This window comes from Rhipicephalus sanguineus, chromosome 11, assembly GCF_013339695.2.
Source record: "Rhipicephalus sanguineus isolate Rsan-2018 chromosome 11, BIME_Rsan_1.4, whole genome shotgun sequence".
Lineage (NCBI taxonomy): Eukaryota > Metazoa > Arthropoda > Arachnida > Ixodida > Ixodidae > Rhipicephalus > Rhipicephalus sanguineus.
In genome coordinates, this window is record NC_051186.1 from 21,076,445 (window position 1) to 21,143,161 (window position 66,717).

Sequence of the window (66,717 nt, forward strand, 5' to 3'; positions counted from 1 at the left end):
GAAGGACCTTTATTATTAGTAATTTTCTAGTACAGGTCGGTTTCGCAAAAAAAAAAAGCTACTGTAAGGTGCATGAATACTGCAAAGTTTCGATACTGATAAGAGTGACAAGCAAGAAAATCTTACTCGAAGATCTATAGGATATAAAGCATGACCGCTCAAGATTGCCCTGTATACAAAGATTGTGATAACCGCCAGCCACATGTGCCCAAATGCACAGCCATCCAATAAAGTATTGCAACACTTATTTAAATATGCAGATGCCTCAGCTTAATGTGAAAATATAGCCATTTCCTGGTAAGGATACAGCTGTATATTTTATGCATATTATAGTGCAGCCACACCATGCACATTTAGAATTCTGAAATGTAGAGTGTGTATACAACCATACAATGTATTGAATTGTACTGTATGCCCCCCTCACCTTATGCCTCTTACGGGGCCTGTGAGGTATTCTCAAATAAATAAATAAATAATCAGATGCCTTTTAAAGTTGAAAATCGCACATAGAAAAAGAAAGTAGTGGAAAGACAGATGTAGAATTTCAATAAATGTAATTTTTCACTTTTTTGTGTTTACTAATGTGGGCTGATTCTATGATTTTTTTTTAATGTTGCATGAAGCTTTAAAGGATACTCTGCTCATGAAAAAGTTGTTATAAGAGGTCATGAACCACCCGTCAGGCTTGGTGAAAAAATGTAGTCTTGGTGAGAAAACATAGTCAACGAGAGTTGGAAAGTTGGTAGATCATTAGAAACAACTGGTTGCAGTGTGAACTTGACACAAAAACAAAAGGCACGAACAAGCACCGCGTCTTCTTTTGTCCTTGTGTTGAGTTCGTGCTGCAAGCAGTTGTTTCTTTGCTCAGAAACCACATCCTGTGGAAAGCAGACACCACTATGAAAAGGTCAGCCAAGCCTTGCAGTCATGCGCAACAAGGAGAGATTAGAAGTGGAGCGTGAAGTTGCCATTTTCACAGGCACCTTCTTTTCATACAGGGGGCTGTGCTCATTCTCTTCGCAGCTGTCGGCACCTGCTGTTTGACATTGAACAACACATAGCAGGCCAATATCCCATATAAATAAAGAGCGACATTTGGATAAGATGCGTTTCTTGCCACCAAGGTGCTGCCACACGCTGGCCCTGTGCTCTATAGTAGCCACACTCATGCACAGGAATAATGAGAACAGAGAGCAATCGTGTTTCATCATGCATGCTCAAGCTCATGACGTGAATTCTTTCCTCTATGCCATCCCTTCATGTGTACCTTCAAGCAAGCTGAGAGAAGAGGGGAAGCACTGAAAGCGTGTGACAAATCCCTGTAACTCTATTCGTTCTTGACGAATTCAAGAAATTTTTGCGGCAATCGATTCGTGAGGCCCGATACTGAGGTCATTCGATGATTACTTGGAAAAGTGGTTGAGGAGCCCCTTAAAGAATGAAGTAGTGGAACACTGCGAATTGTAATGGTAACTGCCCGCTTTCTTACAACTGTGCAAGCTGCTTTACACCAGAATGATATGTGCTTTGAGCAAGTTTCTAAAGGAAGTGATATCAACCGTTGCAGTCAGTGTTCTTTGAAATCTGTTGCATCTAAAGGTAAACCATAGCGATTAAAGTGTGTATGTGTGCATGCTATTCACAGTTTTAATCACAGTTGTACGTGGGCTGTTTGAACCAGGTGGCGTCTTTGCTAGGACAAAACCAAGGGAAACGACAGCTGTAATAATAGTGCAGCTGGTCTACCAGAAATACAGCAACTGGGTGCTTGTGCCAGTCAAAATTTTGCAGGTAGTCAGATTCTAACGCAACAATATCTGGCAATGCAGAATTTACAGCACCACTACACAGAGCTTGTAATGCAGAGAAGTGGCCATTTCCAGCTTAATTTTCTGCTTTGCCTTGGCTGATGCAGCAAATTATTTTAGCATTCTACACAAACCAGACAAATGGCACATTTGTCAGCAGCGCCCAATGTCGCAGGGAATACCTAAACTTTGCACAAAGTTCCAATGTGCACTGTCCTATATGTTGTCTTGCCTATACAAATTGATGGTAGGACTGCATTGCATCAAACGTGCTGCAATTGTTATGCCTGTGCCCCGTGCTGCGAAGAAGCACAGGGCTGTGAAGAAGCACACTTGCAGCGAAGTGAGGTACGTAATAAAAATGGTACAATTAGCGCTAGACAGTTGCACTGAGAACCATGTAATGTACTGGACAGATGGTAGCGTCGACCATCTACACGTGAAGTGTATCATGACATATCAAATGGAACGACACGGACATGTAGTACAAAACAGTAACTCTATTACATTGAAGCCTCCCTCCAGCAAAATAGCTGCACCGATCAGAAGTTGCAGTAACAGTAACATAATTGCACCAAATCAAGTTTCGGGACTGAGGCCGTAGCGTCACGTAAATAATGAATTGTTGAATGCAGTTCCACCTCGACTACAACCGAGCTCGAGCTAAGCACTTGTACTGTGGTGTAATCATATACTCTGACTGGCCCATGCTCACACAGGGTGCAAATTCACAAAGGTAGAGTTCGAAGGCGAACGGCACACAAACACAACACACCAGGCAGAAGGCCTGGCCCGTTTAACTCATTTTCTCCGTCGCGCGGTAGAAAACACCGCAGGACAGCGAACGCAAAAACTTACTTTGGCGTGGGTTGACACCGGCGTGAAGCGCGCATGGCCTATGGCTGCCGATCAAGCTAGGGACAAGTGGAGCTAGGGGCGTTCTTCTCCTCAGTACCTAGGCCAGTGGCCGTCTTCAGGGAGAAAAAGTGCCTAAAACAGGCGTTTCAGGCTCTACCGAATGGCGGCGCTGCGGTCGCTCCCTGTAGCGGCCACGAAAACAAATGTCGCACGTCGCCAGGTGACCGAACGGCCTCAACTGGCAAAAAACACGCCAAGCAAGTAAGCTTACATTATTTATTGGCAATCGTGAATGCAGCAGTATACATGTAAACAAGCAGCACTGTCAGTTACAGAGTTGAACAATACATACAAGAAACAAATATCCATCTGCTTAATAAAATTGCCAGCTGAAAATGAGCAACTCTGTCTCTTGGCTCGTTCAGCATACCTCTTATGGTACGCAGAACGAAGCGTCAGACGATACTATTTACGATGGGTGACCCTTGCACAGTACTTGCGTACAGTGCTGCCCGTCCTCTTTCTCACTTACACATGCGCGTTTGACGATTTGAGCGGTAATAAACAAACAGCATCAAAGCTCGCAAAAGATGCAGTGTCAGTAAGATTAGCTTCAGCCCGACCTACTATTTTGACAACACATTGGCGAGAGCCACTCGGCCCTGAAAAAAAAAAAAAGTGAAACCACACTGTTGTGCTAGCTATTCCTGTACATAACGTGTTCTCGTTATTGTGCTCAATATCCTTGTGTTCGTGCCTGCGCGCCAATCTTTTTACGATGAATTCCGACCATTTAGCTCAACTTTCAGTTCAGCTAAGCTCGTGTGTTCTGGGAAAACACCATTTACGGTATCACGTTGAAAAAGAAACTTGGTTCATGTTTCAAAAGAGGTTGCAGTGACAAACACTTCAGTTGAGTAACTGTTGGCGAATAAGGAAAGCCTTAGCCTGAATCCAACATTTCAGCAAGTGAACATTCCTGTAAAGGTTGTCACGGAAGACAAGTTTCGAGAAGTGAGCTACCCTTGCTCGCCCACTGTTTATCAACTGACGTATGTGATAGCGGATGTCTGCGCGTGTTCCTGAAAGCATTCATTTATAAATAAAAAAGAATGATGTACCAGTGGACAGCACCGACAACAGACTGCACATGATGTGTGCGCGCACAATAGAGACATTTGGAACAGTAGTATACTAGACAGCTAGGAAGTGCTGGAAGTAATAGTAGCAATGTTGGAAAAATAGGCAGTGAGTTATCCTTTCTGTCAAATGTGTATAATTACCTTCTTTGTTTGATTGCTATGTTTCGCACTGAAAAATAAATAAATTAGCCCATTTTTTCTGGTGCCAACGGTGCATAGTCGTGAAAGACACTGCTTAAACGATGGACGACTGCAGAAGCTGAATTTACATTTTCATTCTTCACTACCTCCTAATTGTCTGCCTCACTCTAAACACGGGTGTCACACAAAACTAATAAGGCGGCAATAGGGGCTAGATGGCATGTCTTCATGCTTGTGATGCGCTGCAGGTAGACACGGACCAGAAAAAACGAGAACAGCACAAGGTGTTGCGCATCACCCTGTGTTGTTCTCGTTTTTTCTGGTCCGTGTCTACCTGCAGCGCATCACAAGCATGAACACAAAACTAGCCTTTTTTGGACATATAGCTCACGCCAATATCAAAGAAATAGCAGTTATTACACATTCAAATCTTTGACATACACAAACACTGGCCAACTCTATTGAACTCTGATTGTATCTATTGAGTGCACTCATTTATTTTTCTGTTAAAAATAAACATACTTTTAAAAACTCCGTGTCATGTGTCAGGTCTGTTATCTAGAACAAATATTATTTGCTACTTGTCTGTGGTTCCACTTCACATACAAAACAAATTGCTTGCACAAATGCAACGGTGCTGTACCCTCTTTTCTGGATGTGTCTGTTTACATATCATCCCATTAATGTATTGGCGAAGTTCATTGAATAAAACTAAAGACTAAATTTTCAAATGCTTTACAAATTCAACAGCCATTTTCATAGAACACTGCCCAAAATGTCCTTATGCACATGCTTCTATTCTCCTAGTCCCATCGTCAAACGTTATTTATTCCAGAATAGCGACCCGCAGACTATTCTCCAGGTGACCACTACACGAAATGCCTTGTTTAATGAAGGCACGAGTGTTTGCACACAGTTTTCTATTTTAGAACCTTCACAATGTCCTTCCCTACAAGCAATCGGTACACATAACTCTTTGTTTCAACACTACTGTAGCTTTCCCTGCCATTGCTTTGCAACAGCCTCCACAATTGCAGCAAACTATATTCACTGGGAAAAACAAGTGTTGCTAAATATGCACTACTACTGGCCCACTTGCTACCAAGTTACATGTGATACTCTATGCAAAGTTTCACACGTAGATTAAAGTACACTATATGCACCCCATCACATACACTATCCAAGAAATTTGAAGCCAGCACATTTCCTCTAAACTGAATAATTCATGAAGCAAGAAGCAATAACTTGTGGACCCAATTTTGTACTGCTTCAACATACCGTACACATTCACTGCTTTTCAGTATAAGGCTTGCATTTGTCCGCCTGGTAAACTTTGGTGGTGGATAGGCGACTCTTGAGCTTCTTACGACTTGGTGTGAGTAGCTTGGAAACCAATGATCTCTCTTTTGTCCAGTTTTCTGAGAAGAAAAAAAATTGAGTCATGAGAAAAAGCAAGAAAGAAATGATGAAAGAAAAAAAATTGGTTCAATAAGTAAAGCGTCCACAACCATACCTTGTGAGGATTTGGGACGACGAATTTACTATCAGTCGTGGAAAATCCTCTGCTGACTTGAGGTAGGTTCAGAGATAAAGCATCCGAGCGTGTGCTGATATGAGCAGTTTCTTGGAGGCTGTGGTTGGGTTGGAAGAGGAAAAAATAATGATTACTATGGTAGAAGCGTGAGTGGATTGCGATTCATGTCTGAGAAGAATGTATATGAGAGCACTGCATGAGAAAAATAGTGTGCACATAACATTGCTTTGTTTGTGAATTTGTTTTAGTGTTGACCTTCAGTGGACCGTGTCTGACCAAGCCTCAATTAGAGGATACTAAGTTAGTTAATTTCCCAACTCTATAAACTACATGGTATGTGCAAATGTAATATGAATGATTATAAACTTACGAAAATGCATAAATGCATATACACCCTATAAGTTCACTTGGCTCTACCATGCATTGGACTTATGAGCATTTATCTCAGAAGACTAATTTGTGCAGAAATAGGTAAAACTTATGCTGTGATCTGTGTTACAAAGTTTAGCAGTAAAGATATTTTTTGCAAAAGTGAGAACGAAGTAAATAATCTTAGAAAATGTCATTGTAATCCACAAGCGGTGCATCCGATCAGCTGGACGAGTCGTAAAACCTTTTGAAATGACAAAAACCGTAGCGCATGCAAAAAAAAAGCTATGTTCAAATGCAAAGCAGTGCATTTTCACTCACCGGTGCGCACACCCACATGGTGCATGGTTATTCCGTTTTCGTAGGTAGTCTCCGAGCTCCTTGCTGGCATTGAATTTTCACGCTGGCAGCCGGCGAAGCGCCGCAGCTGACGTGATTCACAGGCTTTAGACACGTTCGCTTTGTGGCAGCGGCATGTAAAATTTGGCGCACAAACTCGCATTGCTATATCAAAACTGATTTAAAACGGAGCTGCGTAACGCCGATCAAAGCAAACGACCGCGGCACCGCGGTACAATTTGAATGAAATAACCGACCGAAGCGCAATCGATGCCAATGGGCTGCTGCTTTTCGAGCGTCAATGTAATCTCAATACTTGTCCTCAAACAATCAAGCTCTTGTATTAACTCTAGAACTAACATAAAAACTGGTCCCTATTAGCTATATGCAAAATGACACGGTAACTAAGCTTTCAAGAATCTTCTGATACATTCTGAAATGAAATTTTTGGCCGCGTTGAGCGCCCCTAACACGGAAAATGCGAACTAACTTATCCGACCGCTAAAAGAGGAGTCAGTAGCTCCACTCTCCGCGCATATCGATGGAACCAGATGGAACTCGCCGCGGTTGATTTTTTCGCCCTCTGCGGCGATCGCTGGAACTTGAGACTTTCCGGGGCCGATGGCACGACTGCCATCTTAAGTGCGTACGGCTTTCGCAAGAAATAAATTGCTGCCACTGCAGTTCAGCGCTCTGTCTCCTCGCTTCTATTCCCTCCCGTCGCTTGCGCCGTTAAGCACTCTTTATCATTCTTGAGTCACCATTTTCACTCCAGCGTTTCATTAACACCTCTCTCTCTTTCTTCCCCCTCCCCTACTCTCTGTCGGCTTGGTCGGTGAGAAACGCCCGCGTAGCCCACTGGCGCGCATTGGGCCGGTGTAACGGAGCGTTGACTCCGCGGCCGGCCTTTCTGCGCGGAAGCGAAAGTGCTGCGTGGTGAAAGCTCGATCTCGTACGGCAAGATGTCGTCGGATGCCGAGCAAGAACTGCGTTCCAGCGACAGCCGATCGTCGAGCCCGCCTCTGGAAGCTCGCACGAACGGACACAGCGAGGGGAGCCCGTCGCGGCAAGACATGCGCTCGTCTCGCAGCCTCCTGGACACCTCGTACGCGCCCAAAGTTCTGCGCAAGACGAGTGACTGCCTGGTTAGCCAGGAGCCGCCGTCGCACTGCAACGAGTCCAAAGTGCTGGTGCTCTACAGTGGTGGTACCATCGGCATGGTTCGAGATTGCGAAGGAGGCGGTAAGTGCTCGATCCGGAAAGGGAGCCAATCACGTTCCAGAAACTCGATATGGATCGGTCCCAATCGCGATCAGAGCCTATCCGGATCGCCTATCCGGATCACGATCAACAGTCGTCGCTGCTGCTCGGTCCAAACTGAAGTCACTAGATTTTTCGATTGCTACTTTGTATGTTGCCCCCGTGATGTGTAATCCCCGAGGGCACAAGTAGATAAAACCAACGTCTAACATGTCATCGCATGTGCTGATCACTGATGCAACAATGTATCGTTATTTCTCATCTCTTCCTGCAGTTCTGCGGCCAATGCCTCAGGTAATGGAGAATCGGCTGCGCACCTTTCCTCAGTTGCACGACACGGAGTATTCGAGCACACGCTTTACGGACCCAAACAAGCCGCCCTTAGTACTGCCGTAAGTTTCACGCAGTCACATGTTCTCACGCTGGCCTCCTCATTGAGGATAGGAAAACATGCATGTACATATACATATATATACTGGTACAAATATCTAGGTCACAGTTGTGGCTGGCACGTCCCTTAGGAGAAAGATTCAAGGCTGAACACCATATGCTGTTTTCCATCTAAAAAGCAGCACAGTGAACTAAACTGTAGGTGTACTATGTATTGATAAAAAGAAGTGCAAACAGTGTGGCACCTACATACTTCGCATTTCTTTTCAAGCGGTTGTTAGCTGGCTGGTAATAAAAATAGTCATCTGTGGTACCATCACGGAGCATCTTTTTATTTCCACCAAGGTAAGAGCGCGATGGAAACAAATGCAAACAGCGGAGTGCTAAAAAGGCTGCATTGTTCGCATTTCTTTTGATCACTCAGGTACATAGGCGTATCTAATGGGGGGGGAGGGGGTCAAGGGGGGCGCTAGCCCCCCCCCCCCCCCCACTTTCGACAGTGGTCATTGTCGGCTGCAGACTGGGAAACTAACAAGTCAGGCAAAGTTTTACTTGAACGCTGCAGTAACGTAATTATAAAGTAAAATTGGTCCTATGATTCTGCTGTGACCACTGTCCTCCATATATCATTACCACGCACTGTAAGCTCTGTAGGCCTTGCGCTCGAGCATTGTAGAGAGGAGGCTATCGCTCAGCAGGGGCTATATAACATTACAGCAATCTGTCGTGATTTTATTTTGTTCTGCTTGGTCTGAAATTTAGTAATCAGCGACGTAAATACGGGCGGGAACCAATAAACGTTTTATAGCCCGATCAAACGCTCTCATTTTTCAGGAAATTTAGTTTCTTTGAAATCGAGTAGCATCGCCACTGCTCCATATCCAAGCTGCTGAGGGTTGATGAGTGTGCAGAAATGTCGAGCATTTTAGTTGTGCCGAGCCAGAAGAGCTAAAAAGGATTCCCACTTTAGTCTGCTTGACCTTGCTTATCATATGGTAGCCTACAGCGATCGCGGCGGCTTGTAACAAGGCAACTAGTGGACTGGAGCACACTGAGAAGCCCAGCTTTCAAGTTTGCCTCGTAACTTGATCTGCTTCACCAGGGAGATGATCAGCGTCCACGGTTTTTTGGACTAAAAAGGCTGCACACCTGCAAATGATTCTGTCAGTTGCTAATAATGTTTATTTTTCTTTCTACCTTTCTGTCAGCAACGAAGAGCCCACAGAGAGTTGTATACGTGCAAAAAGAGTTTTATACTACAACTGAAAGTGTCTCTTATACACATATGAATCCATCTCGTCCACTGCTATAAGTAGCAGCTGCCAATGTGATTGGCGGGCAGCTTTCTTGAATTGCGTTCAGAATGAGACACTGTCTGGCTATTCCAAAAAAATTTAGTTATTGTTCAGCACAGTAATACGCTGCTTATTGTGCACACTTCATTTTAACGCCGCGAGTTTTCACAGACTTGTGATTTCGCGTGACAAGGGAGGCAGTTTTATGGCACACCGAAAATTTTTGAAGAATAGCGAAGAACCGTATTGAAAATAGTTTATTATTATTATTTTTTAGGTAGTCGTACGTAAATGGTAATTATGCAGTGGATCACTTGCGCATCATTTGTTGCGTCGTGTTACGAGCAGATGCTGTGAGCATGACCCAGAAAATTTCGACCATTCATTAACAGCTAACGACCTATATGGAAGTAAACGATGCAGGGTAGTTTAACGTTATAATCGCCCACATTTTTTCGAAGAAATTTTGAGCTCACAGTTTACGTAGGCTGTTTACTTGGAGGAACCGGAGGGGAGGAGTAAAGGGCCACTTCACCGCTTTTCCGTCCACCCCCCACCCAAGCTGGGAAAAGTAGGAGGGCAAGGAACGACACCTCGTATATAAATTCGTAGTCATTTATAATCTTATAACTATACACAACCAGCTCAATATGGCTTCCTTAAGTATTAATCGACTGAACTTGGTCTTCTTCTTTAGAAAGGCTTTATATTAGAGGGCTCTAACAGTAAAGAAATTGGCACTCAGCTTATTCTGAAGACTTCTGCGAAGTACGTTGCTTTGTCAGCTACATGTTTTGTTTAATAAGCGAGAATTTAAAGTAGTAGAGTCATAGCATTGTTCTTTATACCCATTGTATTTACAACGCCAAACTGAGTCTGTGAAGTTTGCAGATGGCATGCTCAGATGAAGAATAGGTTAAATGTGGCTGTACTGTTTAAACTTGACGGTAATACTTCCAAAATGTTAATAAGCACTGCTGTGTTGTTGCGGTATGGGGCGGCCCAGCCTGCACAATATATATATATATGAGTCATTCTATATCAAGTGTACCAGGTAAATTTTACAGCGAAAGCTGTTATGAGATCATTTCAGCGGCCGTTTTTGGCGCCGTAGTTGTCCGCCGCCGCTGCCGCCGGTGTCCGTAACCACTATTGCTCGAAATAAGAAAAAAAAGGAAATAAGAAAAAAATTCCAGGATGGAACGAGGTTCGAACCTGGGCCCTCTGCATGGGAGCCCAGTATTCAACCTCTGAGTGATGCTGGTGCTTGAAACTGCTTTGCAAAGATACCGTATACGGGCTTCATGTCGGGAAGGAACCACATTAACATATGCATTGTAGCGTGGTAGAAGAGTAAAATAAGCACCAAGCGTCGCACAACGAGAATTCTGTAACCAGGCGTCACACAATGCGAATTGCGCAACGAGTAGGTTGTTGAACGCTTCCAACCCATTACAAAGGGCTCCGCCATAATGCTTCATCGAAATCAGGCACAGTATCAACAAAGCGCATAACGCCTTACATGCGTTTAGCAGGTACCACGGCTCTCCGCAGAATGACGAAAAATGGCATAGTGCCTGCTTCCCTACTTCTAAAAAATTACAATGACTTAAATCGTAGTGGGTTCCTTGCAAGTGCACTTGTATTGGGTGCCAAGGAAGCGCATAAGCGCATGATCCATTTCCTCGGGGTCTCAGTAAAGTTCTCCCCCCCCCCCTCTCTCTCCCACGTCAACGTATGTTATACAGCATGACGGGAGAGGGAAATAGCGACCGGGCGTCACCCAATGCAAATTGCATAACTGGTGGGCCATTTAAAGCTTCCAACCCATTGCAGAGGGCTGAGCCATAATTCTTCATCGTCATTAGTCGTTGCGTCAACAAAGTACACATAATGCCTTACAGACGTGTAGCTGGTGCCTTGCTTCTCCGCGGAATGACGAATAATGGCCGTAATGGCTTAGTAGGTGCTTCCCAACTTCACAAAATTTGTGATTTATGGCGTAGTGGGTACCTTGCTAGTGTACTTGTATTAGTAGCCCCAAGAGAGCTTACAACGGGCTCTAGAAACGCCGCTCTTCCAGCTTTCGCTGTCACTGCGCTGCGGTTTCAGCGCAGGCCTGGCGTTTTTTGACCATCTCCGATCATGCTGAAAAAAATTGGGCTGGTATGTGTGAATGTCAGAAGTAGTAATTGAGGCGTTACATCTTGGGAAAAAAAATCTGTGTTGCCGAGAGGGCGCTTCGAACTTGGGGCACGGAAGTGAAACTGTGTCGTACATAACAAATTATATAAAATTACTTGTTTGAGCCATTACTACGAAACAAGTTTTTTTCTTAATTTCAAGGCGCTGCTTTTTTATAGCTATGATAGTTTATTCATTTTTGTTTCAACTTTCATTATTTTTGGCCTTGACAAAAAGTCGCAAGATGCTGCATGTTTAGCGTTTCTTGGAAAGAGCATCGATTTTTCCGCGAGTAGTATATTCACATTGAGGGCTTTGTAGGTTCCTATAGTAAGTGATAAAATACTGCGGGATCAAAAGAAGAAGAAACGTTGCCACAATATTGTGACAAAGTTGGGAAAAGTGACGTTTTGACCCATATTGCAGCTTCATTTTCACAATGTAGTGGTTCAAGTAAAAATATGACATTTGCATCGTTGTGTAGTATGCTTTGTGGGTATGGCGTACAGGAAGTTTGAAAAGAGTAGTTTTCATGTTGAGCGAGAAAAATAATTTCTTAACTGAACAACCACAAGGTCGTACGAAGTTTTCCTTTGCCTCACCTTCACTGCATAGCACGTCGGTGCAGGATTCCAGTGGGGGCCTTTTCGCAGCAAATAATGCAAGTCATACAGCTGCTTGCCACTTATTTTAGTAATACTGCTGTATATAATGTGAAAAATGGCAATGGTGCTAAAATTATGGAACGGTACTACCCCCTTGGACCATCAAAGGGCAGGTAATATACTACCGCTTCATCGTCCAAAGGGGCAGAATTATAATGTAGTCAATGGACTGCAGAGCTGTTCTAGGGCATCCTGTTTGGCTTCTGATGATTAAGATACATGGTCTAACGTAATAATTAACGGCATAATTAAGCTAGAGTTTGCTTAAACAAGCTATAGCTTAGTTATGCCAGACGCTGTCTGATTGCACGTGCACAAGTACTAGGGACAAGATGAAAGACACTACGCCAGTGTCAGAGTTCTTCAGTCATACGAGTTGCGAAACTCCCGATAGGCATGCCATTGGCCGAAATTGCAGGAGTGTGCTGATTGTCGCGACATCTGTTGGCCATGAATCAAACTAATAAACGCTCGCATTGACGCCAGCGCTGCTTGCGGCGTTTAGCAACTTGTGAGAAGTGCTCGCAGGAGGCGGCGCGCTTTAATGTTTTGTATTGCCACTCCCAGATGGTGCGACAATCTGCTAACTCCCGCAGAATCGGCCAATGGCATGTCCGGGTTTCGGAATGCAGTTTCACAACTGGTATGACGGAAACACCCTGTGTCAATGTCACCCGAAAATGGCGTTCTAGAGGGGGCCTCTACCTGCAATAAAATGCATCACTTGGACATCTCTCAAAGGAAATTCTGCATGAATCTTATTTCTTTTTTAATTCGTGATTTTCAGCATATCTTTGCTTTAAGTTTGAGGCTTTAAATGAAGATTCTGCTTTCTGTGGTCAGCAGAATTTAGCTTTCTTTCTTGGGTGCAACAAATATTGTTTGTGTTACTTCTGCTGTGTTCTTAATCATGCAAAACCAACTAGCCCAATACCTCACTTTGTTACTTCAGCAGTTGTAATGATAAGCTTCCTGACTTTTTTCTTTAGTTATTTGTCATATCCACTTATTCATTATACTGATGCTTGATTGTGTTTTAGTAGCAAAGTTGAAGGTTGCGCTATGCAACAGCTTACACACGTGAAGATTGTTTCTTAGTTGTACACCTTTAGTGTATGCACGTCCTAATTACATAAGAAGGATGGCACTTAAAATGTGTTTAAAAGTGGCGCCTAACATAGTCGTAGAGCAACATCTGCTGATGTGGCCATGTATAATGATGTTCAAGGGAAGATTGTCTTCTTCAAGGATGTAGCTCATTAAAGTTTCTGTACAATTGTCATTCGATAAGGAGGTCATTCCTGAGGAGTTGTAAAATGTTTGTGCATATTATGAGGGCAATGAGGAACAAGAAATGTGCGTCTGGGTGGGCACAACAAAGTGCCATCATTATACGACTTGGTTGTCCGCACACACTCTGGAAGCGCGATAAGAAACTAAATCCTATGGTCAAGCAGGAAGGGAATGGACGCACATAACACTTGGCAACACATGATAAGGCAGCCACAGGTTTCTTTATGGTTGCTCCACGCTTGTGCTGATACGTCTGTCCTGTGCAGCTCTTGATACGTGCTTGACTGTTCCGCTGCGGCTGGCAGTTCTGTTTTGTTGAACACACGCTTGGGAGATCAGGCTACCTTATCACACATCTGAAAGTGAAACGGCATTTCTATCTGTACACACTGGCCCTGTAGTCTCTTTGGAGAGATATCTGAAAGAAGTGGTGCATGGAGCAAAGAAAAAAAGAACTCCCTTGGGCCTTATCTGCTGAAATTGCATTGCATGTTCTATATGTTCGCGAGCAAGATTTGTGAATGGAAACTCATTTCTGGTGTATACATGCCCCTATTACAAAATGTATTACTTGCTAGCCAGACTTTTTCGTGTGCTAAAGAGCGTCAACGAAATAAGAAAGCATGTTTCAGCCCCACGATGGAGGCCTTGTTCACAAAGAATCGTTGTGGGGCCGAAACATCTTTTTTATTTCAACGATTGGTTGGTGCTCATTATATCCCACCATGAATTTTTCCAACCAGGCAGGTTTCCGTTGAACCCTGAGTTTTGTGCGAGACACCTTATATGAACAGAAGTGTACTAGTAGGCAGCCCACCATGCCAACAGAGCTATAATGTCATTTGAAGCATATGGCTCGAAAGAGATAAGTAGCAAGAGCAGATCCGTGTTCAGCAACTCAGATGAGGCTCAAGTGTGTTCACTTAGCATTGTAATGCACATACTGTGTGGACTACTCGACTCTTGTCAACTCCATACTGCCTGGCAAGTGCTTTGGCTTTCTTGCAAGGCTCAGAAGGTTAATGGAGAATTCTGCTGAAGGTATGTCGACGTCCCTTAAATTGGCGGTTTTTTTAGAGAGGTGAGTTTTTATTTTTGATGTATTAAAGATGTACAGACATTCATAATTGTGGTGCTGGAAAAACATCACGTCTCTACTTGGTATCATTCAAGAGTTATGATCTTTTTCACTACTGCCCTCAAGCCAAAAATAACATGTTTGCAAAAGCTATTCTTGTTTTTTGGAACCTTAATTTCCAGGGTTTTTCTTTTTTTGGTGCAAAAGCTCATACTTTTAACCTACATTATTCAATGAAACATGTTTCATGCTTAGACGTTAACGTGTGTGTAAAGGGTGATGTTGGACTGATCGTCACGCTTGTTGTGCGTGCCGTGCGAAGAGGAAATGGACGCGGGGACGACGTGATAAACCACGCACAACGTTTATGACAGAACAACGGACAACTATCACAAAGCGTTAAGGAAAAGGAGGAACACAGAGACGGTCTAGTCAAGACAAGTAAAACAATGAACGCGAGTTCAAAAAACAAAGTTCGGGGATCTCACGGTGCGATGGTCGGCACGGCGGACGCTGAGGTGCAGAGGCAGGAGGCGGGCGACAGTTGACGAGTACCGGGGTGCGTCTCGATGTGCGACGCTGTGGCGACGATGAAGCTTGACGGCGTGGGTCCGACTACGAAAGCAGTCAACCCGCATCGGAGACGCGATGCTCCATGCAGGGATGGTCAGCCTGCTCAGAGGACAGCTTGCGCTCGAGTCGCGATGCTCGGCGCACCCGTGACCAATTGCCAGGCCACGCTCAATGCTGGGCTGAACAGCTGACTGTGACAGTTAGTTCGCGCTCGTCCTGTGTATACCTGTTCGTTTGTTTCGTGCGTCCTGCTTAATGTTTGAGCAGTGCGCTTCAAGTGTCGAGCTGTGACGCATGATAGTTCGCGCTCGTCCTGTGTGCGTTCTTTTCGTGCGTCCTTTGGGCTCGAGCAACGCGCTGGCAATTTCGAGCTGCTTTCCGTTCTTCGCGTTACATTACAATTTATTGCTATCGCATTAATTGCTTCGCCGTTGCAGCGAAACTGTAACTGTTTGGGTGGTAGGTTCATTGCACAGGCTCTGTATGCACCTGCAGTGCTGCCAAGCCATCCTTATTCCATATGGTAGGACCGGTAGTTATGACTGCTGGTGTGATCAGCATATTTTGGGTAATATTGGTAATTAAATCTTATTTAGTTTTAATTTTTTCTTCACATTTGAAGGGTATTTTAAAACTGCCCTTCTGAAGGCAAAGCAGTCAACTGTGGTATCAAAATTTTAAAAACATGCAAATTGTTTCATGCTATATATCTTTCACCAGTTGCCATTCTCTTGTGTGGAAACACTTGTTTTTCGGTCTTGCAGTTGTACCGGGGACCCCAATCGTGTCGTGTACACCATCTATGAATATGACCCACTGCTTGACTCATCCAATGCTACCATGGACGACTGGGTCCGTATTGCGCTTGATATTCGGGTGAGTCCCATCATCGCTAGTGTATAATAATAATAATAATATCTGGGGTTTAACGTCCCAAAGCATTGCTAGTGTATGACTCCATGCTCACGTTGAGTGACAAATCCTTGTTTATAAAAAAGTGATCAGATGTATCACTTCCAGTGAAAGGCATTAGTTTGACGATGCAGAAACCTGGCTGATGTGCCATAGTGTCAGTCCTTTAAAGAATTTCATCTTACTCCTGATTAGTGTCTCACCTTTTCTTCTTTAGGAGAATTAGCTTTTGCTCAGGGAAGTTTCGCCAGCTTTTTTCAAACTTTTTTGCATTGAACCTGCTGTAAATCTGATTAAGTAAATTTGTTAATGCTGAAACATGCTGCATAATTGTGGATACTGGTTTTTAACATTCTGCTAGTTGCATTTGATAAATTAGCAAAACTTTTGAGGAGCAAAGGGCCAGGTAGATAGGACCATGTTAGCAAAAAAAAAGAAAATCATTTATAGTTTGTTCAGTCCCAACAATGGACAGAACGAATCCAAATAACCTCTAGGGTGCAGACTTGCACATGACCTTCACCATGTCAGCCCTTCTGCATTGAAGCACAGCTGTTGGAGCTCTCTGTTAATTTGAGTCCTCGGACCATTTCCAATGAGAGACAAATTCCAAAAAAAGAACATAATGTTGACCTAGGTTTAAAGTGAGAGTGCTGATTATGACAGTGTTTATCCCTTTCAGACGCCACCTATGAAGAACTGTCTGTTGATACAACATTGTTTCAAGGCACACAATATTCTATTGGGACAAAAGTAATGTCATAATACACTAATTTATGTGTGTTATAGTAATTGCTCCTAATTAAGTTGTAATTAAGTATATCTTCATTCTGAAGTCATTTGTGCTTTGTTCTTGCATAAATAGAAGGAAATCTCAGGCTAGAAATATGGTGCAAATTCTTTTCCTGTTATGCCCATGTTGAGCAAAGAAAAATTATACTTTTGGCGCGGGGAGCGGCACGTCAAACGGCTTGTTGAGCATATTGGAACTTTAGCGCACACACACGAGGACACACAAGAAAGAACACACGGACCAGCGTTCTTTCTTGTGTGTCCTCGTGTGTGTGCGCTAAAGTTCCAATATGCAGCAAAACCAACTAGCCCGCCTTTCCGTATTATTACGGCTTGTTGAGCATAGTAGTGCCTTCAGCAAAGTGATCATATGCAACAGTACACTGCAAAATTAAGTTAAATGAAGGCATTTATTATGCAGGAGGTTCAATTCATCCAAAACTCACTGTATCGTGCTCTTTCTTAGCCCCTAGTCGATACAAATGGCAAAGACAAGTGGTGTACACAATTGTGTGCGTAGCGTCTCAATCTCAAAGGGTTATCGTCTGAATGCAGCAGATAATGTTTTACATTATGAAAGGAAGCCGCACGAAGGCAGTCTATCTGAAATGTAGAGTTTTAGATGGTATATGAATTCTGTAATCCACCAGCAAAGCCTAAAGCATGCTTTCATGAAATAGAACCACAGTAGAGAAAAGATTTGTATCCTAGGGTACGTCACACTGAGGCAGCTACGTCACCGGTGCTGCTGGCAGAGCATGGTACAGTCTCGCAGTGCTCGGTCTTTTTTTTCCTTAAACCCCTACAATCATCTCACCGTCAGCAAGATTAGCTGCACCAGAGAACACATGGGTGTGTGGCAGACTGTGTGACGAAAAATTAGCCATGGGACATGATGCTTTGCATGAGGAATAGCAGCGAAAATGTGCCACGTTTGTTGTGGCGTGTAGTGTGCGGACGGCAACGGTATTGGCTGATCTGTACAGTATTGTGTGTGGTGTACTGTGCGATCAATGATGCATCTTGCTTGCGAAAAGCGTGGTGCGTGTTGGGTTTAAAGGACCCCTGACAGCAAAATTTTTGTTGGTGACTTTTGTACTGTAATTTGTAGCTTTGGGTCTGGTAATCCCTAAGTTAAATCGTAAATGCTCTAGCGTATCGTATAACTAATTCTAGCGTAGTTAATTGTGACCATTTTAGCGTCACTTCAAAACGCCCGCCTAAAAACCACAAGAAACTAGCGACCCATGCGGGGAGCGTCAAAGACCACGTGCACTCAAGCTGTGGTGACGTAGAAAGCGCGGTTTTCAAATCGGGGCCCCAGCGCGCGGTAGAGATTGAAAGTATGTGGGTGCCTCGGTATGGGTTAAACCTGTTAAGCGCGTGACCCCTCACGAAAACTACCTCGAGAGCAGCCCGACAACAAAGCGAGAGGGGTGCGGAACAATAGGCCTCGCCAGTCGTCGTATTGTGCACGTGCGCCCCGCAAACCTTCTGTGACGTCCACAATACTCGCTTTACTCGTGGAACGTCACGCGGGGCCTCTATCTACGTCATACCAGGATGTCGCAAGGTGCAGCCAACTCAAGTGAGCACTCATGCTTACTTTAAAACCAAATTAAGATATCTTAAAGGCAACGTTCGTCGCTAATAATCGGTCAGATGTGCCCCCGTATACAGGAAAGTCAAACAACACAAACATCTCGAGGTTTCAATTTTGGTGTCAGGGGTCCTTTAATAGAGCGATGAAACTTGAGGATTTTATATTTTAGTAAAGGTAAAAATGAATTTGATGCGATGATGTGCAAGTGCATACATCTCTGTTGTACGTGCTGTGTGCAGAAAAAAAAACAAACGAATCTTGCACATAATTTCCAGGCAGACTGAGCTCCTAGCATGTTTTAGGATTGCCGGAGCTGCACCTCCACGGAAAAGGCGCTTGAGGTGCCGCGTTTTGTGGGACATCTCAATGAAAACATTTCTCGTTTTCCTTATTCTTACCTTGACGGTTCAATCTTTGTGAAGTGACAGTGCATATTACACGCTTGTGTATTAAGTCTAAAGCAGCAAGATAAGTTTGCAAATATGGCATCAGGCACAGCGAAGTAACTGCACAACAGGTGATTTAGTAAATTAAATGATGGCGTTTAACATCCTGAAACTGCTCAGCGGGTTATGAGGAACACCGTAGGGGAGAACTTGGCTTTAATATGGGATTTCTCGACCAATTGCACAGTAACGAGTGTCTTTGTTTTTTCATTCTTCTCCGATCGGAATTTTGCACCGTGGCTGGGAATCTAATTGTGACCTTGCGCTCAGCAGCTCAAAACCACGCTGCCGCCGATGCATTTAAAACTGCAGTGGATATGTCTCAACAAAAATTATAGCACGTCTATTCTCTGCAAATATTTCTCCAAACGCCAATCGTCTAGTAAAGTGTACATTGTTTCAGCACTGTGAAAATGTGCAGCGTTCACTTTCGAAGAGTCTACATACGTTTTTTTTGCGGCTGTATACTCATCTACGGCCGGCATTCTTACTCTGTCGCCGTATGTTGAGCTAACAGAATCGTGTATTAAATGCAAAAGGCTCTTCTTTTTTTCCGCCGGTAAAGAGGGGATGGTTAAATTCTAAGTTAATTTCTAATTGCTTGAGAAAATAGAAATCGAAGCAGTGCAGAGACAAGCAAGGCTACTCTGCAGAAAGACCTTTGTGCCAACCTGCTTTGAGGGTGTGGCACTTGCAGTGACAGTTTGCAAACAGGGATTGTGCTTGTTTTTTCATTCCCGCAGGCATATTACGAACAATTTGATGGCTTTGTTGTGCTGCACGGAACTGACACGATGGCTTACACAGCGTCTGCCCTGTCCTTCATGCTCGAGAACCTGGGCAAGTCTGTCATCATCACAGGTTCACAGGCACGTTCCTTGCAACACATTGTAATTCTACATGTCGCGCCAGTAAATTGCAAGCTCTTTTTCAGTGGCATTATTTTGTACTGTAGCATTTCAAAAATGAAGGCCAATTTAGGATGAGACCTGTGCGTAGGCAGAGGCAAGACTTAAAACTATTGTACCCAAATACTTGACTGTCACTCAGGTATCAATAGTTTTAACTACCTTTTCAGACTGGACTACGTATGCACTTACTGTGATAACAACGAAAAATTTCAACCTATAACTGCAGAACAAAATTTTTTACTTGTTTTTTTCTAAATTATTAAGAGTATCGAACAGTTTAACAAATGACTTGGCCAATGTATCAGATAATGATTAATTGTTCTCTGTGTTGTGAAATTGCTCGTAAATAACAACTGTGTGTGCTCAAAGTTTTGAAAATCTATTTGTTTAACCATGCTTGCATTTTCTATAAATAACATTAACGTTTATTGTACTATATCGGTATATGTGTGTGCAAAATGTTTTTTCTGTTTTTACCGGTCATGTTTTTGTTCCCCCACTATGTAATGCCTTTACGGCGTTGTAGGTACAGAGTAAAACCTCGTTAATTCCAGGTCACTGGGACCATTTAAAATCTTGTAATTATGCACGTTTTTTAGTTACACATACAAAAAGTGGGACCCAGGGAACTTTGGATTGCTTAACGTAATCGGAGATGCTGGTTTGCCATGCCAGGTACATCCGAGGGATTTCCAGCAATTCCCATATTGCTGTAAATGCGGGGAGCCCTTTGGAGTGATGATATTCCCAGGTGAAGCACTTCCTTTTCACTGCTGCCATCTGAATATTCCAGCCACTTCCACGCCGTGAAAACCATCAGACGGCGAAGCTATCGCCCCGTTTGTCAGGCATGACATTCTGCTCCTAAGTTTCGGAAAAGTTTTCAGTAAGGATTTCTTTGTTGTTTCTTCGTTCTTGGATCCCATGCAGGTATGAGCCACAGGTGATTGACAGTTTGTATCAAACCAGGAATGGCGAGGACGGACTTTCAAAAATTGTTACACGGTTGCATTTGGAGCTTGTGTCGCAGAAAATGCAGGGCAGCCAGTGGTAGCATTGTTGGTGAGGGGAAAAGTCAGAGAGATGGAAAGAATGAGAATCGTTGTTAGAACCAGAATTGAACCCAGGCACTTTGCGTGCCAGTCGTGTATTCTACCACAGAAGTACGCCAGTGCTTGAAACAGCTTACGAGGAAGACCCTATAATGCCGTCATATCGTGGCAACGTCAACTGTGGTTGCAGTGTTCGCCATCGGCTTTTATAACAATATAATAAACATTACATATTAACTCTTTATGTCTTGCCAAGCTATGGTCAACCAATGCTCAACCCGGACGAATACGGTGAAAACCACTTCTTATGATATGCGCATCATCGCACTGCGGCATGCACTTCATTTCAATAAAACTGACACCTGTGCTCTACTGTGAGTACCGTCGTCACGTCAGACTATAGGATACCCTTTGGGCGTCAGTGTAGTCGACATGCCTGATAAGCCCATGATCAATCCCGTAGCCAGGGGGGGGCAAGATCTAGGAGCCCCACCCCCCCCCATTAGTGCTTCTTTAAATAGGTACTTTCCTCAAAATAGGTGCTTACTTTAAATAGTCACGGCCTTCAGCAAATGCCCCCCCCCCCCCCCCAGAAAAAATTCCTCGCTGCAGGCGTGCCTATGCCTAACCCATAACTACTCAGCGTGGGCACCCATAACTACTCAAAATGCACAAAGAAGTCGATAGAAGTCATAACGCTTGGCTCAAATCAATGAAAAAATATTTGGTAAAGGCCACTACATGCCTACTGCTTTGCATGGCATTGACTTCCAGAATGAGTTGCATCTGCCGGATTTTTTACTGTTACGGCTGCACTGAAACGCAAGCGGCATGGCAAGCACTGCTGCGTTCCACCATGGCTGCATCCCCCTCCCTCCCTGCACGCGACCTGTTTTAACAAAGCCAGGATGACACCGGCGCAGGGTCTCCAAAGGCAGCTTCGCTGTAAAAAAAAAAGAAAAGAAAGCAGACTTGAGGTCATTTGAAACGCACCTGCAGAGAAGGCATGCTTCACTGCAACACAGCAGTGACACACGTGTAGGGTGTCAAGTACTCCTCGCATTGTCAGCGTCTAATGATGTGACCATTCACTGATTCTTTCTGGGAAAAAAAAAGACAATAAAGGCCAATCTGATGGAGTTTGCTATCTGTTCTGACTGGAAAACGTGATCATTGAAGTTTTCAAAGTTTGTGATTCAGGCAAGCACTCAGCCAGCAGCATCACTGCAAAAATTGCCGGAGCAACTGTAAATCGGAGGCCTGCATACATCGCGAATTCTATGAGACCACCCTTTATTATGTTGTATTTCCCAGACAGAATGGGTTTGCATCATGGTGCATTGGATACACTGCGGGTGTGCATTTGAGTTGTCCGTCAGGCGTGCTGTGGACTGTTCGTCTAACTTTTTATTGCGATAGCAATTATATGGACAGTCTCGGCTGATTTTTGTCCTCACCTTCGCCGTCATCATGCACCGTATATGTATATCTGTATATATATATATATATATATATACATATACATATATAAATGCCACAAAGAAAAATAATTCGGAAAAACTTTCCGACGCGCGGAATCGAACGGGCGACCTCTCGCTTCTCAGCGCGCGGCGTTAGACGGTTAGGCCACGAACAGCACCTTCTCTCAGCCTGCTAACGGCGAGCTATTTATATTAGGGGTGTGCGAATAACAAATTTTTCGAATACGAATCGAATACGAATATCCACCTTTGAATATCGAATCGAATATCGAATATCAAAGGAAAAATGCCTCCACAGTAACAATATTTTATTTAACATGTAGCTATTTGAAAAAAAAAACATTAACAGCCTGACTGGCAGCATAACAGACACTGCTATCTCCAGAACACAATGTCCAGGCTAGCACAATGCACATCACAACACAAGCAAATATCACGGCACAATGAAAGTAATGACTAGATGCTATCATAAAGAAATATGAGTTGCTCCACATGATCAGGCAGCAGGCGCTCCCTTCTAACAGAGACACCCCCCCCCCCCGACACTGAAAAGGCACGCTTGCTTGGAACAGAAGTGGCTGGTATAGGGAGGTACATGGGGCAAAGCTTTGCCAGACTGGGGTATCTGAAGGTGCCTACAGTCCGCCACCAGTCACATGGGTCACTGTCTTTCTTCAGAAGTGGTCCCGCATAGTGAACGAGTGGTAGTGCGGCACGTTACGGCCGCATAATATTGAAAATGATGGTTACATGATCACCAACAGTGCTGCACGTCAGAGATGCACCAGCAATAAATCATACGTATTGGGGCGCTCGTCGCAGGCAGATATCGTGCCTCCGTGTACTTACGATGTTTATCGCTCCTCTCGGCAACGTTTTTAGCTATACGAACGCAGCAGAAATGTGGAAGACGAGTTATTTTATGCATGGTAATCGAATCGCATATTCGAATTTTTCGAATATTCGAAGTTATCGAATATTCGAAACTTTTTGAATACACGACTTTCGAATCGAATACGAATATTCCGAATGTAATATTCGACGAATATTCGAAACTTTCGAATATTCGCACACCCCTAATTTATATACACCATTTACTTCAGCAGGCTTTCTTAGTCACCACATAGATGACGCGAAGTGCGCGCGTGGCGCTCTTTAAAGATCACCGCTCCACTCCTGCGAACGCCGTTGCTCTTCGCCCTACAGGGCGTGAACGCCTTCGTGCGCTTATCTCGAGGAAAGAAGGGGGCAGCTGGGGGGGTGGAGCGGGGGGTTGTATGTCTTATGCTTTTCTTATGCTTTCTCCGCGATGTCCGCACTGAAGTCACAGAGCGTACGAAGGGCACTTCGCTTGCTGCAGCGGCCGCATTTGCGAAAGGAGCGCGCTGTTCAAACAGAAATAAGTAACAACTATGACAGTTCGCGCTCATCCTCTGTGTACCTGTTCATTCATTTTGTGCGTCCTGCTTTATATTTGAGCAGTGCGCTTCAAGTGCCGAGCTGTGACGCATGATAGTTCGCGCTCGTCCTGTATGTGTTCTTTTCGTGCGTCCTTAGGGCTCGAGCGATGCGCTGGCAATTTCAAGCTGCTTTTCGTCCTTTGCGTTACATTCCAATTTATTGCTATCGCAGTCATTGCTTCGCCGTTGCGGCGAAACTGAAACTGTGACTTTTTTGCTGGCTTCACCTATCAATCATCAGCATTGCAGCATGGCATTGCCTTGTGTCTCCAAAGGGCCACTGTTTTCGTAAGCTTGTGACAAAATCACCAATTGCCACCCTGACTGCAGCTCCTGGCCCTTGCAGCACAAAACACTGCGTATCCTCAAATCTAAGTGCCCCGTTTTGAATTAATGGGCATTAATGCTGTCATAATGATGTTTGTTTCTTACACACTTGTTCACATTTTGAGCGGAGCCTTTTCTACAAATATATTGATGCACGTGTCTTTTTGCGATGTGAAAGGTTTTGCCACTAAATATATAGCGTGCAAGTATGACTGACCCCACCTCATTTTCCTTCGCCCTCCGTGATGGACTGACATAGCTCCTGTTGTGGGCTTACACATTCTTTCCGTGACGAGATATGAGAATCACTTGTCAAGCTGTCTTGTGTTTGCGACTGCAGTGTCAAGGCTTGTGAGAACATAGTCATGGCTGCATTTGAGACTGGTTGCTGGGCATGTAGGTAAACGCACTTAATTAGATCTTCATCTGTGGCTGTACTATTCTGCATGAGACACTCCTTTATATTGCACGCAACTTTTTTTTTACTTTTCTGGTGAACTTATCAGTGCTGTTTGGCACGCAGCCTCGGAATAATGTTTAAAAAAAAATAAGTGAAATACAAGCCACGTGTAAGTAGTTTGGTATGCAGTTGCACAATGACTCCAGACAGAAAAAAAATGTGACACACTTCATAGCAGACCCTTTCCTTTTCTTTTTTGCTAGAACTGACCGCTGGATGTTAAAGTGCATAGCTGAAATGCATTCCTTTACTAGTGTTCACCTTTTCACAGCATCAGGCCATTCTGTCGTGTGGTGTTTCTATTTTTTTATTTGGCAAGATTATGATTAAACAAACACACGGTGGAGCAAAAACATGGGACACATTGAAGGTTAGACATTGCTGCTTGCAAGCTGAATTTGTCCTCTTGTAATCTCATTTGGTTGCCTGACAAATAGTCTTGTCCTTTTGCACAGTGTTGCTACTTATCTCATAGTGTGTGCACTGTATTGGTGCATAGGCCAAACGTTGTGCGGTTGCATAAATAAGACGTTGTGTGTCAAAGGAAGGCTGTGTAAACCACAGGGAAGCTGGCATGTTGACATTTTGCATACTTGAATGCATATTAATTTCGAAAGCATTTGACCAGCAGGCTACAGTAGAACCCCGCTGATACGTTTTTGAAGGGACCGTAGGAAATAAACGTAAGAGACGGGAAACGTAAGAGCCGAAAAACAGGAAAAACGACAAAATATTTAGTGGTACACAATTTTATTTCAATGCTTATGAGCAGCACGAAAATTGGCGCGCTCAGCCGCGATCTAGTCGATGGATAGAAACACGGAGCTGGGGACGGCCTCATCCACAGAAATGTAATCAACGTATGTGATCTTTTTAACACCAACAGCTGTAGGCATGAAAGAACTAAGCACACGCAATCACGACCAGCGTGGCGAGTCCGACCGCGAACCGCGCGCACGACCATGCGAGCTCCAACCAGCTCAAACTCCTCCCGTCCTCCGACAAATAACGATGATGATGAGTCTACGCCAACACGATGGCAGAAGTGAATGCCAATCTCGAAGGCCTTGCTTTCGCAAGCAATTACGTCATAGACGCCATGTTTGTGCAATACAAATCTCAAAGGCTATGCTTTTGTCAATAGTAAATGCCAATCTCGAAGGCCTTGCTTTCGCGAGCAGTTGCGTCATAGACGGCATGTTTGCAATACGAATCTCGAAGGCCATGCTTTTGTTTGCATCAATTGAAAGATCCTGTTGCTTGCGCCTCTCATGCAGCTAATATTACGGGGCCAAGCTGCGTGAAAATGCACCATGGCCGCTCTCTTCGGTAGTCACTCGGTGGGCTCCGAGCGCACTTCGCGACGTATCATACGGGAACGGTCCGACAGTTACGACGTAACAGCGGGGTTTCCAATACATTGTATCCTATGGGAGCTATGCCGGGACCGGCGGAAAACGACGTAACAGCTGGGAAAACGCAGCAGTGAGGAACGTAACAGCGGGGTTCTACTGTAGGGTTTCCTGGTGGCATCATGTGCCCCGCACTTGATCTGCGTTGCAGCCTTCCCTGGCGCAACGTTGTCAGGTGACACCCTTCCTCGTCTTCTCTGTCGGCGTCTTGCTGTAATTCCACCAGCATTTGCATGAGTCAGGCATATTCAGTTTCTCCAAGCTAGGTTGTTTAGGCCACTGGGTGAGATACTCGGCTTCTGAGGGCGGGGCTATAGGTTCAAAACATGCCAGTGCTTTTCCTTTTGAATTTTTATTTTGGTTTATATGGTTATAGCAATTCATCTTACGTAACAGGCAGGTTCCCTTGTTGGGTCGGCATAGAATTGGGGTGGGCGAGATTGGCACTGAAAGGTGCCGTCAGCATTTGATCACGTGTGATAATACTTTGCTTCCATTGGATGATAATGCCGGACGCTCTCAGGATTTTTCACTTGCATATAATTATTTGACATTAATAACTCTGAAACCATAAATGCATTAAGAAGTGGTTGAATGACACACGTCCCCTTGATGTTTGCATGAACTTGGCGAGTATCGCACGGTGGGTGATCTTTTCTTAATGTCGCCATTGTATTACTATCCAAACCCTGGACCCAGTCTGCAGTGTGCAGTAAAGAGAGATTTGCTCTCACAGTGTAGTTGTGGTGCCAGACGCTATCATGCGATCATCTTCCCTCCTTGCCCTCTACTGTGCCGAATAAATTAAAAGCGTACCATTGCTGCCATACTCTCGTCTCGGCACGCGATGTCGTACCTCATGCCGAGAAAGCCTCGTGAATTGAGCCCCAAGTCAATGTATTGTACGAGGACCTGACGTGGTGTCCAGAGGCAGCTCAAACTTGTGGGCTTGTCAGTGTGTCTAAGCATAAATTATTTGTTGCTAATTGGCCAGTAGCTATGCTCCAAGTTACTCTGCGTTGCTTCGTCCAGATTCCAATTTTTGAACCGAGGAGTGACGGACGGGAGAACTTGCTCAACTCACTCATCATAGCTGGCAACTACGTCATTCCAGAGGTGAGATCCTTTTCGACATTTCTAACATTTCTTTTTTCTTCTTCTGGTCTCGTGGTATTTTCAGTTTGTTGCCATCAATGTGTGGCTTAGCCTGTGACAGCTATGATCACTGCTTTCTTTTTTCTGGCTCGACAGCTGTTCACGCTAAACAGCATGAGAAAACGTGTGGACAAGAAAGCAGGTGCATGGGACAAGTGGTGACTTTTAAATAATGGAAAGGCAGTTTCTTAGCGCTGGTGTAGACGAGGACACATAGGAAGAGACACCAGACAGATGGGCGCTACTCACAACAATAAAGAATGCGCGTGTGTGCCGTTGTTTGACAAAACCGTCATTGTTAGAAGGAGCAACTGCGAAGTCACCCGATTGATAATAGAAAGTGAGCAGATTGACTTTTACGGTAGATCTTGTATCAGCAAGGCTTTGCTAACATTGTCTGACAAAGAAATTAGTTTCCTGCGCAAACCATAAACCTTATCTGTTGTCTGATTCCGCTGTAGCGTAGCTTTGACGCGCTGGCAATTTCGAGCTGCTTTCCGTTCTTCGCGTTACATTCCAATTTGTTGCTATCGCATTCATTGCTCCGCCGTTGCGGCGAAACTGTGACTTTTTTAATTTACTTTGTTATATCGAGGTTTCAGTGTCCCCTTCAGGTGTAGTGTCCACATATGTGGATGCAACTTGCCATTTCTGTTGACCAGTGGCCAAGAAAGATGGAAATACCGTGCGCATTGGAGGGATTGAACCTCCCACATAACCGTTGCATGACTAGAGCTGATCACTTTTGTGAAGGCACTACAATGTTGGATGCACCACGTTTTCAGGAGCTATGCTGGAAGGATAATTTTTCTTTGCAAAAAATGAATACAGCCATTAACAAATTGTGTGTGCATTTTGAGCCTGAGATTTGATTATTGTTATGGAAAAATGGAGCATGACTGACTGCCAAATAAATGCATCTTTAATTACAAGTTAATTACTATTAAGTACTGAAACTTGCACAAAACAACTCATCACATCATTTTATTTTTTGAAATGTAATACCAAGTTCTTTGCAATAACGTTGTGTAAATCTGAAGCATTTGCCGACTGTTGATCATAATTTATGCCTGAAGGGGATATGCATGTGTGGAAAGTGTTACACAGTACCATTTCCACCGAAAGTAAAGAAGAAAAACCTAATTGCTTAGGCCTGGACAGGGACGCAGACTGTGTCTTCCTACGTTCAGTATATAGGGGTTACTTTGTAACGAACCGATCCGCGCGTGCGAAACTGCCCCGTCTTTGAATCACACTGCGCACTAGAGGAGTGTAGTTACTCGTTACTAGCGCTACGCAGCAGCCCTAACAGTCAGAGCTGGACCCCTAACCCGTGGTTCGCGTTGTGTCGCGACCACGGCGGGTTTCAGGCCAGTGGTAACAGAGACGAGTTCTTTGCCTGACACAGTTTATTGTGCCAGAGGCGCCACCAACGTAACAAAAATACAGATAACAGCGAAGCGGCAGAGAAGTTTCGCACGACAACGTCAAAACAACACAATGGGAAGCACACGAGAGCGATAAGGCTCGTACTCACCTCTCGTGGCTTGGCAGTCCGGCCCTGAGGCGGTAAGTCGCCCACAAAAGGCCGGGCGTTGCGCGGGGGGGATGGCGGCTGGGTGGCTCCCGACTCGATCGAGCTGTGCTCGTCACCGCTCCCCGAGTCGAAAGGCCAAGAGCTCCCCAAGAAAGCGGCGCGCGTTCCTTGGGGTCTGGAGAAGAGTCTCTCCAGAAAAGGGCAAGGAGGGAAAACGGGGCATCTCGACTTCGGCGAGGGAGCAGGGCACGAAGGGCTGCGGGAGCGGCACAGTGCCCTCTCCCACGCAACCCCTCTCTCCACTGCGCGTACAAACGTAGCGCGAAGCCGAGGCGCCGCCACGTTTAAGACAATGGGTTGGGTGTGCAACCCCACAAGCTGCACTTGCACAGTCATGAATGCCAACCAGCCAACTCCTTTCCTGCTCGGCAGCTGACCAGAGGTGTACGTGTGCCTGTTAACCGACCGGCACTAGCAATCCTCTGCAGCAGTCTTTATACCCACGCTGTGGCGGAGGTAAGGGCCTACACAGATCGTAGCCTTTCAATATGAATATCTGTACACCATCATGTGCCAAGTTCGGGTACTCCTCTACCCTTTAGAAAAATTGTGTCAGCACTGGAAATTGAACTCGGTACCTGCCGTGTGTGAGGTGGCTGCTCTTACATTTTGCCACTGCAGTGTCAAGAACGACCTGCCCTGTTAAGAAACATGGGACCCAGTGTTTCATTGAGCTTAGAACAGTTTGTAGACTGTATAAAATGTTGTGTCCAGAATTTCCTTGTCTTGCTGAGCGTGCTAGGTAGGCCAGACAGAAGTGCTTGCGTGAAAATGCCAATAATGTCTGAAATGGAAAGGAAGGCTCTCTGCATATTGGCACGCATGGTGGCGTATCGCATTTATTTGTGAGATCAAGCACGAGTGAGCATGTGCAATCAACAACACAGCTCAGATGGCTAGGAAAAGATCTGTGAGGAAACGCTGCCCAACAGTGAACCCAGTTATTTAAAAGGTCATCCCTGTTAATAATAAATCATGTGGCAGTCACTGCTTGCCCCATGTTTTGTGGTGCAGTTTACTGTCGGTGTGAACCAGCCCAGTCAGCCATCTTACCATTACAACTGTCAGTTGATTGATTGGTCAAGTTATAAGTTGCCTGTGGGTATTAAACCCTGTGTTTTCATTTCTGTGGCATGGTCCTTCTCCAGAGCTGATGACCTGTTGCGTTTCCCAGGTGACGTTGATGTTCAACAACAAGCTGTTTCGTGGCAACCGGACAAGCAAGACGAGCATCAATGAGCTGGATGCTTTCTCCTCCCCCAATCTGCCTCCCCTGGCCACCATTGGTGTCAAGATAAAAGGTACGAATCCGTTATTACAGCACTTCCATAATAGGCATGGTGCGTCAGCTGTACTCAAAATATTCTCCATTAGAATGTATCAGTGATGCCTGATAACCTACAGCCGCCAACTGGAGCTGAGGGAGGGTGTATAAGTGACCTCTCAATTTACCCTGTCCTGTGTGAGCTGACCTAACTCTCGGCTACCCTGGGCTTGGTGCCCATTCGGTATGCCCTATATATCAACGCTGCCTGCTCAGGTCCACATTTCTCTTTTAATGACTACAAGAATATCACCTTTTCGTTCCCACTCTTCCTATCTCTGAATGTTACCAAAACAACCTTGCGGCCATAGCAGCGCCTCTAGGTAGCTGTGGCAGGCTTGAAACAAAAGGACCATCTCTCCGAATGGCAACAAAACATTACCTCAACGAGAGATGGCACTAAGTTAACCACAAGTCTGAAAATTGTGTCCAAGCAGGTGACCACGGCTTTGCTTAAGTTCAATTTATTTTCCTTAAAGGGACACTGAAGATTGATTGTTGAAATAGCATTCCAGAAACCTTGTAGTGCTTGTTTCGTGCCAAGGAAATGCTTATTTTGAAAGAAAATAGCATTTTAATGGTCCGCACAGCATTAGCGCACTTCAAATCACCCGCCTGAACGGTCCTTCTGACGTAGCAGTTGCCGTGCCCAACGTTGCCCGCCTTTCCTGCCCGGCCGCCGACGCTACGGTTTTTTGTGCAACAGCAGCCATCAACCTTGCCAAGACGCAGCCGTGGGCCACTCCAAAACTGTATAGTTCTCTGTAACAGAGCTTCGCTTAATCAGCAGCAGAAGTAGAGTATCAACAGTGCAAAAATAGCGAGAGCTGAGCACACGCAGAAGTAGCAATACCGAAACTACCACTGAGACGCGACCACGTGAGCGAAGCGCAGCTTGGTGAAAATGGAACTTTTGAATCATTCGCACCGTTCCCCATAGTAACGCCAAGAGGATTTTTCCATGAATCAAACAGAAACGAACAAGCAGCATTTCATTACGTCTTCTGGTGCACGGAAGGTTCTTTTTTTTATCGCAACTAGTTTGTTTACTCGTGGTTAATTGTACTTTGAACTCTTGACGTCATCGGGATCATTTCCAAAATGTCCCACTTGTGGCTCATATCGTGTCCTACATTTACCTTAATTTCTCGATCAGTAAAGCACTGCTGTTAATAATGTTGACGTTTGAGACGTTCTCACACATTGAACTTTCACTCTGACATAAATTATTTGCCTTTAGTGTCCCTTTAAAGGCCCCATTTATAGGGCTGTTACATATGGGGTAGGGTACATCATGCAGTGGGTAATTCCAAATAAAAACCAAGGGAACATTGGAAAAAGAAGAGGAAAAAAAAAGGAAATGTTGATACACTGTTTGAACAAAAACACGCATTAAGTAAGGAGTTTGTACAAGAAAGGTTCATTAATTTGGCAACATTAGGAGAAACTACAGAATGTGACAATATAACGTAATAACTACTGAAAATCTTGCACAAGAATAACACTGTACAAATAAATACAACAATAACAAACAATAAACACTGGAGAAATAAATACTCGCATTAAGTGTTGAGTTCGTACAATCAATGGCATTTAATTTGGCAAAACAGCATTAAACATATGGTGGTTATTTGTAGATACAAGTTGTTACAAAAACCCCAAGGCTCTCAAATACGTTCTGCTCATGTGTAGTTTGGAACCGCTATTTTCATGCGCAGCTCCATATTTGCATCGCGCGTCGTGCTATGTATCGCACACGCAACGAAACAGCATGCCCGGGCTGCCATGCCAGCAGAAGCTACACAGAGCAAACACAAAACTCCCGAAACTCAGCCCGTCGGAGAGGGTGTTTCGCGTCTTTTCTAGCCTGGACATTTTCGCTGTTTTTATGGAAACATCAAGAACACCTTGCTCATGCAAGTCCATAATGTATACAGTACGTGCTGAGCAGGCTGCGGAAGCAACCTCATCAGGTACGTACGCTGTTACATTTGTAAAAAAACATCCTTGCTGTAGTACGCATGAATCGTAATTGCAGTGCAGCTCGCGAAAGAGTGAAGCAATGTTTTGTTGCCCCATATTACAAGTTGCGCACAAAGTTTTGTGAAAACTCATCATTTCAACATGCATTGCGTAATAATTAGAGTACGCTTTACAGGTAGTTTCGCAGAACTTCATTTTCATTTCACGAGCGCTCTTACAATAATGTGTCCTGCTCACAAAAGCGTGCTATCAGAGAGTATCACCTGCAGTATCGTTCATCAATCCCTTTTGAAAGCTATCTGCACAATTTTAATCTTGTAACGATGATGCTTTAGAAGCGAAAGTGTGCTACTCTTAGTTAAGCCGGTATTGAAATGGGCGGAATCCAGCTGTCTGTTATTAAATATGTGCTGCGTTAGTATGCTAAAAATTGAGCTGCTTGAGCTAGCGCTACGCCTGCGACAGAAAGGACACTGGCACAAGTACTGTTTACTTACGTGCCAATATATGTATTATGTGCAGCTGGATGCCTCGTGTCCAAATAAATTTGGGGACATCAAACACTGCAATGAAAGCACGAAATTCTGACCAGCTGTTGAGGAGCACCGTGCCATTTATTACCTTTTGAAGACGAAATCTCGAAGGTGTGGATGCCATCAAATCACTAAAGCTTAATACTACGTTGAAAGTGGCAAAGCATGCTGATTGCTTGTGCTTGAAAGCACTACCTTGCACTACATTTTCATCAAAGGAAACACTCAAAGGTATGAAGTGCATCTCCACACAAAGCTTGCACCTGCCTTCAACCCAGCGGCGTGTCGCGCAAATTAGGTTCGTAAAATGAAATATGTGGGCATCACACTTCAGGACACGCGCAGTTAGTGTACTTACTCGTGCATTTTCACTCGGCTCCTAGTTTTTTGCTTGAATCGCAGTTATCCACTCGCAGCAAAGCTGAAAACACCGCACCGGCACTATTCCCGTGGCGCGTCGTGATCTACCCAGACAAGTAATATCCTCCTGTTGCGCTGCTTGTTCTGGCATCCAAAGACAACGCAGTAGTGCCCAGACAAGCTCTTATACGCTGAAGTGGCGTGAATGGGTACTTTTTCACACTTTAAAGCCTCAGAACTGCAGCTTGCCTTGTTTACTTGGCAGCCTGGCCAGCCCGGTGCCTGGGTGTGAGACAGGCGTGCTCTGGTGTATCGAGCATATGCTATGTTTTAACATGGTAGCGTCAGAGAGCTCATGTCGCAGAAATTCCGATGTCGGCGTCGTTGGTTGTGAGCGAAAAATCGTCCGTGACCGAAAAATCGAGAAAGATGCAAATAAAATAAACAATAAAAATCTTCGCTCCCATTGAGGATCGAACCAGGGCCATTTGCGTGGGAAGCAGGTGTTCTACCACAGAGCCACGCTATTTCTTGAAACTACTTCAGAAAAAAAACACTATATGAATGTCATGTAATGGAAGGAGTCTCCTTAATGCTTGTAATATTGCGTGGCAGAAGTGCACAATCGCGCAAGGCGACACTTAACAGCATCAACTGTTTCAGTGCGATTTTCGTGTGTGAAAAACTTCAAAGTACACAGGCATGTGAAGACCAACTTCACATCTTTCGCACTCTAGCATCGGCTCTCGGACTTCTTGCCGTGTGCCTTGCAAACTAAGCACAGCCTTTTGGGAATCTTTATTTTGTTCGGTAGGTGTCACGACCAATAAAGTTGTTTCCATCCATCAACAATAAAGTTGTTTCCATAGGTGTCACGACGAAGCTGAGCCCATTCAGCGATTCGTAGGCGCATTAGCGAGGCCATCAAACTACGTTTTTTGCGCGACGCCATGCTTCGAATAAGCCGGTATAGTGCACCCATCGCCACTAAAAACACAACTTGGAAACAGCTCAAACAAACAGCAAACATTAGATAATTGGCTGCCATCTGTGAGACATTGTGAAAAGCATGTCTCGACTGCAGAAGTGGCCACACTGCACAGTTTGCTGATCTATGAGTGGGACATTCGTGTGAAGTAATGGCTCTCATGTCAGGGTTGTCTTGGTGACACTGACGCTTGGCCTTTGTTTCTCGAGCTCGAAGTTCTGCGTCATTTTGGCATCGTTGACGCCTGTTATCAGCTTCCCGCGCTCGTAGTTGGGGATCCATATCTCAGCGACGACGCTTCATTTCAGCTTCCCTGGCTCTCAGCAAGGCATCTTCATGGCGTTGTTGGCGTTTGACATCCGCTTTCCTGGCCTGACCACGTCGTGGGCGCGCGTGTGTGTCTCTGTGCGCGTGTGTGCATGTGTAACAGCACACATTAATAAGTATGCACTTAGTGGTTTAAGTGGGCACTAGGGGCCGGATTTCGCTATCGCGTTCAACTCTTGAGGCTTAAGGGTCCCCCAATTTTTTGCATCCGCTATACCAGAAGTATATAATTAAGAGAAAAACTAGCCAGTGATTATATAGCGCTGGGTGCTACTAATTTGCCATCTATGTTCCAAGACATCGTGGTAGCTTTCAGGCTAGTAACGAGGTACAGTAAAACCTCACTAATTCGAAATCACTAGCACTGCAAGAAATCTTTGAATGAAGAGGGTTTTCAAATTAACAGAACATATGGTGGGGAAAATGGGATCGAGGGAACTTAGGATTACCGAAAGTAATCAAAGATTGCCGTCTGCTAGTTAGGACTCCAAGGACATGTCTTGCAGCAATACCCGATCCCAATCTCGCCACAAATCCGGGGAAATGACAGTCTGTTGGAGCCACAAATAATGGCGCACAGGCAATGGTGCATAGCAATGCTGATGATAGCAATGCGATGCCGACGACAAAAAAAAAAAAAAAACTATTACGTTTTTATTTATTGTTTCTCGGAGCCGGAGCAATGTTGTCAACATTTCTGAATGATTTCCATTGAAGCTTGTAGACTTTGCCAGTCACACTGGTATACTCGCAATTGTACAGCGCGTGTGAGGGACAAAATGCACGGTGCCTCGTGACAGTGAGTGGCTCCTTCCCAATCTTAGTGCTTTACCGCATGACAGCGATGTATTGCGACAAAGCTCACTTACTCATCGTTCTGCTGTGCAACCTACAGTGTAAAAACTAAAGTAAACATTTGTGTGTACGACACTTTGTTTGCTTGAAAGCACTACTTGCATCCTACAGTGCCTCAAAGATCTGCCATGTGGTAGGCGGGTATTGCAGTACGACGCAGAAGAATGACGCTTGTCTACTTAAGTGTCATCGCAAGTTCCTCATTGACATTAAAGATAGCACACCAAACGAGAACAGTAAATAACAAAGGCCATGCACAAATACACTGGCAGAACTATTTTGATTAAAGGCAGCACCAAAGGTGCCCTTGCCCTCTTGGTGGGGAGAGAATTCTAGAACCGCTGTCCTTTGTCATCCATATTTTGTTTTCGTAGTGGTTTTAGGCCGTGTTGTGGAAGATTTATGGCCGTGCCTGTACAGTCAGGAGGATTCGACAGAATTCGGAAGCCTGCCAGGCAAATTAAGAGAATGTGTAGGTATGCAAATGGTTGCGTTATGATGAGCTGACGCTGCGAGGAGCACGTGACACGCTGGCCACGTGTGATTGCCCCGTTGTGGTCTTCTCCTCCACAGGCATGCACTTCAGCTGTTTTTGTTTTCCTTCTTTCTTCTTTTTGCACTGGTAGCAATAAGGCTGGGGTGCTTCACCTATCAATCAGCATTGCTATGCGGTATTGCCTTGCAATTCCAAAGCCGTCGTTTCTCCAAACTTAAGGCGAAATCGGGTTTGGGCATTGACTCACAGAACCCAACTTCATCAAATTGACTGGGCTGGTGCAGTCCGTCCAACTTATTCAATTAAATCTACATTAGAAAATACAGGAGTGCTTAAATTCTTTAAATTAAACGGGACTTCAAAATAAACGAGTTCGAATCATTGAGGTTTTGCTGTATTTAGGAAAGAGGAAAAGCAAAAACACAATCCCTTACACTTGCCACTGGGTGGGGAAGTCCGTCGGATGCAATGCAAGCCTTTGGTGCTTTCATCTGAGCACTCTCGGTTGGCCATGACTTTGAAGTTGAAGTATGGTAGGGTGTTACTGCAAACATCTCATCAAAATGGTATACAGTAGAACCCCGCTGTTACGTTCCTCACTGCTGCGTTTTCCCTGCTGTTACGTCGTTTTCCGCCGGTCCCGGCATAGCTCCCATAGGATACAATGTATTGGGAACCCCGCTGTTACGTCGTAACTGTCGGACCGTTCCCGTATGATACGTCGCGAAGTGCGCTCGGAGCCGACCGAGTGACTACCAAAGAGAGCCGCCATGGTGCATTTTCACGCAGCTTGGCCTCGTTTGACCGTAATATTAGCCGCATGAGAGGCACAAGCAACAGAATCTTTCAATTGATGCAAACAAAAGCATGGCCTTCGAGATTCAAATTGCAAAGATGGCGTCTATGACGTAACTGCTCGCGAAAGCAAGGCCTTCGAGATTGGCATTTACTATTGACAAAAGCATAGCCTTTGAGATTTGTATTGCACAAACATGGCGTGTATGACGTAATTGCTTGCAAAAGCAAGGCCTTCGAGATTGGCATTCACTTCTGCCATCGCGTTGGCGTAGACTCGTCATCATCGTTATTTGTCGGAGTGCGGGAGGAGTTCGAGCTGGTTGGAGCTCGCACGGTCGTGTGTGCGGTTCGCGGTCGGACTCGCCGCACCGGTCGTGATTGCGTGTGCTTAGTTCTTTCATGCCTACAGCTGTTGGTGTTAAAAAAATCACATACGTTGATTACATTTCTGTGGATGAGGCCGTCCTAAGCTCCGCGTTTCTATCCATCGACTAGATCGCGGCTGAGCGCGCCAATTTTCGTGCTGCTCGTAAGAATTGAAATAAAATTCTGTACCACTAAATATTTTGTCGTTTTTCCTGTTTTTCGGCTCTTACGTTTCCCGTCTCTTACGTTTATTTCCTACGGCCCCTTCAAAAACGTATCAGTGGGGTTCTACTGTATATAACATTCATGTGCGAAAACCATGCAGCACCTGTTGCCCACCAGACTTGTAGACAAGAGGCTTTCACTGTAGTGCTTTCTGTACAAAAAGGCCAGGTATTTATTTAAAAAATAGATAATGTTTTTCTGATTTTGAATGGTATTGTAAAAACTTGGAGGACACTTGAGCTTCACCTGCAACCGTGCCACTAGGAAAGGAACATTTGTGCACATAATAATTGCCGTTTCAAACTATCCTAGAATGCCTACTGCAAGTACAGTTGCGAAGGGCCCACTACTCCATAATTCTTCCTTTTGCAAATTGGCGAAGTACACACTACGTGTCCGTAAGGTGCCACGTGCAGCTGCACACTTTGTAATGGGTGGGCAGCTTAAACCACCCACGCATTGCGCAGTTCACATGTTTTGACACCTGGTGCGATTCTACGATTCTGATATGAGATATTACCGTATATTGCCGATTATAAGTCGACATTTTTTTCATAAAATGACCTTCCAAAGTTCGGGGGTCGACCTATAATCGGAGTCGACCTATACGCGGAATCGTAAAGTCGACTTATCTGTGGGGTCCGACGAAAGGTCGTTGTCCTTGGATTCCCTGCTATTCGACGCATCGATAACATCAGCCGCAGAGGCAGTGGAGTCGCGGGAACTGCTATCTCCCAATGCGTGCCCGCCGCTTCCAGAGCCGGACATTTCTGCGATCTGCCATGACGATCGCGAAACCAAGCGAAACTACGGAGCGCATTTAAAAATCGCCACGCGGCATTAAAGGGACACTAAAGGCAAATACAGTAGAACCCCGCTGATACGTTTTTGAAGGGACCGTAGGAAATAAACGTAAGAGCCGAAAAACAGGAAAAACGGCAAAATATTTAGTGGTACAGAATTTTATTTCAATTCTTACGAGCAGCACGAAAATTGGCGCGCTCAGCCGCGATCTAGTCGATGGATAGAAACGCGGAGCTTAGGACGGCCTTATCCGCAGAAATGTAATCAACGTATGTGATTTTTTTAACACCAACAGCTGTAGGCATGAAAGAACTAAGCACACGCAATCACGACCGGCGCGGCGAGTCCGACCGCGAACCGCACGCACGACCGTGCGAGCTCCAACCAGCTCGAACTCCTCCCGTTCTCCGACAAATAACGATGATGATGAGTCTACGCCAACGCGATGGCAGAAGTGAATGCCAATCTCGAAGGCCTTGCTTTCGCAAGCAATTACGTCATACACGCCATGTTTGTGCAATGCAAATCTCGGAGGCTATGCTTTTGTCAATAGTAAATGCCAATCTCGAAGGCCTTGCTTTCGCGAGCAGTTACGTCATAGACGCCATCTTTGCAATTTGAATCTCGAAGGCCATGCTTTTGTTTGCATCAATTGAAAGATTCTGTTGCTTGCGCCTCTCATGCGGCTAATATTACGGTCAAACGAGGCCAAGCTGCGTGAAAATGCACCATGGCCGCTCTCTTTGGTAGTCACTCGGTCGGCTCCGGGCGCACTTCGCGACGTATCTTACGGGAACGGTCCGACAGTTACGACGTAACAGCGGGGTTCCCAATACATTGTATCCTATGGGAGCTATGCCGGGACCGGCGGAAAACGACGTAACAGCCGGGAAAACGCAGCAGTGAGGAACGTAACAGCGGGGTTCTACTGTATTAAGTCGACATTGATAGTTGCAATAGCGTTACAGAAACCTCATAGTGCTTGTTTCGTGCCAAGGAAATGCCTATTTTGAAAGAAAATCAAGTTTTAGTAGTCCGCACAGCGTTAGCGCACTTCAAATCACCCACCTGAACGGACCTTCTGACGTAGCAGTTGCCGTGCCCAACGTTGCCCGCCTTTACTGCCCGGCCGCCGAAGCTACGGTTTCTTGCACAACAGCGACCATCAACTTTGCCAAGACGCAGCCACGGGCCACTCTGAAACTGTATAGTTCACTGTAACGGAGCTTAGCTTGGCCAGCAGCAGCAGAAGTAGAGTATCGACAGGGCGAAAATAACAACAGCCAAGCATACGCAGTAGTACGCGATACCGAAACTACCACTGAGACGTGCAGCTCGGCGAAAACGGAACTTCTGAACCACTCACGCCGTTCCCCATGGTAGCGCCAAGAGGTTCTTTTTTCCATTAATCAAACAGAAACGAACAAGCAGCATTTTATTACATCTCGTGATGCACGGAAGGTTCTTTTTTTTATTGCAATTAGTTCAATTAGTAGTGGTTAATTGTACTCAGGACTCTTTGACGTCATCGGGATCATTTCCAAAATGTCCCACTTGTGCTGCACATCGTGTCCTACATTTACCTTAGTTTCTCGATTACTAGAGCACTGCTGTTGATACTACGACGTTTTAGACGTTCTCACACATTGACCTTTCACTCTGACATAGATTGTTATTTGTCTTTAGTGTCCCTTTAATGCGAACTGCTTGGGAAACAAGGTCTCGAAAGCAGAATTTCAAACCTTTGATAGAGGGCTAACGATGCTCTATGGAAAAAAGAGGAATTTATCTTGCGATACGCCCTGCAGTTTTGTTTTCATACAATAGAAACAATTTGTTGACAAACCATTGGCGTTCCACAGAAAAGCTGGCAGCACCGTGTGGACTGGCAACACTTCGCGGGGAACTAAACCACATGACCAGTCACATGCGCCCTCAAGCGTCTTCGTGTCTTTTTATACTCATGCCTGTTCGCCATTTCTGCATTTCGCTTTGCTTGCGAGCAGTGGCGTGCGCGATTTGGGACACTGCCCAACGGACGCCAAGATTCCACCGCTGTGCCAGCAACAGTTGTGGGAATTCAGGCGTCCGCGCCAGTGGCTCGACGCCATCTTCCCTTGGAGAATTCCCGTGTCTCTCTCCTCTCGACCGGACGGGTGGCAGCTAGTCATAAATCGCCGTCACTTTGCTGCCACCCCGCCCTCGAAGGTTAAACACGGTGGCCGATTGGCCCAATTTTGGCGGGATTCGGACCTGGCTCGCGCTCGCCTAGAAGCGGCGGGCGCGCGACCAGGTTCAGGGGAGACCACTTAAGGACCTCGAAGGGTGTGTACGCGTTTTGGCCGCTCCGGCCGGCGGCGATCCTTTGTTCTTCGCCGCCGGCCGGCGGTTACATCGTTTTGTCGGGGCTCCGGCCTCAGCGGGCGCGCGCTACCCTCCGCGGTCTCGAAGTCCCGAGGCGGCGCCTCGCGATCGTGCACTGTATGTTTCTCTCAAGTGTTACTTTGTCTGTTCCGTCTCTTCTCCTCTGGGGTGCGCGATCACGGGAGCGCTGGCTGAAGGGTAGGTCGGCTCTCCAAACCTGGTTCTTTGTTTGCTTGTTTTATAGGTGTGCCATTCGCGGCCACATTTGTTAACTTGTATTAGCTAATTGGTGTCCTGCGCAATCATGTTACGTACGATTGGCTGTGTCGAATTATTGATCTCTTTGTAATCCCTTTAATAAATCACTAATTTGGAGAGTGTCGCCTAGGGTCTCCCTCGCTGCATGCGATGGCTCGCCGTCCCTTCGCGGTGACGAGCCGAGTTCTCGCGCGCAGCAGTTCGAACGGTACACGGGCGCGGGACGAACGAGGACGCGGCGGCCTGCATGAAGCCCCCAGTGCTCGAACCCGCGGTGGTGCTTGGCACGACACCACACAGTACAGCACTGCTTTCAAGCGGCAAGCGATCCTCTACGCAGAGTCGGAAAGCAACGTTGCAGCAGGGCGCAATTTCGATGTGTCGGAAAAGTGCGTGAGGGAATGGAGAAAACAAAGGACCAAGACCGCCGTGTGCGCTGCTACACACTGTTCCTTTCGCGGACCGAAGTCTAGACGATGCCCTGCCATTGAGGAAAGAGCCTGAGTGTTTGCTACAATGATATTGAAGCAAAAGCATATACTGTCACAAAGGATATGTGCATCCCGCAAACCGAGTTCAAGGTATCCAAGAAATGGGTCATGAACTTCATGAAACGGAATGGCCTAAGACGACGCACAACTGTATGCCAAAGGTTGCCCGAAGCCTACGAAGAAAAACAGTGCGCGTTTCTTCGCTACGTGAGTAACCTGAAGGCAAAGCATTCATTCCTGCTGGGTCAAATCGGCAATGCCGACCAGACTCCTGTATGGTTTGACATGCCTAGCAAGAGGACCATGTCCGGAAAAGGGGAGCGCCAGGTTCGCCTGCTGACAACAGGCAACATGCACAACCGTATCACTGTCATGTTGTGTTGTACGGCCGACGGGCACAAGCTACCCCCATTTCTTCGGTTCAAAAGGAAAGCGATGTTAAAGAAAGGAAAGTTTCCACTGAAAGTTATCGTGCGGCTGAACGAAAAAGGGTTTTTTAACAATGAAACTGTCCTCGAATGGTTTCGTCTCGTGTGGTGCAGGCGCCCGGACGCACTGTTGAAGCCCCGCAGCATGCTCATCCTGGACTCCTTCCACGGCCACATCACAGATCGAGTGAAGAAAGCGATAGCGGTCTCTGGATGTGAGCTGGTCATCATTCCGGGCGGACTGACTCCTATTCTCCAGCCACTCAACGTGGCGCTCAATAAGCCATTCAAAGACCACATGTGCGTGTTCTACAATGAATGGCTCCGACAAGAAAACCCGAAGACACCGACAGGGAAGCTGAAGCGCGCTTCTTTGAGTGAAGTGGCGCAATGGGTCAACGATGCCTGGTATGGACTGCCAACTGACATGGTCTGCCCAGCGTTTTCCACGTGCGGCATCTCAGTACCACCGGCACCCCTTCCGACGGCGAGCAGCTGCGGTGGCTCACGCGATGGCAATGACCATGACTGCGTCCTTTTACAGCGAAAGCTGTTATGAGATCATTTCAACGGCCGTTTTTGGCGCCGTAGTTGTCCGCCGCCGCCGGTGTCCGTAATCACTATCGCACGAAATAAGAAAAAAAAGGAAACAAAAAATTTCCAGGATGGAACGAGGTTCGAACCTGGGCCCTCTGCGTGAGAGCCCAGTGTCCTACCTCAGGGCCATGCCGGTGCTTGAAACTGCGTTGCAAAAAGACCCTATACAGGCTTCATGTCGGGAAGGAACCACATTAACATATGTAATGTAGTGTGGTAGAAGAGTAAAATAACAACCAGGCATCACACAAACTCGAATTCTGTAACCGGGCGTCACACAATGCAAATTGCGCGAGTGGGTTGTTGAGTGCTTCCAACCCATTACAAAGGCCTCTGCGATAATTCTTCATCGTCATCAGCCACAGCATCAACAAAGTGCACATAATGCCTTACAGGTGTTTAGCGAGTACCACGGTTCTCCGCAGAATGACGAAAAATTGCCCTACTTCACAAAAATTATGATTTATAGCGTAGTGGGTTCCTCGCAAGTGCACCTCTATTGGTTGCCAAGGAAGCCCATAAGGCTCCGATGATCCATTTTCTCGGGGTCTCAATAAAGTTAATTCCCCTATCTCTTTCTCACGTTAACGTATGTTATAAAGCGTGGTGGGAGAGTGAAATAATGACCGGGCGTCACACAATGCGAGTTACATAACTAGTGGGTCATTTAAAGCTTCCAACCCATTACAAAAGGCTCAGTCATAATTCTTCATCGTCATCAGCCGTCGCATCAAGAAACTGCGCATAATGCCTTACAGATGGTACCTCGCTTCTCCGCAGAATGACGAGTAATGTCGTGGTGGGTGCTTCCCAACTTCCCAAAAATTATGATTTATGGCGTAGTGGGTACGTTGCTAATGTACTTGTATTAGTAGCCACAAGAGAGTTTATAACGGGCTCTAGAAATGCCGCTCTTCCAGCTTTCACTGTGACTGTGCTGCGCTTCCCGCGCAGGCGTGGCGTTTTTTTCAAGCAACGACGAGTCGTAAGCAATGTATCACGGGCAAATAAATGTTTCTTTGCGTCACTCCCTCTTCTGGAAAACTAATTGGTGAGCTATGGTCGCAGCATGAGGCTGTGTTCGGAGTCAACTTTTTTTTTTCCCCTAGAAGGGGTTGCAAGTTGGGGGGTCGACTTATAATCAGCAATATATACGGTACGTGCGTAAAGGAGACTCCTCCCAATACACGACATTCTTATAGCGTTTTAAATGCGGAGCATTTCTTAGTGAACCTTTGGCGCTTTGAGCGTTTCTGTCTATGTATCTATCTATCTATCTATCTATCTTTCTATCTATCTGTCTGTCTGTCTGTCTGTCCGTCTGTCTGCCCGCCCGCCCGTCCGTCCGTCCGTCTTCGTCTGGGTGCTCTCATGATTGCCTCCTTAGTTTGGTGTAGACGAAAATTAGCATGTGAGGGTAACAGGATTTGACGAATATGACTGTCAGGGCAGGACACGTATAACATGAAAATCTTGTCACGTACGTCGTCAAACCCTTTCCTCTAGACACGTGTGGCACATACCTGTATACGACGGGCCACGGTAAGCGGGTATGCGCCACAGGTGATTGAAAGTTTATATCTTCCCATGAACGGCGAGAACGGACATTGGTAATTCAAAAGCGAGGGCGTTAAGAAAAACCGACACGGGCAGCATGACCCCACGAATGGAAAGAATAAAAATTAGGATCCCAGCAGGAATCGAACCCAAGCATTCTGCATGGCAACCAGCTATTCTACCGCAGAGCCACACCAAGTCTATAAACTTGTTTGGAAAAACAGCCTATGCAGGCGTAATGTCGGTGCAACGTCAATTGTGGTTGTAGTGCTGGCTATCTAATTTTACAAGAAAGCAATAAACACTCTAGATATGTACTCCTACGATACAGGCGTCATATCAGATTAACGTCTCATGACCAGGACTTGGGGACATACGCATGTACCGCCATCGCTCGTCGGTGACTGCAGTGGCCTGCCGTAACTGAATGGGAAATAGGCGAAAAAAATTCTATCTGACGAAAAAAGTTAGTTGTCAAAAACGACTCCCGGTTCTATACAGTAGAGATTTATTTGAACATTCTCTTAACCCTTTATATCCCAGGTGCCACATTTGTAGCTGTTTTGTTTGATATTTTCTTTTCTCAAAATTTTATTAAGGGACCCCTGATTCCTTGCTGCTACAAACGTGGAAGTGCAAGCTTTCACTTACGCCTGATAGATGGCGCTACAGGTACCGCACTTGAGTACTTCTTCCACTGCAAACATGGACACCACATGCGGCCAGCTAAGACGGCGAGCTCCTGACTTGTTCATGCTCCTCTTCGCTTATTACTTGTAATATCTAGTTATAAATGTCTGTATTCTTTTTTGCGAAGCCTATGGAACGAGCCTAGTTTGTAGTATTTTTGTATTATTAGTTATTGTCATCTATATGTGCAGTTTAGGCTTGCATACACGTTTGTGGCACTCAGGACTGCCAAGTCCAGCTTCCGGATAGGCTAAAAATGTGTACAGAAGTTTGCAGTGCGTCACAGTTCCGTTTCTTTTTCGTTAATTTACTGCAAAAGAAGTTTTAGAGCACCTCAAAGCTTTAAAACGGGTTTTCTTTATGGAGGCAACAGTTGACAGACGAGAAAATAAAAGAAATTCTCTTTCAAAATTAATATCCAAGCGGAAGTGAAGATGAAGGCTTGGAAGGCTCAGATTGCAAAGGAGAGCATATTTTGCCGGAGAGACTGCCTAGCACGGATGGCGAAAGCTCCGCAGACAGTGAGGATGAGGAAGTTGAACATCGACTCAGACACACACACACACAAAAAGAATATGGCACTGGGTGAAGAAGGATCGCAAGATCAACTGTGGAGAAGAACACATCTTATCTACGTGTTGATACAGAAAAAAATCAACCGCTTTCAAATTTTTCATGCCTCTTGAAAGCTTTTGAGAGTTCAATGCATGGTCTACGATTTTCAACTCCTCATTCCTGACTGCTGCAAACTATAATAATAATAATATCTGGGGTTTAACGTCCCAAAACCAAGATATGATTATGAGAGACGCCGTAGTGGAGGACTCCGGAAATTTCGACCACCTGGGGTTCTTTAACGGGCACCTAAATCTAAGTACATGGGCCTCAAACATTTTCGCCTCCATCGAAAATGCAGCCGCCGCGGCCGGGATTTGATCCCGCGACCTTCGTGTCAGCTGTCGAGCGCTATAACCACTAGACCACCGTGGCGGGGCAACTGCAACAAACGTGGCAGTAATGAAATGCTTCTAAAATGTATATGTATTGTTGTAGGTTTTTTTTTCCACGTATTACTTTGAACGAAAACTGTCTGAAAAATATCATTTTCGGTTGGGGGCACTGCGCTGAATGTATGTGGGAAACAAAGGGCTAAAATTACACTGTCGCACCACAAACCGTGTGGCTTCCCGGAGTGTTTAAAGGGACACTAAAGAGCAAAACGATTTTTCTCGCATTAGTAAAGTAGTCTTCCACGATACCAAAAACACCACGCATGCGGCGAGAAGACGCTTAATAAGCGAGAAAACCCGCAAAAAGAAAATACAGGTGGCGACGCCACCTTGGAATTCCCGCACCATTTGCCGTGACGTCACATATTTTTGACGGCGCCTGCTTGGGCCTACGTAGTTCCTAATCGGTTAAATCGAAGTACATTGTCCTCTGAGGGGGCCAGAGACTTGACATAACGAGTTTGTGGAAATTTCGTCGAGCCAGTGGCGCCAAAATACATTAAATGCTCTTTAAAATATTTTACGTCACGAACTACAAAGTTCGGCGCAAAATATAAAAATGAAACTTTGAACTTGGTTTTCTCCTCTAATAATAAACCTATGGTGGTGAAATAAACTACACAAGAGTTCTCCGAGCACACATTATCAATCTAAACCAATTCATTGTTTCTCTTTAGTGTCCCTTTAAAATTTTACAATAGGGCTCCATGCGTTTCTACTGGGCAGTGTTCAATTGTCCTGGGAAGCCACAGGCTTTGTAGTGCAACACTGCAATTTTACCAAAACGTTCCAGTGGGTCTCTACTGTATAGAACCCCGAGTCGTTTTTAATAGCTTGCTTTTTTCAAGACATACGATTTGTTTTCGCCCATTTCCCATTCAATAATGGCAGGATGCCGTTGCTACCGCCAAGAGATGGCGCCACGCACAAATGAACCCAAATCCTGGGAATGGTGTGGTTCCAGTGTGGGCTCGCTCCGCTGTTATAGCGGTCTAAAAACAATATATTTGTATTCCTATGATTCAGCAAGCTATATTGAAGCATTGCTCGACCCTGAAGGGAGAGACAGAGAGAAACGAAGAGGAAAGGCAGGGAGGTTAACCAAGCTTTGGCTCGGTTGGCTACGCTACATGTGGGGTGGGAATAAGAGGTAGGATAGAGAAGAAAGAACACTTAGTTGGAACACACATTAATGAAAGTTACGTATGATATCCACATGATTGCACCATAAAGTGCACTTACTTTCGATAATACTGACGTATATACTCTAACGTGCAGTAAAGGAGTTGTGTGTGAAGTGCCCTTCACTTGCGGTAAATATTATATTGGACAGACAGGCCGCTGTCTGAATGCTCACTTGCAGGACCACCGGTTATCTTTGAAAGGGCAGCCGTCGTCTAACCTGTCCCTGCACTGCCGTGACTGTGGTTGCATGCCGGTCTTGACTGATACAAAAGTGCTTGCACGCCATCGTGACCAGACGGCACGTGATCTTATGGAAGTTTTCTTCATTGAGAAAGGCGGTGATAACTGTGTGGCAAAGCCTTCTCTTGCTTTGAACAAAGTTGAGATAGGGTATCTGGATGCGCACATCTGAGGTGTGGGTTTCGTGCGTGGTGAACGCGTGGTTTGCTTGGTATAAATACATTAGTTTTTTAATAAAGGTTCAGTTGTTAGTGTGCACTTGTCCTGTTGCTTTCTTCTGCTAGTCCCACGTTCTTTCGCGCTATTTGTTTCCAGTACTCTAACGTTAGGGCTGACGTTACGTCGCACCACAAGTTACCCTTCAAATGCCAGCGTTATCGACGTGCCTGGTAAGCCCACGATGTGCACACAGCTACAATGACAAAAATGCTTCGATCAACCTCGTAACACTTGGCTCAGAGCATAAAAGACGGCATAAAAGACTTTGCATGAAACTGATTCCCACACGCGTGGGATCTGCCGAATTTTTTTGTCAAGCAGTTTCAAGAAATGGCATGGCTCAGTGTTAGAACATCTGCTTGGCATGCAGGAGGCCTCGGTTCGATTCTCACTCGGACTGAAAATTTTTGTATTATTTATTTATTTGTAGCTATCTCAAATTTTCATTCATGGACAACGCTGATTTTTCACTCACAACCAACGAGGCCGACGCCGGAATTTCTGCGAAACGAGCTCTTTAACGTTATCTCGTTAATGTATTTGGGTTACTAATTCTCTGGCTCCCATTTCGTACATGTGGGCACCTGATAGCCTGCAGGAATAAAGGACAGGACATACATGCAAACTGACCAGCTAGCTTCTTGGAAGAAGCCACTTGTGCGAGCCATATGAGTCTCTGTAGTCTCTGACCTTTACCAATTGCACATTCATTGTCGTGATTGTAAGAATGTTTGCTTTGACATGAAAGTGTTTTATGCCTGGGCCCACCAAGACTTCACTGATGTATTTCCGTCACGGATATGACGTAAAATGTACACTAACAGATGACAAAGAAAAATCTAGAAGAAAAAATTCCGTCGCCGGGAATTGAACCCACGACCCCTGGTTCCGCAGCACGCAGAGTGAAACGACTCGGCCACAAAGCCTACGTTCTCCAGCATACTCACTGCAAGCTATTTATATACATCATTTACTGGTGCTGGTACACAGAGCTCGGAAGCACTTGTTTTCGTTATCACCAGCGAGACGGCGCAAAGGACGCAATGGGTGCGCTTTAAAGGTCGTCGCCCCGCTCGTTGCAATGCACGCTCGCCCCGACCTGTACTTTGCCCTACAGGGCGTGGTCGCCCGTGCGCACACGCTTATCTCATGATGGGGGTGGTTTGTACGTCTTGTGCTTTGACCGCAAGGTTACATTGAAGTTACAGAGTGCACGAAGGTCACTGCAGCGGCTCACTGCAGCGGCCGCTTTTGCGAAAGGAGCGCGCTGCTCACACACAAAGAAGTAACAACTGTGAGAGTTGTTGGTTCGTGCTCGTCCTGTGTGTGTTCTTTTCATGCGTCCTTTGTGCTTGAGCAACACGCTGCAAGTTTCGAGTTGCTTGCTGTTCTTCGCGTGACATTCCAATTTGTGGCCATCGCATTCATTGCTTTGCCCTTGCGGCAAAACAATGCACAATAAACGCTCCACTACCTCGGTGAACACACGTTTCACTTTCGTGTTATACCGATTTCTATGATGGAGGGATCAGCCATGTTTTTTTACTATTAGGTGCACATGCAAAAAGAGCTTAACATTCTTTTTGGGTTTAGTAGTAAGACTAATATGTTTGAGTGATTGGGTTGCCGGCGCCATTGTAGCTTGTTCGAATGCCCAGTAGCCCCCAGCGACAAAAGAACCTTGCCAAATATGTCATTGGTTTCGCAGGGTGCTTTCTAACAGGTTTGACACATGTGGGGACAGCTACGAGGAAATGCATGAACAACACAAAGCGGCGAATGAAGTCTTGCCCCTGAAGGAAAAAAAGAAGAAGAAAGAAAAGTACCCGGCAATTACGGTAGTTCATAATGTGAAATTTGAGTGCAACAGTATTCCAGTCTCTGCTTGGGCAGTTCACTTAACAGCACACGAAGCACCACCACGGGTTGCACTGCTCGGAGAGAGAACAGGAATGCGTGGCTTGTTGCACTTTCTTCACTGTGAGAAGCAGACACGGCTGTGTTGGTTGTGGAAGTGCTCCTTATCTCCTCCTTCTTTCCATCACGAGGGGCATTGTTCCCAGCGAGTGTTTCCCAGAGGTGTTCTGGAGAACACCCTTAAGAACTGATGCTGTCTTCATGAAGCTGTCCATTTTGCCATCTACCGTGAGTATTAGTAAAAAGGAAGCCACTAGGCATTGTTTTTAATGTGGCCTTTGTCCTTGCATGCTGCTCACAGGAGATGCTGGTTTTGCAAGCGCATGTGGTGGGTCATTCTGCCAAGTCCATGAACGAGTGTGCGTCGTCACTGTGTGCCTTTTGTTCTTGATGCAGTCAACTGGAGAGCCGTGTTCCAGCAGAACACCATGGAGAAGTTTCGTGTGCACTCCAAGCTGAACCGCAACGTTGGCCTCCTTCGTCTCTTCCCCAGCATCACCGTTGAAGTGGTGTGTGCGTGCCTCCTTTTGATGAACGCAAGAACGAGAAAAAAATACTTGCTCTGGCTTTGTAAATGGCAGGTGTGATCAGTGGCACGTGGACTTTTGGCTTTATGCAACGCTGCAGAGATGGGCTGTTAAAGGGCCTTTACACCACCTATACTCCATCTCAGAAGTTCGCTTCAGCACTGTGAAGGCTACAGGGCCCCTTAGCCAATAGGAAGGGCGATTAGCCTCCCACATGTATTCATCCGCGTCGCGCTGTCTGCCCAGTGCTTCCCTGGCGTCTGCTCGCGTAGGGCGAGTAAAGTGAACAGACGGCGTTGCTAAAAAAATGGCTGCACCCACCACAGCTGGTGCCCTCTGCTTCGAATTTATCGAGTCGTCATCATGTGCTGTGTGGCCCTTAAGTTATGAACTGACACTGTATTTGCTTCAGATGTACCGTATTTTCCGGTGTATAAGACGCACCTTTTTTCCTAGATTTTCGCTGGTGCGTCTTATACAACGGTGCGTCTTATATACGCAAAAAGTTACGTGATTCTGCGAGACCAATTTGTTTATATTTAATTTATGAGTACGATAAACTGAGCTCGAGAGCATTCGTAAAAATATATATGTAATTTTGTTGTAACAATGAAGCGGCTGCGATCTTAGATGTCAGCTACTTGCTGTTCAAGCAGCGCGGCGACCACGGAGATTACGGCCGCAATAAAAGCCACCACTGTCGCGTGCCCCATTGTACTGTTTGAATTGTTTGTTCTTAAACGAAGAATTAAACCCACAGAACTGAGGCAATAAATAAAAAAGAGCACCACAACGGTCCATTGTAACGTTGTAGCGCCCACAATATCAGTTGCAAAAGCGAAAGTACCACTTCATTATCATCATCATCAGTTTCCGTGTGAGACGTCGCTGCAGTCCAGCAGTAGTCGCAGCTTCCGGCTTCCGGTCGCCATTTGCGTTTTGTATGCGTGTGTAGGTGGTATCCGACGATCGTGTGATAACCGTGCGGCGCGTTCGTTGTTTATGTGTTCTCGCCAAGTCTGGTAATGCCCTGAAGGTATGGTAGCCACCATAGTACAGGCAGTGCCAACGATGTGCTTCAAGGTGCTTACAATGCTGCGTAAAAGTTACTCAGAGGCTGACGACGGCAACCCAGCGATGCTGCCAACCGAGGCGGAAGAACTTTTGACAGTGCGCCGGAGGATGTGGCTTCAAATCCAGTAGAATAAATAGTGGTTTTCTGCGCCTTAATAAAACTGCTGCTTACAGATATTCAGTGCCGTGCGTGACTACGCATTTCGCAATCAATGTACTCTGCGTGGGTCATTGTGTTTTATCATGTCGACTGAGTTAAAAATAGATGCGTCTTATACAAAGGTGCGTCTTATATATCATTTTTTCTTTCGAAAGTCGTAAAAAGTAGGGGGTGCGTCTTATACAAAGGTGCGACTTATACACCGGAAAATACGGTATGTGCTGACACTTCGAATGTATTTGTGACTATATTGCACTAATGTCATGAACTGTTATCAAATTCTCGGCGCGTTAGACTTAGCAGGCATGGCAAAACAAACAGCTGATCTCGCAAATAACGGCAAACTGTGCCTTATGCTTTGTTTTCAGCGTGAGATGGCACAAAGCGATAGCTCATTTCACCGTTTATTTGCTGCTTCCAGCACAATGGGCATACAGCAAGTGCAAGTTTGGGTCGAAGCAGGCAGTCGCATCTATGGGTGCTGCCATGTTGATTTGTAACCACAGTTAACGGTGGTTACTGATACAGTAGTTAAAGGTACACGACATCAGTTCGGAGAAGAATAAACATATCACGCATCGATGTGACATAACACGTGCCAAACAAGCGCAGATGTCTCAACCCTGCCAATTGTGAAGCAATTATATCTGGAATTATGTTTTGCTGCGCAAGTGGGTGGCTTGCTTACACCCCGTAGCCTTGGTAGTGATGAACGGTAGTGGTGAGATGGAGTGTAGAGATCGAAATTTAGTTGTGGTGTTGCAGTCGTGCACGAGTCTACAACAAACGCATAGCCACGAGAATTTTTCAAAATGGTGTTCCACGATACATTGTGTTGGGCGAGTTGATGTTTAGCTTTTATATTTACAGCATGAATGACACCACAGAGAAAAAGGCACACAAAGCAGACAGAGCGCTCTGTGTCGCATAGGGAAAACCGGTCAGTGCCTGAACCAAAGATTAAAAGAGCACTATGACGATGTCGCATGCATAGCCACTTGTGGCTATGTGGCTGAACGTTGCAGTGATTGCCTTACAGAAGACAATGACAGTGAACCCTGAGTACCAATGTACACAGATTGCGATGTCATAGAACAACACCGTGATGCCCTAACAAGAGAGATACAGGAGGCACGTATGATTACAAGATTGCCGGACGTGTATAAGCACACCCTCAGTAGCACTGCCCCAAAATGCAATCAAAGACCTTGATTGTGAAATTTGATGCATGCCAGTTTTCCGCGGGCCCTAATGCTCAGTCCGCACATGTTGTACGTTTTTCTTTCTGGTCACCAGTAAGTATAAAAGGTGTTGCGGACGATTGCGGCCTCACGGCAACAAGCAGGAGGACAAAGAGAAGAAAGAAGACGTAGACACGAGCAGTGGAATAAAGAGATAGAATGCTTGGTCTAGGGCTCGGGTATTAATTACGGGACATTCTTTCTGGTGCCGAAAACACCCCGGTCATCGCCCTTCCTAGACTTCCAGCTTCCATGGCATCGTTGGAGCGGCTCCGCAAGAACCGCGGCGTCGTCAGGGCCAGCGTCACACGAACCATTACGCTCCTGACCGACGAACTTCAGGCCACGGCTCCCGATGCCGCGCAAGTTGATTCGCACGTTACATACCTGACTCAGAAGAACGTCGAGCTCGGCAACCTCAACAAGCAAATCCTCGACGCCACCGATGATGACGCTTACGACGAAGAGCTCGAGGCCGCGGAAGACTACGACCGGAAGGTGTCCTATGCCGTGTCTCGAGCGCGCTTCTTCCTGCGCGAACACGCCAACACAGCGACGGCAACGAGGACTTCAAGGCCCGAGGCTACGTTACTGAACGCCGATGTCGCTGGGGCCGGCAGCTCAGCGCATACCGAGGTCACTGACGCTGCACCTCGTGTAACAGAGGGGACACCCGGCCCAGCAACCGTGCCGCGTCATCGCACAGTGGTCCTGCCGAAACTTCAGATACCTACATTTTCCGGCGCACTTCGCGACTGGCAGACCTTCTGGGACCACTTCAGTGCCACGATCCACCGTAATGAAGACCTTCTGCCGATTGAGAAATTTAAGTACCTCCTCTCGTATTTGAGTGGCGCCGCGAAGAGAGCCATCGAAGGCATTAGACTCACGGAGGTTAATTATGCAATCGCCATCAGGACCTTGACGGAGCGATTTGGTCGACGCGACTTGCTCATCAACGAGCACATCGACCACCTGCTCGCCCTACCACCAGTCAAGTCTTCGGCAGATGTCGACAAACTTCGCCTACTCTACGACAAGGTACAATTTCGCGTCTCGGCACTGACCGGTTCGGGCGTCTCACCCGACCAGTACAACGTGGTCCTCAACCGCGTCCTAATGAGGTGCCTGCCTGACGACCTCGCGATCCTCTAATGGCAGAAGTCCAAAGAAGCCGTGCAGGATACGTCCAGTATAGCGACCCCCAAAGAAAGAGCTCGTCAGGATGCAGAAATGCTAAGCTTCCTGCGCATACAAATTGAGGTTCGAGAGGAAGGCAGGCCAGGACGAACACCGTCTGCTTTCTCGCGGTTACTGCCCGAAGATGTCAAACCTCTGTCAGCACCGATGGGACATTTGCCTACAGTGTCCGCACTTGCTGCCGAATCTGTTGCAGTTACGGAAGAGGTGTGCCCCTTATGCAGCAGTTGTCAGCACACCATCGCGGACTGCAACGTTCAACTCTCAGCTGAGGAAAAACGGGCTCGGTTGCGCACTGCTCGTTGCTGCTACCGTTGCGGCTTGCAAAACCACATGGCTCGTTTTTGCCGACGTGCGCGCAGCATCATCTGTAGTAAGTGCAACCGACGACATCTCACGATCCTCTGTGAATTGTTCACGCCGGCAGCCCCAACCCGTGCAAACGCGACAACAGTGAACCAAGACGAGCCTCGCATCGCCGGGCGAGGCACGAACACGCCGTCAGTGACATCGGCCCCAAGCGCCCTGAGCGGAATCAACGCCGTTCTTCTCCAAACAGGACGAGTCTGGATCGAGTGCGGGTCCCAAAAGCGTCTCGTGCGCATTCTTCTTGACAGCGGTAGCCAGCGCACATTCATTTGAGCGGATGTCTCAAAGGACCTCAGATGCCCGGTTATTGGAACCAAAGAACTTTCCTTGGTGACGTTCGGCCACTCGAAGCCCCGCGAAGTAATGCGCAGTCGACGGGTAGCTTTGACTTTACGAGGCCAACGTAGGGACATAGCGGTAACCGTGGAGGCCTTGGAGGTCCCCGAAGTGTGTGCAGTTACAAGCCCGCCGCTCAGCACTGATATTTTGCAGCCTTTGTGTGACAAGAACTATGATGCAGCAGACAACTTTCATCCCGACACATGGCACCCACAGGAAGTAAGCGTATTACTTGGTTCCGACGTCTACTGGAAGGTCGCGACTGGAAAGGTTGATCATTTAACCAGCAACCTGACGGCCATGGAAACCAAGTTCGGCTGGACCGTTCAGGGCACCACGGAACGCGAAAGAAGTTCAGCATTTCCGCAGTGCAACCGCGGCGGCCCCCCGTCACAACTCCGGCCTTTCTTCAGAGGCTGCGCCCTTCAGACGGCAATACCACCAAGATATCCTCGCGTTCTTCAAGGAGGAAGCGGTGGTGGTTTCGACGGAGCTCAAGGTCCTCGCAGAGGCTTCGGAGTCCGGCCGCCCTTCCACGGCAACGACGACACGTCTTCGCGGGACTACGGCCACACGCGGTACGGCGATTGCCGAGACGACGCCGTCGATGGACCTCATTATCTGCCGGATCGTACTCAACAGGGCAGACCTCAGTGGAGACAGCGTGGCCGGTCGGTCACACCGCCGATGAAACCGGGCGCCTGGAAAGAGAACTGGAGGAGCGCACGTCTCAAGGCGCACGCGATTCTAACGAACGCAGAGGCTGCTGGGAGTCGCGAAGTTTCTACTCCAGGTCTGGCTCGAGCGACAGCGAGACCGATCGAGGAAGAAGACACCCTTCGAGAGATTCGGGCAGGGAAACGATGATGGCGACGTCGTCCAGCCGGGCGCGTTCACGGAACGTTGCAGCAGAGAATTCACACCGCATCGCCGTCAGAAGCGCTAGCGAGTCCAGGGAGCTGACGCGTGGCGCCAAGCGGCAACGCGAATCGCATCGCAAGCGAGATTGGAGTGTCCGCGCGAAGAAGACTGCCGCATCTCACCTCGCGTGGCTTTTGCACTCCGGTCCGAGGCGGTGGTTCGCACTCCATGGCCAGAGCGCTGCAGGGGTTGATGGCGGTGGCGGTGCTCACGGCTCGGGTCCGATGTGGTCAGTCACACCTCCCAAGACCGAAGACTCCCGAGGCCCCCAAGAAAGCGACGCGCGTTTCTCGGGTTGAGAGGAGGAATCTCCCCCTAAAAGGGAAAGGAGGGAACGGGCCGTCTCGGCTGCAGAATGAGCGCAGTGTGCGAATGGCAGCGGGGGTGGCAAAATGCCCCCGTCCAACGCAACCCCCCTCGCCGCGGCGCGGGTAAACATATCATGAGCCGAGGCGCCGCGATGAAGACACTGGGTTTGCTGCCTCTGGCGTCGATCGCTTGCTCGGGCTTCGCGGGCCCGTGTTGTTGAAAGGGGGAACCTGGCTTTGAGCTCCATTCTGGTGGCCGTGCCGATGATAGAGGTTCGCTTGTGGTGGAATGGTTCGTTTTTCTTTTTGAAGATTTCTCCGTGTCACACGCCTCCGCTGCTCTGGGACTATCGGCACTCAAAGCAGCAAAGAAGGCGCCGACCCCACTTGTTGCTCAGCTGGGGTCCGCTCTGCTCCTGCGGCCTCGTCCTCTTGATTCTCCTGGTCTTTGCTCCTCCCGCCCTTTGTTTTCTCTCTTGCTCTTTTCTTCTAAGACGTTTGGAGGCGAAATTTTCTTGATGCCTGCGGCTATCCGGCTGCCACCCCTTTGCACAGTGGGATACAATGCTCGTGCCGCGGGTGCACTCCGAAGTTCGGTTGCCGGGTCTGCAGCTCTTCGTCGGGCTGTGCGGTGGTTCCGTGAATTCTTCTCCACCGAGGCCATTCGGGACCAGAAGCTGTTTTGCTGTTTTTTCATTTCGCCTTGACCTTGGGTGTTGCTACAGGCTTTGGTGTCGCCGCTCTCTGCTGTGGCACAGCCGCTGGATGAAAAGCAGCCGTGGCTGTGGAATGCATGAGTTGAAAGTACCGGCCTTTGGGGCATCTGCTGGCGAAAACGGTCGTTTCGGTTTGGCTGTTGTTGAAATGCTGCCGATGGGTGATCTGCGACTCGAACAATAAGTTAGCCCCTCTCTTACTCTCTGAAAGAGCAAGCGCGTGCTCGCTCTCGAAGGCTGCATGCTAGATATCAGAGGAGCGTCCCGTCCGATGTCACGCACAATAAAGCCCGTACGAACCGGACAGAGTTAGTTCTGCCGAGATCGCAAGCTGTAACGTCGCACTGAGCTCGTACGTTGAGCCGTGCCCTCGGATGCTACTGCCTGCGGGCACAGGGGAGCGTTTCCCTTGGGCCACTCGTTCCCTCTGTTATAGTAGGGTTTGAGATCACAAACGTGCACCGGTCCGCTGATCGGTCTTAGCGTCAAGTCCGTCAGCTTGTACGCGAGAGAAGAGACAGTCTCCCCTACCCGGTACAGTACTATCCACTTCGGTGCCAGAGAAGCTGAGTACTTCTTGCTGGCATCGCTTAGGACATGATTGCGCTCCAACACCAGGTCGCCCACTTTTTACTGAACGTCCTGATGAGAGCGGTCATACTGCGCTTTCTGCTCCGCACGAGCAGTGCTCAGGTTTCGTCGCGCTTTGCACAAAGCCTTCGTCACTTTCGCGCGCAGCCAAGGTGCATAATCAGCGCGTGCTGACGAAGCAACCAGTGCCGTGCTGCATTCCTGTAGAGTATGTTCTACGGCATTTGGCAGCTTCCTTCAAAGATTGAGGGTGGCGGGGGTAAAGCCAGTCGAGCGGGCTCACAGTAGCCCTGAGAGCAATTGTGCGTCCCCGCAATTTCAACAAGCATGTGCTTGATGTTGCGGCTCCCACGTTCAATGAGATTTGCCTGGGCACATTACGTGGTCGTTCTCCTGCGCTTAATGCCAAAGGCTACGCAGGAGTGTACGAAGAGTTCGACAGAGAATCAGGACGAATTGTGCATTATAAACTGCTTTGGATATTCGAATCACGTGAACACCTCGATGAGCTTATGCACGAGTGTGCAGTGCCAACGTGCGGGAAATCACCGCTTTGAAGGACTCGTGTATCCTTCTCCGCGGGGATTTATCTTAGCAAGGAGTGGTCAGTTTTCAGCGGGTAGGAATTGAAAGTAGGAAGAAACGCGCTCACAGCGTTACTAGCTGCTTCAGAGCGCCGTGCACTAACAGCAATACCAGCTGTGTCAACGTGCGCCACGGGGCTCCCGGAGCCCATCCAATAATTGCAAAACTATTTACAAAAGATATCCCGCCGCTGTGCCTCTGACAACTCCCTTCGGCTAAGCAAGCTTTCCACTAAACTGACGCAGTCCAAGTGGTTAGCGTTCTCGTCCTGCGAAGCTGGCTCGTCCGCCCTTCGTTTGGGACCGTCGTCGTCGAGCATTGTAGCAGTTACTCTGCTCTCAGGCTGAGTTTAAAATTATCAGAATGAGTAGTAACGTTACCCCTCCTGATAACATTGAGCGTCGCAGCAGTTACGTTGCTCTCAGGCTCGGCGTCGGGCAAGGTGAGTTGAATAGTAATGTTACTCTTCTCACAGACAACAAGCGTGTGCGTATGTGTGTCCACTACACGCTTTTCTTTCCCCTTCTTCAGCGAACAGTAATTCGTATAGCTGAAGGAGGGGTGCCCATCGCGCTAGCCTGCCACTCATACCTCTGCTCTGTGCTACTTCTACTCCCTTTGGCTAAAGTTCGCTGCAGGAATCGAATGTGCAGTAGCCGTTACCGCATCTTCGAACTGTTGCTTATTGGCAGCATCCGTGACAGCAATTGCAACGGCTGTAAGTCAGCCCTGTTTGCTGCCATGGTTCGTTCATGTGGTGTCAGTCACACACACAAACTGACTCGCTCTGTTGCACTGCTGGCCCCACGTTGGGCGCCAAATGTAGGGGTTCTTTTATAAAACATGAACACAACAAGCCGCGCGTGCGAACCTGTCCTTCGTTTGGATCGCTTCGCGCGCTATAGGAGTGTCGGTCACTCTTGCTAGTACTACGTAGCAGCCCTAACAGTCAGAGCTGTGACCCCCTATCCCGTGGTTCGCATTGAGTCGCGACCGCGGCGGGTTTCAGGCCAGTGGGGACAGATACAAGTCTTTCAACTGAAGGTGTTTATTCACCTCAGATACATATATCCCAATTGCAACGAATAGAGTAGCACATCAAGTTAACAGTAAACCTCAGCGGCGGAGTGTTCCGCACTACTGGGGAAAACAACCGTTAACAAATAGCAAGCACACGTTGAGGGAATGATAAATGCTCATCTCACCTCGCGTGGCTTTTGCACTCCAGTCCGGGGCGCTGGTTCGCACTCCATGGCCGGAGCGCTGCAGGGGTTGATGGCGGCGGCGGTGCTCACGGCTTGGGTCCAATGTCGTCAGTCACACCTCCCAAGACCGAAGACCCCCGAGAAAGCGACGCATATTCCTTGGGTTGAGAGGAGGAATCTCCCCCCCAAAAGGGGAAGAAGGGAACGGGGCATCTCGGCTGCAGAATGAGCGCAGTGCGCGAAGGGCAGTGGGGGTGGGAAAATGCCCTCGTCCAACGCAACCCCCCTCGCCGCTGCGCGCGTAAACATATCATGAGCTGAGGCGCCATGTTGAAGACACTGGGTTGCGCGTGCAACCCCACAAAGGCTTGCTGGTTTAAATAAATTTCATTTGTCAGTCAGCACCCTGTCTGTCTCTTGTGCCTTTTTCTCTGTGGTGTCATGCTCGCTGTAAATACGTGAGATTCGAAATGGTGTTGTAATAGCAGAGTTACACACATTTGGTGACCGAAATGCAGCCCTCGCTTATTTCGCTCTTTGCTTTGCTACGTTCCATCTCTCAGCCCGTCACTCCTGCTGACAGAGTGCACTTCGTTGGCACGCAAGGAGGATGAGCAGGGAGCATGTGTGTCTGCTGCTACCCAAAAAGCAGCTTCTTGCTGCGCCTTTTTCTCTGGGGTGTCATGCTCGCTGTAAATACGTGAGATTCGAAATGGTGTTGTAATAGCAGAGTTACACACATTTGATGTCCGAAATGCGGCCCTCGCTTATTTCGCTCTTTGCTTTGCTACGTTCCATCTCTCAGCCCGGTCACTCTGCTGACAGAGTTGCACCTCCTTGGCACGCGAGGAGGATAAGCAGGGAGCATGTGTGTCTGCTGCTACCCTAAAAGCAGCTTCTTGCTGCGCCTTTTTCTCTGTGGTGTCATGCTCGCTGTAAATACGTGAGATTCGAAATGGTGTTGTAATAGCAGAGTTACACACATTTGGTGACCGAAATGTGGCCCTTGCTTGTTTGCTCTTTCCTTTGCTTACGTTCCATCTGTCAGCCCGTCACTCCTACTGACAGAGTGCACTTCCTTGGCACGCGAGGAGGATGAGCAGGGAGCATGCGTGCCTGCTGCTGCCCAAAAAGCAGCTTCTTGCTGCGCCTTTTTCTCTGTGGTGTCATGCTCGCTGTAAATACGTGAGATTCGAAATGGTGTTGTAATAGCAGAGTTACACACATTTGGTGACCGAAATGTGGCCCTTGCTTGTTTTGCTCTTTCCTTTGCTTACGTTCCATCTGTCAGCCTGTCACTCCTACTGACAAGAGTGCACTTCCTTGGCACGCGAGGAGGATGAGCAGGGAGCATGCGTGCCTGCTGCTGCCCCAAAAGGCAGCTTCTTGCTGCGCCTTTTTCTCTGTGGTGTCATGCTCGCTGTAAATACGTGGATTCGAAATGGTGTTGTAATAGCAGAGTTACACACATTTGGTGACCGAAATGTGGCCCTTGCTTGTTTTGCTCTTTCCTTTGCTTACGTTCCATCTGTCAGCCTGTCCATCCTACTGACAGAGTGCACTTCCTTGGCACGCGAGGAGGATGAGCAGGGAGCATGTGTGTCTGCTGCTGCCCAAAAAGCAGCTTCTTGCTGCGCCTTTTTCTCTGTGGTGTCATGCTCGCTGTAAATACGTTGAGATTCGAAATGGTTGTTGTAATAGCAGAGTACACACAGTTGGTGACCGAAATGTGCCCTTGCTTGTTTTGCTCTTTCCTTTGCTTACGTTCCATCTGTCAGCCTGTCACTCCTACTGACAGAGTGCACTTCCTTGGCACGCGAGGAGGATGTAGCAGGGAGCATGTGTGTCTGCTGCTGCCCAAAAAGCAGCTTCTTGCTGCGCCTTTTTCTCTGTGGTGTCATGCTCGCTGTAAATACGTGAGATTCGAAATGGTGTTGTAATAGCAGAGTTACACACATTTGTGACCGAAATGCGGCCCTCGCTTATTTCGCTCTTTTGCTTTGCTACGTTCGATCTCTCAGCCCGTCACTCCTGCTGACAGAGTGCACTTCGTTGGCACGCAAGGAGGATGAGCAGGGGAGCATGTGTGTCTGCTGCTACCCTAAAAGCAGCTTCTTGCTGCGCCTTTTTCTCTGTGGTGTCATGCTCGCTGTAAATACGTGAGATTCGAAATGGTGTTGTAATAGCAGAGTTACACACATTGGTGACCGAAATGCGGCCCTCGCTTATTTCGCTCTTTGCTTTGCTACGTTCGATCTCTCAGCCCGTCACTCCTGCTGACAGAGTGCACTTCGTTGGCACGCAAGGAGGATGAGCAGGGAGCATGTGTGTCTGCTGCTACCCTAAAAGCAGCTTCTTGCTGCGCCTTTTTCTCTGTGGTGTCATGCTCGCTGTAAATACGTGAGATTCGAAATGGTGTTGTAATAGCAGAGTTACACACATTTGGTGACCGAAATGCAGCCCTCGCTTATTTCGCTCTTTGCTTTGCTACGTTCGATCTCTCAGCCCGTCACTCCTGCTGACAGAGTGCACTTCGTTGGCACGCAAGGAGGATGAGCAGGAGCATGTGTGTCTGCTGCTACCCTAAAGCAGCTTCTTGCTGCGCCTTTTTCTCTGTGGTGTCATGCTCGCTGTAAATACGTGAGATTCGAAATGGTGTTGTAATAGCAGAGTTACACACATTTGGTGACCGAAATGCGGCCCTCGCTTATTTCGCTCTTTGCTTTGCTACGTTCGATCTCTCAGCCCGTCACTCCTGCTGACAGAGTGCACTTCGTTGGCACGCAAGGAGGATGAGCAGGGAGCATGTGTGTCTGCTGCTACCCAAAAAGCAGCTTCTTGCTGCGCCTTTTTCTCTGTGGTGTCATGCTCGCTGTAAATACGTGAGATTCGAAATGGTGGTTGTAATAGAGAGTTACACACATTTGGTGACCGAAATGCGGCCCTCGCTTATTTCGCTCTTTGCTTTGCTCGTTCGATCTCTCAGCCCGTCACTACCTGCTGACAGAGTGCACTTCGTTGGCACGCAAGGATGATGAGCAGGGAGCATGTGTGTCTGCTGCTACCCTAAAAGCAGCTTCTTGCTGCGCCTTTTTCTCTGTGGTGTCATGCTCGCTGTAATACGTGAGATTCGAAATGGTGTTGTAATAGCAGAGTTACACACATTTGGTGACCGAAATGCGGCCCTCGCTTATTTCGCTCTTGCTTTGCTACGTTCGATCTCTCAGCCCGTCACTCCTGCTGACAGAGTGCACTTCGTTGGCACGCAAGGAGGATGAGCAGGGAGCATGTGTGTCTGCTGCTACCCAAAAAGCAGCTTCTTGCTGCGCCTTTTTCTCTGTGGTGTCATGCTCGCTGTAAATACGTGAGATTCGAAATGGTGTTGTAATAGCAGAGTTACACACATTTGGTGACCGAAATGCGGCCCTCGCTTATCTCGCTCTTTGCTTTGCTACGTTCCATCTCTCAGCCCGTCACTCCTGCTGACAGAGTGCACCTCCTTGGCACGCGAGGAGGATAAGCAGGGAGCATGTGTGTCTGCTGCTACCCAAAAAGCAGCTTCTTGCTGCGCCTTTTTCTCTGTGGTGTCATGCTCGCTTGTAAATACGTGAGATTCGAAATGGTGTTGTAATAGCAGAGTTACACACATTTGGTCGACCGAAATGCAGCCCTCGCTTAGTTCGCTCTTTGCTTTGCTACGTTCGATCTCTCAGCCCGTCCTCCTGCTGACAGAGTGCACTCGTTGGCACGCAAGGAGGATGAGCAGGGAGCATGTGTGTCTGCTGCTACCCAAAAAGCAGCTTCTTGCTGCGCCTTTTTCTCTGTGGTGTCATGCTCGCTGTAAATACGTGAGATTCGAAATGGTGTTGTAATAGCAGAGTTAAACACATTTGGTGACCGAAATGCGGCCCTTGCTTGTTTCGCTCCTTCCTTTGCTTACGTTCCATCTGTCAGCCCTCACTCCTACTGACAGAGTGCACTTCGTTGGCAACGCGAGGAGGATGAGCAGGGAGGCATTCATGCCTGCTGCTGCCCAAAAAGCAGCTTCTTGCTGCGCCTTTTCTCTGTGGTGTCATGCTCGCTGTAAATACATGAGATTCGAAATGGTGTTTGTAATAGCAGAGTTACACACATTTGGTGACCGAAATGCAGCCCTCGCTTATCTCGCTCTTTGCTTGCTACGTTCCATCTCTCAGCCCGTCACTCCTGCTGACAGAGTGCACTTCGTTGGCACCAAGGAGGATGAGCAGGGAGCAGGTGTGTCTGCTGCTACCCAAAAAGCAGCTTCTTGCTGCCCTTTTTCTCTGTGGTGTCATGCTCGCTGTAAATACGTGAGATTCGAAATGGTGTTGTAATAGCAGAGTTAAACACATTGGTGACCGAAATGCGCCCTTGCTTGTTTCGCTCCTTCCTTGCTTACGTTCCATCTGTCAGCCCGTCACTCTCCTACTGACAGAGTGCACTTCGTTGGCTACGCGAGGAGGATGAGCAGGGAGCATTCATGCCTGCTGCTGCCCAAAAAAGCAGCTTCTTGCTGCGCCTTTTTCTCTGTGGTGTCATGCGCGCGTAAATACATGAGATTCGAAATGGTGTTGTAATAGCAGAGGTACACACATTTGGTGCCGAGAATGCAGCCCTCGCTTATCTCGCTCTGTTGCTTTGCTACGTTCCATCTCTCAGCCCGTCAATCCTGCTGACAGAGTGCACTTCGTTGGCACGCAAGGAGGATGAGCAGGGAGCATGTGTGTCTGCTGCTACCCAAAAAGCAGCTTCTTGCTGCGCCTTTTTCTCCTGTGGTGTCATGCTCGCTGTAAATACGTGAGATTCGAAATGGTGTTGTAATAGCAGAGTTAAACACATTTGGTGACCGAAATGCGGCCCTTGCTTGTTTCGCTCCTTCCTTTGCTTACGTTCCATCTGTCAGCCCGTCACTCCTACTGACAGAGTGCACTTCGTTGGCACGCGAGGAGGATGAGCAGGGAGCATGCGTGCCTGCTGCTGCCCAAAAAGCAGCTTCTTGCTGCGCCTTTTCTCTGTGGTGTCATGCTCGCTGTAAATACGTGAGATTCGAAATGGTGTTGTAATAGCAGAGTTACACACATTTGGTGACCGAAATGCGGCCCTTGCTTGTTTCGCTCTTTCCTTTGCTTACGTTCCATCTGTCAGCCCGTCACTCCTACTGACAGAGTGCACTTCGTGGCACGCGAGGAGGATGAGCACAGGGAGCATGCGTGCCTGCGTGCTGCCCAAAAAGCAGCTTCTTGCTGCGCCTTTTTCTCTGTGGTGTCATGCTCGCTGTAAATACGTGAGATTCGAAATGGTGTTGTAATAGCAGAGTTACACACATTTGGTGACCGAAATGCAGGCCCTCGCTTATCTTCGCTCTTTGCTTTGCTTACGTTCCATCTCTCAGCCCGTCACTCCTGCTGACAGAGTGCACTTCGTTGGCACGCAAGGAGGATGAGCAGGGAGCATGTGTGTCTGCTGCTACCCAAAAAGCAGCTTCTTGCTGCGCCTTTTTCTCTGTGGTGTCATGCTCGCTGTAAATACGTGAGATTCGAAATGGTGTTGTAATAGCAGAGTTACACACATTTGGTGACCGAAATGCGGCCCTTGCTTGTTTCGCTCTTTCCTTTGCTTTTCCATCTGCAGCCCGTACGTTCCACGCGAGGAGGATCAGGGAGCATCTCCTGCTGCTGCCCAGCCCGTCCCTTTTTCTCTGTGGTGTCACTCCTGCTGACAGGTGTTGTAGTTACACACATTTGCACTTCGTTGGCACGCATCTCTCAGGAGGATGAGCAGGGAGGATGAGCAGGGAGCATGTGTGTCTGCTGCTGCCCAAAAAGCAGCTTCTTGCTGCGCCTTTTTCTCTGTGGTGTCATGCTCGCTGTAAATACGTGAGATTCGAAATGGTGTTGTAATAGCAGAGTTAACACATTTGGTGACCGAAATGCGGCCCTTGCTTGTTTCGCTCTTTCCTTTGCTTACGTTCCATCTCTCAGCCCGTCACTCCTGCTGACAGAGTGCACTTCGTTGGCACGCAAGGAGGATGAGCAGGGAGCATGTGTGTCTGCTGCTACCCAAAAAGCAGCTTCTTGCTGCGCCTTTTTCTCTGTGGTGTCATGCTCGCTGTAAATACGTGAGATTCGAAATGGTGTTGTAATAGCAGAGTTACACACATTTGGTGACCGAAATGCGGCCCTTGCTTGTTTCGCTCTTTCCTTTGCTTACGTTCCATCTCTCAGCCCGTCACTCCTGCTGACAGAGTGCACTTCGTTGGCACGCAAGGAGGATGAGCAGGGAGCATGTGTGTCTGCTGCTGCCCAAAAAGCAGCTTCTTGCTGCGCCTTTTTCTCTGTGGTGTCATGCTCGCTGTAAATACGTGAGATTCGAAATGGTGTTGTAATAGCAGAGTTACACACATTTGGTGACCGAAATGCGGCCCTTGCTTGTTTCGCTCTTTGCTTTGCTACGTTCCATCTCTCAGCCCGTCACTCCTGCTGACAGAGTGCACTTCGTTGGCACGCAAGGAGGATGAGCAGGGAGCATGTGTGTCTGCTGCTGCCCAAAAAGCAGCTTCTTGCTGCGCCTTTTCTCTGTGGTGTCATGCTCGCTGTAAATACGTGAGATTCGAAATGGTGTTGTAATAGCAGAGTTACACACATTTGGTGACCGAAATGCGGCCCTTGCTTGTTTCGCTCTTTCCTTTGCTTACGTTCCATCTCTCAGCCCGTCACTCCTGCTGACAGAGTGCACTTCGTTGGCACGCAAGGAGGATGAGCAGGGAGCATGTGTGTCTGCTGCTACCAAAAAGCAGCTTCTTGCTGCGCCTTTTTCTCTGTGGTGTCATGCTCGCTGTAAATACGTGAGATTCGAAATGGTGTTGTAATAGCAGAGTTAAACACATTTGGTGACCGAAATGCGGCCCTTCTATCTTGTTGCGCTCCTTCCTTGCTTACGTTCCATCTGTCAGCCCGTCACTCCTGCTGACAGAGTGCACTTCGTTGGCACGCAAGGAGGATGAGCAGGGAGCATGTGTGTCCTGCTGCTGCCCAAAAAGCAGCTTCTTGCTGCGCCTTTTTCTCTGTGGTGTCATGCTCGCTGTAAATACGTGAGATTCGAAATGGTGTTGTAATAGCAAGAGTACACACATTTGGTGACCGAAATGCGGCCCTTGCTGTTTCGCTCTTTGCTTTGCTACGTTCCATCTCTCAGCCCGTCACTCCTGCTGACAGAGTGCACTTCGTTGGCACGCAAGGAGGATGAGCATTTGGTGACCGAAATGCGGCCCTTGCTTGTTTCGCTCTTTCCTTTGCTTACGTCCATCTCTCAGCCCGTCACTCCTGCTGACAGAGTGCACTTCGTTGGCACGCAAGGAGGATGAGCAGGGGAGCATGGTGTCTGCTGCTACCCAAAAAGCAGCTTCTTGCTGCGCCTTTTTCTCTGTGGTGTCATGCTCGCTTGTAAATACGTGAGATTCGAAATGGTGTTGTAATAGCAGAGAGTTAAACACATTTGGTGACCGAAATGCGGCCCTTGCTTGTTTCGCTCCTTCTTTGCTTACGTTCCATCTGTCACCCGTCACTCCTACTGACAGAGTGCACTTCGTTGGCACGCGAGGAGGATGAGCAGGGAGCATGCGTGCCTGCTGCTGCCAAAAAGCAGCTTCTTGCTGCGCCTTTTTCTCTGTGGTGTCATGCTCGCTGTAAATACGTGAGATTCGAAATGGTGTTGTAATAGCAGAGTTACACACATTTGGTGACCGAAATGCGGCCTTGCTTGTTTCGCTCTTTGCTTTGCTACGTTCCATCTCTCAGCCCGTCACTCTGCTGACAGAGTGCACTTCGTTGGCACGCAAGGAGGATGAGCAGGGAGCATGTGTGTCTGCTGCTGCCAAAAAGCAGCTTCTTGCTGCGCCTTTTCTCTGTGGTGTCATGCTCGCTGTAAATACGTGAGATTCGAAATGGTGTTGTAATAGCAGAGTTACACACATTTGGTGACCGAAATGCGGCCCTTGCTTGTTTCGCTCTTTGCTTTGTACGTTCCATCTCTCAGCCCGTCACTCCTGCTGACAGAGTGCACTTCGTTGGCACGCAAGGAGGATGAGCAGGGAGCATGGTGTCTGCTGCTGCCCAAAAAGCAGCTTCTTGCTGCGCCTTTTCCTCGTGGTGTCATGCTCGCTGTAAAAACGTGAGATTCGAAATGGGGTTTGTAATAGCAGAGTTACAACATTTGGTGACCGAAATGCGGCCCTTGCTTGTTTCGCTCTTTCTTTGCTTACGTTCCATCTCTCAGCCCGTCACTCCTGGACAGAGTGCACTTCGTGGCACGCAAGGAGGAGAGCAGGGAGCATGTGTGTCTGTGCTACCCAAAAAGCAGCTTCTTGCTGCGCCTTTTTCTCTGTGGTGTCATGCTCGCTGTAAATACGTGAGATTCGAAATGGTGTTGTAATAGCAGAGTTACACACATTTGGTGGACCGAAATGCGGCCCTTGCTGGTTCGCTCTTTGCTTTGCTACGTTCCATCTCTCAGCCGTCACTCTGTGACAGAGTGCACTTCGTTGGCACGCGAGGAGGATGAGCAGGGAGCATGTGTGTCTGCTGCTGCCCAAAAAAGCAGCTTCTTGCTGCGCCTTTTCTCTGTGGTGTCATGCTCGCTGTCAATACGTGAGATTCGAAATGGTGTGTAATAGCAGAGTTACAACATTTGGTGACCGAAATGGGCCCTTGCTTGTTTCGCTCTTTCCTTTGCCGTTCCATCTCTCAGCCCGTCACTCCTTGACAGAGTGCACTTCGTTGGCACGCAAGGAGGATGAGCAGGGAGCATGTGTGTCTGCTGCTACCCAAAAAGCGGCTATTGCTGCGCCTTTTTCTCTGTGTTGTCATGCTCGCTGATAAATACGTGAGATTCGAAATGGGTTGTAATAGCC

At 47.2% G+C, this 66,717-nt stretch overlaps 3 protein-coding genes across 3 annotated transcripts in view; 2 read left to right on the forward strand and 1 right to left on the reverse strand.

Moving 5' to 3' along the window:
* LOC119374907 (L-asparaginase) overlaps positions 1–2,701 on the reverse strand; it is a 61,067-nt gene extending 58,366 nt beyond the window's left edge. Inside the window, exon 1 of the mRNA XM_049411076.1 lies at positions 2,667–2,701. Within this exon, the coding sequence (XP_049267033.1) occupies positions 2,667–2,701 (35 nt within the window). The remainder of the gene's footprint in view (positions 1–2,666) is intronic.
* A 4,315-nt stretch (positions 2,702–7,016) lies between these two features.
* Positions 7,017–49,154, forward strand: LOC119375531 (L-asparaginase). The gene is made up of 7 exons (XM_037645726.2): positions 7,017–7,433; positions 7,726–7,843; positions 15,694–15,805; positions 19,426–19,551; positions 26,818–26,901; positions 29,712–29,838; positions 48,949–49,154. The coding sequence occupies exons 1-7, from the start codon at positions 7,154–7,156 to the stop codon at positions 49,137–49,139; spliced, it is 1,038 nt and encodes a 345-aa protein (XP_037501654.1). The 5' UTR covers positions 7,017–7,153; the 3' UTR covers positions 49,140–49,154.
* A 2,652-nt stretch (positions 49,155–51,806) lies between these two features.
* On the forward strand, positions 51,807–52,709 carry LOC119374908 (uncharacterized). The gene has a single exon (XM_037645111.1). It carries the CDS (start codon positions 51,807–51,809, stop codon positions 52,707–52,709), a length of 903 nt encoding a protein of 300 aa, XP_037501039.1.
* Positions 52,710–66,717: the final 14,008 nt, after the last annotated feature.

Bases quoted from the DNA above. Each gene is read 5' to 3' on its own strand.
- LOC119375531 (XM_037645726.2), top strand. From the start codon at position 7,154: ATGTCGTCGGATGCCGAGCAAGAACTGCGTTCCAGCGACAGCCGATCG. The intron at 7,844-15,693 runs GTAAGTTTCACG...TCGGTCTTGCAG, and splicing joins AAGCCGCCCTTAGTACTGCC to TTGTACCGGGGACCCCAATC. The intron at 26,902-29,711 runs GTGAGATCCTTT...TGCGTTTCCCAG, and splicing joins GCAACTACGTCATTCCAGAG to GTGACGTTGATGTTCAACAA.
- LOC119374908 (XM_037645111.1), top strand. From the start codon at position 51,807: ATGGCATCGTTGGAGCGGCTCCGCAAGAACCGCGGCGTCGTCAGGGCC.